A 72089-nucleotide genomic window follows, 5' to 3' on the forward strand; every position below is an offset into this window, starting at 1 on the left:
CAAGCTGCATGATTAAATTAAACCTAGTATTTAAATATCCAAAATTAAACTTCAACACATACACTACTATGGAATATTTGGCTGTGTGGGGCCTTCACTCTGATTAATTGATAAATGATAAAGAGGGAAACAAGGGAAAGAGATCGAGATAGAAGAGGTGTTTGCAACCGGAGATTCACATTTCACACCAATAATGAAGTCCTATCATATGATCCTTTTCCTCGATACTTGCATGAATGTATGAAATCTTTTGATTGATTTTGAACTTTTAATTTGGTTCACGTCCATAGCGTGAGGATTAAGTGACACAACACATACATAGCAGATACTAGAGATATATATAGATAGGTTTAAAGTCCAAAAAGCATATCTTTAGGGTTTTGTTTGGAAGGGGATCCAAAGGGAGCCCACAAATTTACAGAGCTAGGGGAATTATTTGGATATCAACAACGGATCGTAACAAGGGTCACATATATGCATGCTCAGTTGTCTTCAATAATATTAGCAATTTAGATATGAATGGTACGAAAATGAGTCAGATCATGAATTATATTATACACCAACCTTTTATTCTCCCAAATTTGATGAAATAATTTAGTATATATATATAAAAGTGTTCAATTACTTCAATTTTAAATTTTAAGAGAACTTGGTAAAATAGAAATTAAAGAAATTGGGTTCAATTCGCTGAAATCTCAAAAGAGGTGAATAACTTTTCAAATTTAATAAAATTAGTGTGATTAAACTTTTTTTTATTGAAGCAACGTCGATACTCTATTTAAATTAGGGGTGTACCACTACCAGAAATACGGGTATTACCAACGGGAAGATACCCACGAATGAAAAATAGTGGCAAATTATATGATCGTGATAATCACTTGCAACGTCTTGTATCTCCGTGGCTAAATTTTGTGGATTTTTTCGACGGTTTTATTTGTTAGTAGCTAACTTGAGATGACTTTCCTCGTTTACCACAGACCTAACGATCACCGTGACGAATTCAAACGATTTTCACTTCAAAATTTCGCCTTTAATTTAGCGTTTTCCTCCATTCCTTTCAAAATATTTTTATGCAGTGTATACTTTTTCTCAATTTTTATGCAGGCTTTTCCAATTCTCCAATTATTAGTTTTTTCTCCCTTTTTCCTTTCTAGTGCTACCGCTCAAAAATTATATTCTGCCATATCTCCGAATCTTTTTTTAATTTTTCTTTCTTGATTTAAAAGTAATTTTTTTTGTGTGGTTGTGTTGTTCATTACTTTATAAAAATCATATTGTAATATAATAAAAAAAGACTAATTCATATACATACAATTTTACTATTTATATTTTTTAGTTGTCACTTTTTTTTATTCGTACTCTTTTTTGGCCAAATACAGTTTCAGTGTTGAATTTCACATTATGCATTAATTTAGAGACTTTAGTAATGAAATAAAATAATCCAATTAAAAATGAATGTTAAAATTATAAAAAGAATATCAAAAGAGTATAAAAAAAATACATATTTATCTTTAATAAAATAACTCTAACTAATTCTAAAAAATAAAAAATATTAACTATGATTGATTGGAATAATAACTAATTTAATTACTCACTATTAATTTAGTGCAATATTAATGAACAAAGTTCTAACTCTTAAAATTTAGAATATTAGTTTTATAACTACATTTTATTATTCTGTCTATTTATTAACATTTTATTAATTTAATAAAAAAATAAAATAAAATAAACTTTATGGAAGTTCATTTTTTAACTATGTACAAAATTTTTATTCTTTTTTAAGCCAAAGGTATCAAATTTTTAAGTTTTAAGTTTATTTATTTTAATTTTTATTGATTCCATTTTTTTTAAATCCAACGGGTCAAAATTCTAAATTTTAATTTGTATGTAAAATTTTTAAAATATAATTTAAAGTTATAAAATTTACAATTTAATATTTTTATTAAAATTAAATTTTATTCTAAATTAAAAATGATAGTTACTTCACTAAACAAAATTCAAATTAACATTTATAATAAGATAAATGAAATTTTTAGCGGTAATGTTAAATGTAACTTTTATTTAGTAGCCCACTCACTCCGTTTTTACGATAACTCCCTCACATTATTTTTTCCCCAAATTCCCTATTTGTTAGCTCTTGTAATTGATTCAAGTTTGATAACATGCAACCAACCCCTCTCGCTAATAACATTCTCTCCAGTTTCTCCAAATCCGTAATTTCTTAACTCCTGCACTCAGGTCAAGTCAACTAACCTTCAGAGTAAATCCGTTATGCTCAATCCGTTCTTGTTTAAATTCTGAGTACGATCGCATTAGACATTTTGTGGAAGAGAAGGGACTATGATTTGCAGTAGTTCAAGTACCGTCAGTTCGAATCGCCAAAGAAGCAAGCAAAATCGGCGGAATCCGATTCTACGGCAAATCGCGAAGAAGACTTGAAGGAACCCTAGGTTGCTTCATTGCACCTCCTTCACCGTCACTCTTTCTGGAGGTAGTGCTCTGAATCTTGCCTCTCTAAAATACTGGTCGATTTAAATTTTCTCTTCTTGTTGTTGGTGGAAATGAGTGCATTGTCTTGGATTTGCATGTTTTATTCATTTATCTTTTGATGGTATAGAGAATGAACTTTTGGTATAAAGTATAATTTAAATGCATAAATATAATTGTCTACTTAGTAGTACGTACTAATGTGATTAATTATATTCCTAGTTAACTTTAGTTCTCTTTTATATGCTGAAATTTATAAAATCAACATTATTTTGGTAATGCTCATAGCCATAGCAAGGTAGGAAATAAGAGTTATTATTTACATTTCTTATCATTTTTTGTGTTTCTTACTTTTGAGTCTAATTTTATGCATTTAGTTCTATATATTCTAAACCACTTTAGAAGAAGAAGTTCCACCATTTAGATCACTATGATAGCATCCATTCTTCAAACATGTAATTTTTTATATACTTAACTTTTTTAAGAGCCTAGTCTTTGTGAATATTTCTTTTTATATGAGTGTTATTTTGTGATCATAACAATGTTAATAAATGTAGATTAAACTATCTCAACGAGAGAGATTTTAGTTTGATGTATGAAGAAGAAGGAAGTTCCAAGAATGGTAAGAAGCATTCTATACGTTGATCAAATAGAAATGAGGTGACAGTAAAAAAAACTTCTTAAAAAATTGTAAGGATATTTTATTTGATTTGCTTCTTTTAACCTTTCTTTTATTATAATACTACACAGTAATTGAGATTGTTGATTCTTTCAATTGTTAAAGCGAAGTTGTTGTGTGATTGAAATTTGAAATTATTTAATAGAGAATAAGAAAAGAGAATTCATAACTGAAGTGGAGGCTATAGGTCATGTTAGACATAAACATCTTATGTGCCTACTTGGAGGGAGTTAACAGGTATTTATTTTTAGCAAAGTAAATCATTTTAAGTTATTATCTATGCTCTCACAACTCCTGAGTACATAATATCTGTTTCTTTGTATTATCAATAGCATTTTTATTTGTTTTTGTTTCAATATTTAAGCTACTAATGGATGAATATGTGAACAATGGTAACTTAAAGTAATGGATGCATGTTGCCATGGAACAAGGGACATTTACCTGGGAGATCCGCATGTTCGATATGCTCGATAGTTACCTGGTAAGTTCAACTTTCTACTCTAAAATATTGATCTTGTTAATTGCTAATACATTTCTATTTTTATTTTTAAATTCTGTCTCTAAATGATTTTGATTGTAATCTGATATCTTACTTACTTACATGAAGCAATTGAATTGAAAATTGTTTAGCAGGATATAAGTCTAGCAATATATAATATATTGATTGATGAGGAGTTTAATGATATATTTTATGTTGTGAAAATGAAAACTCAGCTTTATTGGGTATGCATTTTTACTTTTTTTTTTTAACATGAAACTATTATTTTAAATAATGTCTTGGAACATTTTTTTTCATGAATTAAGAGATAACACAATCTTATTTGAATGTTTTCGCAGGTACTCCAATGAAGACGTTAGAGATCTAATAATGATGCATTATGATACTTGATTTTGTAATAGTTTAAACTCATTTAGTTCAGGATATTTGCTTTTCAACATTATTACTTAAATTTCATATTTTTATTAATAAGAATTCTACTTATATGGATATGGCTAATTTTTTTTAATTTTATACGATATAATTTTGTACTAAGTAGCATCTTTATTTTATATATATATATATATATTTTTTTAATTTATCTTTTATGATTAGCCACGGAAAAAATCATGGCTAAATAACCCACTAACATTAGCCACGGACAAAATTGTGGCGAAAAAACCCAGTCCGCCAATATTAGCCACGGACAAAATTGTAGCAAAATTATACTTGTTGATTATATTGTTGTCATTTAGCCACGGTTTAAAGCGTGGCTAAAATAGTAAAAACCGTGGCTATTTAAATGTCTCCACGGGTCACAAAACCGTGGTTAACAGGCCAAAAAACGTGGCTAACTGAAAATGCGTCGCCCTTGTTAGCCACGGATACCCATTCGTTGCTAACGCTTCATCGCCACGGTTTTTCTTGATTTTAGCCACGGTTTTTTTCGTACGCGGATCGGATCGGATCAGGTATGGCCGAAAATTCGATCTGATTCGTATAATTTCCATCGGATCAGATTAGATATGATATCTGTGTTTTTTAGTGTTGGATCCGATGCGATCCGTAAATGTGCGGATCGGATCGGATCGGATATCGGTATATCTGCATAATTGAACCTTCTCTTTTTAATATATTTCTATGTAAAAAATTCAATAAAAATATTTCTTTCACATTTTTAAACTTATTTATTCCTAAAATATTTTTAATCAAATTTTTCCTAAATAACAAAAATAAAATAATACAATATATAAATAATAATTACTAACTAAAATATATAAACAAGTAAATATAATACCAAACATATATATTTTTAATTTTTAATTATTATTGTGCGGATCCGCGAATCGGATATGCGGATGTAGAGAAGATATTTGCGATCCGATTGGTAAAGGATTGTGCGGATTGGATCGTATCCGCAATTTTCGGATCGGATGCGGATATTTACCACGGATCTGCAGATACGATCCGATTCATGAACACCCCTAATTTAAATGGTGTTATATTTTGGAATTTGCGATGATTTTTTAAACTACCACAAAAACTAATCCCTAAATTTTAAAAGTCGTTTGTTGGTAAACTATAGAAAATCAATTTTTATGACGATTTTAAACCGTTGCAATTTCTAAAATAAATCATCATCATCTCTACTTGACGCATGTGTTGTAGTGTATTACTTATATATTTCAGAAAATTAATGCATAATTTTAGAAAAAGAAAAAAGAAATTGAGTTGAATTTGTTCTAATATCAATAGAGGTAAATACTTTTTTCAAAAAAAAAAATTAAAAATTAAAAAAATAAAAAGATGATTGATTGAACAAAGAATTTGATCTATCCTTTTACAGTGAAATTGACTAAAGGAGCATATTTTACCCACACATTTTCATAGTACTATAGCAAGATCCTCATATAGATTGTTATTTTCACACTTTGCAAACATGAAGTGTAGTGATATTTACCAGCTGAGATAGGACATCATCAGTTATATGTTGAAGCAATTGTCACTTTCCAAGTTACAGGATCACTTTACAATATTCCAAAGTTGATACTGTTCCCAACAGTAACAACATCATAAGCCACTGGGAAATTTGTCTAACCATTTAGCCATTGACTTCTAAGTTCTAATACTCTTCTCTTCCTGTACTTCCTTTAAGGAAATTTGTAGTTTTGTGTTTTGTACATCTAACGAAACTTCACATCATTAATCACAAATAATTCAGAAAGCACAATGTAAGAGGCGTGCGTGAAACCAGTCTTTTTTTTTTTTCAAGCATAAACATACTAACCTACATACATATAATTATAACATTACAAGTTAATAAAAAAGTTTATGGAACAAAATCTTATATGATGACCACCAAAAGCTAATTAACTATTTGAAACATATTATTGATGACTAGCAGAAACAAAATGTATGTTTATGAGTTTTGTTGACTAAAACCCTTAACTCACTTGTTAAAATACTGGAAAAGATAAATTTGAACACATATATACAGATAATGTAATTGGTTATAGCGCATAAAAGTGTTTGTCTAACTTATTAAAAAGGGTTAAAAATTAATATTTAATTTTAAAAATATAAAAATAAATAATTATTAAATATTCAAAATTTGCCATAAAAATAAGTTAAGCAAAAATTAAACACCCAATTATAAGTATTATAAAATTCACCTATAAATAGATAGAAATATATATTATCCGTACCTATACTTGTAATATATATGGGACAATATTTGCTTTAACAAAAATTTTACATATATATATAAATTATTATCAAATTAGTTATTATATATTTTATACACGTAACTGATTTAATAGTTAATTTTTGTTGCTTTAATTACTTAGATCACTTCAACTATCAAATAAAATGTGAATTCGATTTATATTTTCAAATTTTATCTCATGTAATAGATACTTCCCATGCTACTATTTTTTTTTTTTGGATAGATGATGAAAAATAAAAAAATAAAAAAAATTATTTTATGTGTTATTTGGATAAAGAAAAAATAAATAAAAAATAAAGAAAAAAATTTGTTCTATTTAAAAAAAATTGAGAAAAAAAATTATAATAAACGAAAATTATATTAATATCCTTAGAACTTTTTATTTCTTTTATTAATTAAAGGGTGAATTAATAATTTTATTCTTGTTTACACATTTTCTCTTTATTTTCTTCTCTAGTAAATTTCACTTTATTTTTTTCTTCCATCCTATTTTCCTTTTTTATCCAAACAACAAAAAATTTCATATTTTTATCCATTTTCTTTCCTTCTATATTTCCTTAATCCAATTAGAAGAATGATATGAATATATATATATATATATATATACTTATAAAAATTTTATTTTAATTTATATACAATATTTCAATTAGATTTATAGATTTAAATAATTTTTTAAATAATAAATTTAAAAATTAATTATTTTTATTAATTAGATAATAAATATCTATATAAAACTTTTTATATGTTGTGTGCATGAAAATTAAAATTTATTTATATAAATTGCCCTCTGCTCATAAAATACCACTACTCATTTTCTTTTCCTCCAAAATCAATCATACATGCTATAAATATATAAAAAAATTAGCTATTCGTATAAATTATAAACTAAAATATAAATTATATATTTAAAATAAATTAAAAACATTTATATTTATAACAAAATATATAATAATTAATTTAGCAATTAATTTTTTGTAACATTTTTCGTCCAAAATTCATTTTGCCATTCTTGTTGCTTAAGCAAAGAGATCGATATGCATTATTTTCCCAAGCAAATACAAATCCAAATGATGATATTGTACCAATAAATATAAATATTACCATTTCGACTCTTTTCTTTTTTTTACACTTTTCTAATTGATCATTGTTTAATTAAACAAAGGGTCGACCCAAGTCAATACCCGAACCACCACCCTTGCCTTGTGTTAAGGATCCTATAACCCACAAACTCGGATCCTTACCACCATGCAAGGAATTCTTCTCCACGCGCGGTTCGTTCTTGACTCAAACACCCCTCACCCCTCGCGTCTTTCACACGCGCCACCTATTACAATCATAATCTACACAAATGCTGGTACATAAAATAAATACTCAATGTAAATTAATTAATCTTCTAAACCAACAAAAAGAAAAAATAAAAAGAAAGGACTCACGCGACCGAATATTGCGTCACGTGACAGTCAACCCTCGGATTGAAGTGCCGCTTTTATCTTCTGAACCGTACATGAGATGAGGTTGTTCACCGTCTCCACCGACTCCACCGTGAGTTTCGCCGTAGGGAGGCTGTTCACGAGTATCTGAAATGCCACCGTGAGAAGTGACCCACCTCCTGATTGTGACACAGTATTCTGGTCGTTTCTGCCACCGGATCCGTCAGGTGCAACGGCGAATCCAGATGGCAGAAGCGCCACGTAAGCCGAGTCACCACCATTCATGACCAAATGCATGGCTGGAATGTCCACTGGCGCGTACACTACAAGCGACCCAGACGCGTCTGTGCATGTCTCTTGCAATATCAACATGCTACTCTGATTTGAATTCATAGCCTGAAGAAGAAAAAATAGAAATAAAAAAATATATAATCAGTATTTTTGTGTTGTCATTTTCCTTGAGGTCAGTATGGGGGGCTAGTCAAACCTTGGTACCACTTTCTTTTCCTTCTTGTGAAATTAAATTTATTTTGGGAAAGAATTTATTTTAGCAAGAAACAATGAGGTCAGAAGTGAGAAGTGAGAAATAATAAAATAAAAAAAGGTAGAAAGTTGACAAAAGTTGCTGTTATTTTGACTTTTTTTGGGCAAAAGTTATGCTGAAACAAACGCTGCCCTATTTCTGCTGAGAGTTGTCTTGATAGATACTTCCAATATTTCCGAACCTGTCCCTTCTTGATTTCACCTTTTTCATCCCAACACTACACGACAAAATCTACATTTGACGTTTTCTTCCTTCATCTCACGGACATTTTTCTCACTAAACAACAATGCAAACTAATATAGCTACCTTCACAGGTTGGATATAATAATAATAATAATAATAATAATAATAATAATAATAATAATAATAATAATAATATGTAGAAAAACTATTAGATTTTTAGTCTAAACAAATTGATTAAAATTAGAAGGAGTTTTCGTTTTCGTTTTCGTTTCAATATTTTTCAGAATGAAATCATACTATAACGCAAAGAGTTACATTGTTATAATTAAAAATTGTCGTTTAATATTGAACAAGTACTATTCTTAGGAAGACGCTCCCTATCGTATTATTCATTGTTTTCGAAACCATTAATTATGAGAAAATAAGTTAACATATCTATCCATTAATTCATTCATTTCTCTTAATAAAATCCAACCTTATCCTATCATTTTCAATAAACCAAGGCTGAAAACATTCTCCCAAAACATATTTTATTCAATCTTATTCTTAATACCAAACAAAAACATACTCTATTTTTCCCCTTATCTTTGTCACTTTCTAATGCACAATTAAATCAATTAATTGAATATCAAATAACTAATATAATGATATACTAAAAAGTAACGCTAACATTAAATAAAAAAATATAAGAATATGAATAGTGTGAAATAGAAAACTTACACTGGCTCGTAGTAGTGAAACACAGTTGCCATGGTCTTGTCCCTTGGCAATGTGAGCCATCTCCTGCATGGGTCCGCCATTGGAAAGTATGTCCCACTCGCTCCTCAGCCTCTCATCGCGGAGGAAATCAAAGAGCCTCTGGGGCGAGACTGGCAGCCACACGGATGTGGCTGCGCTCAGGACGATCCCAGGAGGCTCCCCAGGATCATCAAGGCTCTTCCTTGTCATCACCCTCACGTCTTCGCCGAAGTTGCCGGCGTTGAGCTTGTTCCATTTGTGCACCGTTGAGGCACAAACACCGGCGCAGAAGTTGTTGGTCATGCGTTGCGCCAGCTTCAGCATGCTACGCCTTCCACTCGATGTTATTGCTGCCAATAATTAAAATTTAAATTAACAAATATAACTCGTTGAGTTAGGGTGCATGATGAATCGTAGTTTTTGTGATTATTTTGTACATAATGTCGTAGCATTACATCTATCATATTTAAATTAAAAAAAAAACTAGGGAATTAATTTTTCATACAATATAATTTTTCTAAATTTTCCTTTTTATCTTAAATTTTTAAAAAATAAAAGTTAAAACATTAATTTTATAATAAAATAATTAACTACTTAAAAATTAGTTCTATATATGTATTCTTTTTATAAATGCATTATATATATATATGATAGTCAGTTTAATAATACGGTGAGAGTATACAATTAAATGTCTATTTTAACTAATAAATCCCTTTTCTTATAGCTTTTGTATATAAATTATTTTTCTAATAAAAAGCTGTTTAGTAAATTGGAATAAGCTAAGTGAATGTGAGTATAGAGTCTAGTAGATATTAATAGTAAAAATAGTGAATATTAACACTAAAGATAGTTTTATAAAGTACCTTTTATTTTATGCAATTTATTCATAACATAATAATTTAAAATTATTTTATTTAATTTAATATTTATAGTTATATATATAATATATATAATTATATATTTATTACATCTAAAATTATTCATTTATTTTATCAATAATAACTAAATAAAAAATAAATACCATAAAAAAAATTTATAGCTTTTCTTTTTATTTTCAAACTATATATGACCCTCAAATATTTTTGTATAATAAACTTTAGACACTCGGTATAGTAGATAAATTATTAGACAAAGATAACCTAATTAACCACTAATGCTTATTTATTATAAAATTTAATTAACAATAATTGGTAGTTAGCTAGATCGTGTGAATATTTGTTGATATAATCAAGAAAAATTTTAAAGATCATCATAATTTATTATTTTATTTTTTATTATTAGATTAAAAAAAATTATGCTACGTTTACATTAAAATCAGTCACTAAAATCAGTCATTAGTATAAAATACATGTTAAAATACAAATACACATTAAAAATAAATTAAACTACAGATGTATTTATACACAAATACATTGATACCTGATTTTAGTATACAAATAGTATTTTTTTAAAAAAAATAAATAAAAAAATTGAGTTGATGATTAAGTAACGGCAAAAAATAATAAATTTTGATGATTCCTAATATTTTTCTATAATTAATGCATATAAGTAACTAACTAACCAGAGTGTTCAGGAGGGGAAACAGCAGAGGACATTAAGATGGCTAGGCACTCGCATTGGCGTTGAAGAGTTGCAATCCAACGTTGTGCACCAAACCCCATTCCTGAACTCACCAATGGCCTATACAGCTCGTGGATTTGGCTTTCATCATATTCTGCATGCTCCACCCATGTCACCTGCATTTATATCATTTTAATTTTACTCTCTCATTTTATAATAATGTTGCAATATAGTCAGTAATAACTGTTCTATGCGTGCCATTAATTTTAAGTATATAGTACACGACAAAGGACACTTGCTAAGTGTGCCCGTGACCTAGTTTTCGTGCAAAAGCCAAATTTTTATGCCCTTCTTGGGTGAGAGAACATGTTCGTTGTAAAAGAAAAAAAGGGCAAATTAATTTAAAAGAAAATAACACTCTCCTCCCATAAAATATTAAAATAAAGCTATTTTTTAGCTCACTTGACCAAAATATTCGTTAATAATTATTATAATTATATGTTTAAATTAGTGACAATTGTTTATCTAATTCAAATAATAATAATATAAAATATTTAAAAAGTTATAAATTAAATATTTTTATAATAAAAAATATTTATCACAATAATATTATACTGAAACAAATCACTATCACTAATTTATATATAACTATAATACTGATTAAAGAATGTTTTTTAATCAAATAGATTACAAAACAATTTATTTTAATCTTATATAAATAAAAAGAAAAAGAACATATATAGATATTTCATAGAAAAAAAAGTGGCATTACTTATAACTTATTGTATATCTCTCTGGCAATATATTTATTAGACAATGTTAAGGAGTATTTTATAATAAATAATTGAGAAAGTCTAGGGCCAGCACATTTGTTAAAATCTGGTCAATATTTAACCATCAAAAGAAAAATGATTAATTTTACACCATTAAATATCATCTCACATCATTGAAAATATTAATGATAACTAATTGATGACTAAACATCACAGATTCTACTGGCCTCTTAGCACTCCTCTAAATAATATATTAACACCAATTTAGAGAGAAGAGATACAAAAACTATGTTACTTGTCACTGTTTCTGTTATCTGAATACATATATATACTAGCTAGTATATATATAAATATAAATCTTCTAAAAAGATGATTAAATTTCAATATTTCTAATTATTATTCCACTTCTTAAAATCCTAAAGCATATATAGCACATAGACTATAGAAAGAAAACCTCGGGAAGAAGCCTAAAGATTGTGGCGAAGGAAGGGAGAAGGTATCTTCATCTGATGGAATCAGATCAAGAACAATAAAAAAATTAGTAGTGGATAAAGTAATGCAGGATTTGGAGGAGCTACGTGCAACGTGTTAAGGAGCATCGAGATTTGTAAATATGGCCCCAAACACCCATAAGATACAGACAAAATGTTCAGTCTTTGGTTTTGACTCGAAGAGGGTCTTTGCATTATTCTAAATAATTTATTTAATTTAAATGTAAGAGACCTATATACACTTTTATAATAGGGTGCTGGAACCAGGTCACATATTGTTATATATTGAATAACAATGCTACTACCGATGTAGCATAAAAGATTGGAATAGAAACATCATATGAATTGTTTATAGGATCAAGAAGTAGGTGGCAAAATTATTATTTATTATTATTGGATATACGTAATTAATGTGTTACATACATGGTACAGAAATTTAAGTAATAGGAGAGGCTTCTATTGATTAAACTAATGATATGGATTAACCTAGATTTGTGCAACATGTTGTATTATTCAAGGGAGATATAGAAAATTTATTGCTGAGAACTGAAGTCTGGAATATAATTGATGAGGGACAAGGGGAAGAAGCATCCTAACCCAGGGTGCAAATTCTTTGAGAAGCTAAATTAAATATATAAATATTATTATGGGAATCATCACTGACAGAATGGTTCTACAGTGAGTATACACTAAAACTAGTTTATGAGTGTTACTTTGAATTAGGAGCTCTTTTTATATGTGGCTTGGAAATGCAAAAGCCCCATGATTCCTTAGCCTGGTGTTTTCCCCCCAACTTTAAAATAATATTAATAATAATAATACTGCTAAATTTATTATAGAGACATAAATATTATTATTAGTTAAGTTTATTTTAAAAATTTCAACTACCATGTTGCATTTACTTGCAACCACTTGGGAAAAATACAATAAATGTGAGGAAAACATCAAAGCTGATGTGTATAGATGATATAGTACAATTTAGTCCTATAGTACTATGCTACAACATTTATATAATAATACTATTCACAACACAATGTTTGGACAGAATGTAAATCATTTTTACTGTCTTCAAAAAGAGATTATTGGGATACTAAAAATGCAGTAATAACACAATAAAATCATGCATCTACAACCAAACACCAATGAAATAATAATTATTAGAAAAATTAAATTAAATTAAATTATTACCTTAGAGTAACCATTAGGCATGTCTTGTATAACACAACCAGAAGGGAGTCTTCTACAGCTAACAAAAGTTGGTGCAGCAGAAGAAGGTTCTCTAATGGTGTCTATGGACACATCAACCACAGCCCAAACCCCTTCTGCATGTTGTTTGCAAAATCTTAGAAAATTGACCTCTCTAACAGGAACCAGTGGTGAAAGCACTTGCAGTTCAGCTTGCATCTGATGACTCAAATTTATTTTATTTTATTATCAGTTAGTTAAATTCAATAGAAAAAAAATAAAAAATAAAATATCTAATTTAATTAGTTAACTTACAAGTTGAAGTGCACCGTTTCTAGTTCCATTTATTCCACTAGATATCACTTCTGTTGTAGAAGTTCTTGCAACCATACAAGGGAACATTTCTGACCATCGATTCTGCGTGTGAAAAAGATAATAATGCAAATAAGTTATACACAATATATCCGTAAATATTACATACATCAACTTAAATGCATGAGAAAAAATAAATAAATACATTTAACAAACTAACAAAAATTTGGATTAGCAAAGCAAATTAAACATAAAAAAAACTGAAATATGAAATAAGAAAAATAAGGATGTATTTAGATTGCATTTTATTTTTATTTTTGTTTTTAATATTTTTTATTTTTAAAATTTTATAAAAAAATAAAAATAATAAAATTTTATTTTTTTATTTTTACCTCAATTTGTTTATACCTATAAAAATATTTTTGAATTTAGTGAAAACAAACTAAAATCAATCGCATTCTATTTTAAAAAAGATCCAGCTAAATGTAGAGTGATTTCTGTTTTCGATTCAATAATATTTGATTTGAAAATAGATGAATTTTACACATTAAAATAAAATGAAAGAGAAAGAAATGAGAATATAAAGAATAATGAGAGAAGAAAAAAAAATTGGTAGTTGAAAGAAATTACTGAGTCCATTAAAGTGTCAACAAGAGGCAAGCTATTGATGATGACAATGGCAGTTTCCCTAGAAGCCTCAGAGACAAACCCATTGGGTCTCAAACCAATGCAAGGTGTCACTGTTCTACTGTACTCTTCATGGTTCAACACTTCCCTTCCTCCCATTTCCATTCCCCTTATCCAAAGTGGTTCTCCACTTTGTGCCATCTTCACCAGCTCATCCATTGCACCCAATGCAAGCTCCAAAACCATTGATCTCTCATACCCAGATGATGTATTTGAAGAATTCATCCCATTTGTTGTTGCAATTCCCCTGCTTGGTGGTGTTGGTGATAACACCCCTAAGGTGTTTGATGAAATGCCCATTCCAACAAAATCAGGCCCTAATGGCATTGTTGAACCCACAACAAAGCCTCCATTGTTGCTGTTATTGTTGTTTCCAACTCCAAGCTCTAAGCTTGAGTTTGGCAATGGAGGATGAGGGGCAATTGAGGGAATGGGCCGGCCTAAGAACTTTCCGGCGAGTGCGCACACCCGGTCTAACTCGTCCTTTAACCTCGCATTTTCGATTCGTAGATGCTGTTCTTCCAATGAGATTTCACCAATCATGGTTGGTCCTCCACAGTTTGTGCAAATGGGGTTCCTCATTGCTTCCCTCAATGACATGTTTTCTGCTCTAAGCTTATCGTTCTCTTGCCGGAGTAATGTGTTCTCATGGCGTTCCAATTGTGTCTAACACAGAAAAACAAAAACATTCATAAACAAAGAGAAAAAAAATTTAAGGTTTCAATGGTCCACACTCCACAATAGCAAGAGAAATTTCCTTTTGCACTTTATGTAAAAGTGTGAAAATGACTTGCAAAAATTGGTTAGGACTAATTGGGATTTGTGTATATGTCTTGTATGTGAATGTGATTCCTTCCTTACCTTCATTTGAGTTCTTCTATTTTGGAACCAAAACTTCACTTGCCTTGTTTCCAAGCATAGCCTTTTGCTTAGTTCAAGCCTTTGCTTCTCATCAGGGTGAGGACACTCCTTGAACAGCCTAAAACCATAATCCAAAAAAAAAAAAAAAATCATAAACCCCATCAAAAATTGATGCAACCTTGAAGAAAGGAGAGAAGAAATAAACTTTTTTAAAAAAAAAAAATCAACTTTTTTTGTCTTTTATGAAATGAAAGTAAGAGTTGTTTATGTACGCTTCAAGTTCTTGAATTTGCTGAGGGGTGTGTCGGTGGTAACGCTTCTTCCTGGGTTTGTTGTTGTTGATGTCGGCAGCATCAAGATCATCATCACCTGAGGCACCGTCCATGTTATCACTCCCAGATCTGCTTTCATGCTCTTCTTCCCTGCTCCTTCTCAAACCATTGTTGTTGCTCATCATGTTTCCCTCATAATTATTATTATTATTAGTATTAGGATTGTTATTATTATTATTATCACCCACCAACAACCTGTTATTATTGTTCATCACATCCCCTTGCCCATCCATATTTGTTTGCTGCTAAAGAAAAAAAGAGAAGAGTAAAGCAATAAGCAACTAACACCATCAAAATCCAAGATAAAAAAGATATGATATGAATGAATTTGTGTATGTCTTACAAGTGCTAGAGAGAGAGCAGGTGAGTTGTTGAACATGGATTTGGCCAAATGAGGGTGTGAGATTGCACCAGAAGCCATTATTGTCGCTGCTGTTGCTGCTTCCATGTGGTGGTGGTGGTGGTGGTGGTGGTTTGAAGAACCGTTGTTGTAAGGTATTTCAGCTACCATTCTAGCACCACCACCACCTTGTTTGTTCTCAAGGAACCCCCCAAAACTCATCAAAGTAGCCACTTTTGCTTCCCTTTTGTCCTTCCCTCTAACCTTTTTCTTATTCTAGCAAAGCTGAAATGACTTAGCAGAGAAAGTCATCAATGATTTTTCATTTTCTGAGCGAATTCAGGTACCCCCAGAATTTTCAATGAATAGAGGACCTCGAAATATGAAAAGGGTATCTCAGAATCAGCGTTATATACTTGAAGGCGTGATCAAAATTCAACCTTTTTCAAGCTAAGGAGGAAAACAAAGGACGGAAAAAGAGAGAGAAGACAGAAGGATAAAGCCCCAATGTCTAGCAAGAAAAAAGCAAATAATAATAACAATAGTAATAGATTTCTATTATTTTTCTCTTTCTTCCTAGTAGTTGGAGAGAAAGAAAGAGCAAATAGAAAGCTTGTAGTACTACTGTGAATGGTGAAGGAAGAAGAGAAGACTCTAAGAGAGAGAGAGAGAGAGAGAAGTTTCAGTGATGAGGTGTGGTTAAAAATGAAGCATGGTAACCCTACCCCTCCTACTACTATTTGAGTGATGAGTGATATGTCTCGTTCTATGACTATGCATGCTAAGCCAAGCTAATTGACTATGCTGAAAAGCTTCCAAGATGCTGAAAAAAAAAATATATATCTTTAAAGAAAAGGCTTAGACTTTAGAAAATGAAACTGCTTATAGATTTTTGCACAGATAAGAAAGGAGGAAGAGAGAGAGGGAGAAAGGACAGAGAGATAAAACGCATACACATGTGGGCTCTTGAAAGCCTTACAAAAATGAATGAATCCAAAAAGGGGTAGTTGACTTTTCACACGGTGATACCACCTTTTTGGCAAACTGTTACTACCTCAAAAGAGTAACAAACAAAACGGTGTTACTACTTACTACTATCATTTCCTAAATATTTTTTAAGATACTATTGTATTATTATATATACAAACCTCACATTCAACGCTCAAATTGTAATTAAGGTAAGAAATCTATCAAATTAATTCGATAAATATTAAATAATATAAAACGAGTAGTAGTATTTATTTTTCTCGGTCAATATTCATGTACCCAAAATAGGTCATGTGTAGAGAATAAAAGGTCAAGATTCTTCTTGATAAAATTAAATGTTGGAAGAAAAATTAAAGTTGACGAGGTGACTAGGATGCTCAAAAAAATTTAATGCGTCAATATTCGAAGTAATCTCTAAAAAAAAACTAAATTGGAAAAATAATTGATTTTTTCGCAGCACAAATGCGTGCTTTTTTTTAGGATTAAGTGCTTCTTTTGTATACTCTTCAAAAAGAGGTTTAGCATTTTATGGCGCTCTTATTTTAATATTTAATAAATTTTTACTTTTTAGAAATTTTTGAGAAATATTTTCATCGAACAAATTGGTTTTTCAGTCAAATAAATGTTTTAATTAATGTTTTAATATGTGTATTAGACAAATAAATCTATAAAGTTGCGTTTGAAAAAAAAGACAGAGTAAAAAATTTAAATTAAATTAAGTTTTTGTAATATCTATGAAGCATAGATATTTTGCTGAGTTACCGTATCCGTGTGTTGAATACATTTTGCACACGACACTCACCGACACTTATCTGATACGCGTGTCTGCTGTATCTAAATTATGTCTTAATAAAAAATTCTTCACCGGACACGCGTGGACACACCTAAATACCATCACGCGTCGTCAGTATGTCCAATATTATTTTTAACATATATTCTTAAAATAAATTTAGATATAGTATATATTATTATTTATTAAAACAAAAAATATTTGAAATATTTGATATAATTAAAATAAGAAATTAAAAATAATTAAAAAAATTAATTTATATTTTAATATCAATAAAATATCAAAATATCATTATAATTTATCTAAAAAATACTTTATATTTTATATATATGTGTGTGTCCCATGTCTTATAAGATTTTAAAATTCGCGCGTCAGCGTGTCCCGTATCGTGTCGTGTCCCGTGTCCATATCAGTGTCTGTGTATCATAAATTGTATTTAGTGTAAAGTATACAAAATTAAGGGCAATTTACATAAATAAATAAAGTGGGAGAATTATTTACGTAAATGTGCAAATCTGTTTGTTGTTACGATTTTGTGCAAAATTGAATTTTATGTAAACCGTGGCAACCCACCACGGTTTTGAAACATACATAAACCGTGGGAGGTCACCACGGATTAGGAGGAAATCGTTTAACATGTAAACCGTGGGAGGTCACCACGGTTTACGAAGGCAAAATGGTGTGCATAAACCGTGGTGAGTCACCACGGTTTATGAGGAAGCAAATTTGAACGTAAAACCCGGTAACCCACCACGGTTTACGTGTATCTATATATATATGTAATCCGCTGAAGGCTGGGACGGATTCATTTGCAACCTTTGGCAAAAAATTGGATTCATTGTGGTAGAGAGAGTTTGGGAATAGGTTTGGAGGCAGTGAAGGAGAAGTGGGTGGTGGAGCCAATGGAGGATGAGGATCGATTGTACCGACTAAATGGCATCGCTCACGTGGCAGGAAATATCGACGAAGAGGTTAGTAACTGTTATTGTTATTATTATTGTAATTAAATTTAATTCTAATATAGCAATTGATATGTTAGTAGGAATATTGATAGTAAATATTTTTATTTTATTACGTTTATTTGTTTTGTGATTCTGATTAATATTATAAACGTAAATATTAATGATATTATCGGTGTTGTTAGTAATGCATATTTTATTATGCTTATTTATCCTCGTAGTGTAGTTTTTAGTATTTTTGCACAATATTTTGTTATCATTATTTTATTTGATTCAAAGGTTTTTTTCATGAATTTAAATTGTTAATTTGTTGTTGTGAGGGCACAATTTTCTTAGCTTCAGTATTTAATAGAGGATAAGAGAATCCATGAATTTAATGTGCACAGTTATCTTAGCACCAGTATTATGTATGTTGTTGTTTGTAATGGTTGTATGTTAAGGGATTTATTTATTACCAACGTTTTGCAGCCTAGTAGGGTTATTACAGCCGTTAGGCGGCAGCAGAATATGCCCTTACATGACCGGATTATACCGTATCTGGAGACTGCGGGGTTGTATCATCTTGCTAGGCTAAACAGTCAGTGGTTCTGGGTTGATGAGTCTCTGCTTAGCGCATTTATTGAGCGTTGGCGTCCGGAGACCCACACGTTCCATATGCCGTTTGGTGAGTGCACCATTACTCTACAGGATGTTGCGTATCAGCTGGATTTGCCGATTGATGGTGAACCCGTTAGTGGGTGCTTGACTGAGTTTGAGAATCTGATGGAACACGGTAAACCAGCATGGGTGTGGTTCCGGGAGTTGTTCGGGGAGTTACCTCCGCAGAGTAAAGTGAAGCAGATGACAGTGTGCTACACCTGGTTCCACGAGAGGTTCCGTGTTCTCCCTGCAGATGCTACTGATGAGACCGTTCGTGTATACGCACGCACTTATATCCTGATGCTGTTGTCGTCCCAGCTGTTTGCGGACAAGAATGCAAACAGGGTACACCTTCACTGGTTGCCTTTTCTGGCATCATTGGATGACTTGGGCAGATATAGCTGGGGCTCCGCTGCACTAGCCTGGTTGTATAGGTGTCTTTGTCGTGGTACAAACAGGAACGTCGTTAACTTGGCTGGGCCGCTACACCTACTACAGTCTTGGATTTTCTGGAGGTTTCCCACTCTGAGGCCCACTGGTTTTGACCGGTTTGGTTTTCCGCTTGCTTCTAGGTATGGTTTAAAAATATGCGTTCATAAATTGTAAAAATTGCTACTGTGTTATGGTTTGTTTTGACATCATTTCAGTTTAAATTGTAGGTGGGCGGAGTTTGTTCCGAGGAACGATGCAGGGGCACAGAGATTAGTTTCCGCACGCCTTGCACTTGATCGGCTGCTTGTCCACGATGTGAGTGACTTATTCATTACTGATGGTCGATCTAGTTTTTCTTACATGGCACTGCCTCATGAACGTCTTACTGTCTGTATGCAGTTTGTGTGGGAGCCTTATTCTCATGCTGATGTTACTGCTGTTATTCATCCGGAGATACTAGTTGATCAGCACCGACGGCTATGGACGGCCGTCACTAGCCTGATATATTTTGCTGCGATCGAGTGGCATCAGGTGGATAGGGTTCTACCCCAGTTCGGCGGTGTTCAGCCTCTCCCAGATGTAGCTCTGAACATAGATTGGCTACATGCGAAGGATGGTAGGGGTGGGGACCGGTGGTTTCCTTCATATTATCGGGAGTGGCACCAGTATTGGGAGAACCGGCATCAGTCGGTCATATGGGTCGATCATGTCCTCGACCCGGGTCCATCATCAGATTACCTAGAGTGGTGGTGCCGTGTGGCGCACAGGTTCCTATCCCCAGATGTAGCATTTCAGGATCCGAGGCCGATTGTGTTGACTGAGGAGGCGCGTCACAGAGGGTCATCCCAGGAACCTCCTAGAGTTCATGTTTATGACAGACCAGATAACAGACGAGTTGATAGGCGTCGCCGTATTGGGACCCGGACCACCGATCGCGAGTGGAGGGAGTTTGCCGACCGATTGGAGCAGGACGTTCCTGGAGCTGAGGCTGGGGATCCAGTGGACTACCGTGTTCCTCGACGTAGAGGCAGACGGCCACCTGCGCGGCCTGACCGTCGAGGTGGGCATGATGGAGGACCATCCGAGCAGGGGGGCGGCACTAGTCACGTCGCCGCTGAGGATGTAGTTGGATCAGCAGCAGGCATGTCTCAGCCGACGTTCGACGTGGGTTCTAGCTCACAGCTGTTTGGGAACGTGAGCCCATATGGTTTTGCCGAGTTTACGACCGCGGCTGTTGGGGTGGACGTTGCTGATCCCGTTACTGAGTCCGAGTTTTACAGAGACATAGCTGACATGCTTAGGGATGATGATCAGACCCATTATAGGCCACAGATGCCTGAGGAGCATGCCCAGTTTGGTGCTCAGCAGACAGGCAGTGACGATGTTCAGGCTCAGTTGGGAGTTGACCTGAACGAGCCAGTAGTTTCGCCGTCCGACCCATGGTTTGCTTTAGGAGGTACACCTGCCTCCGCTTTCAGCGCGGCTCCCGCACACCCCACAGCACCAGCGGCAGATCAGCGACCTAGGCGGGTTAGACATCCTCCTTTGTGTGGCACCGGAGGGCACTTGCTTGGCCAGTTCGATGACGATGACAGTGACACCATTGAGGATTCTGATTAGTTATGCTATATGTTCTTGTCCAGTACTTTGTTTGTTTATTTATGTATTGATCATGTTAGGTACGTTATGTATTGATGATGGTAGTTACGTTATGTATTCAGCATGCTAATTACTTTATGTAATGTGCATGATTGTTAGTGTTTATGTATTTCAGACTTACTGTTAAATATTATTTATCTTTTAACTATGTAGTGAGTGCCTGATTCAGAGTATTTCATGTGTTCATGTATGGTTTATATTATAATGCACATTATTAAAGATATCTAAAGAGGTTTAATTAAACTGATAATATAAAATCACGCATTACTAACATTACTTAGAGCAAGAAACAAATAAGACAGCATAGACAAGGGTTACACAACATGAGATCTAAGCATCCCCTCCACCTAGGGGTGGCAAGCGGGGAAGCCCGCCCCGCCCCGCCAGAAGCCCGCCTTTTGGCGGGCTGGCCCGCCCCGCCCCGCCTAATGAGGCGGTCCTAGAATCCTAGCCCGCCCCGCCTAACTTCGGGCTGGCGGGCTGGCGGGCTAAGCCCGCCAAAGCTCCTCTTTTTTTTTTTTTTTTACTATTAACTACTAAGTAATATATATAATTTCACAATCATATTAATAAATTTATAATTTCTAATGGCATAAAAAATTATATTTTTTATATTCACAAACATTAAAGTCTTTGTAATTATAAATATCTAATAAATATAATTATAAACCAAATTTTCATTCAAAATATAAGTATAAATATTCTCTCCAAAGCAAAATAAATATAATCCAAAACATAATTATAAATATTGTCTCCAAAATAACATAAACATAATTCAAAACACTCAATTTTTATCTTCATACTCTTGTAAGTTAGGTTGGGAGAAGTTAGGTATTGACAAAAAAATTGCAAAAATACCCCCTCACTAATAAAAACCTTAGCCCGGCGGGGAAGCCCGCCCCGCCCCGCCAAAGCCCGCCAAAACCCGCGGTTTAAGCGGTGCGGGTTAGGCGGGCTTTTGCTATTTGGCGGTCCCAATTTTTCAGCCCAGCCCGCCTTTTTTGGCGGGTTACGCGGGCCGGCCCGGCGGGTTTAGGCCCGTTTGCCACCCCTACCTCCACCACTTTGTGATCGCTGCTGACAGTTCCTTCGCGTATGCCCAGGCTGGCGGCATAACCCACAACGCTTCGGCTGATTCTGTTGAGACTGATCCATGCTTCCTCGGATCCTAGTTGACTTTGGACGACCTTCCTTTGCACGCCGCAGAGTAGGGTCAGGAATAATGGTTGGGCCACCATATGGAGGCCACAGGCCTTCAGGAATAGGTGGGAGAAACCCATGATTGTAAACGTTGAAGACCTCAGTCATACGATACACCTCATGAACATATGACGCCCAGTTTAGCCGAGAGTAGGCGCAACAGGCAATGGCGTGGCAACATGGATAATGCAGCGCCTGGAAGTGCCCACAGTCGCATCGGTTATCTTTAAGGGAAACTCTATAGCTACCAAGAGAGAACGTCCCCGTTGGTGTTGTCTCAGCCACGGTGTACTCTAGTTGATGCCTGTCGTATAATGTCACAGTAAAGCACCTGGAGTCTCTAAGGTTCCGATCAATAGCCTTGACCAATGCCTGACAGAATTCATGGCCGGCTCCGAGTTGTGCCTCTGCTGTCTGTCCCCGGACCACAAATAGCTGAGCAAGCCTCCCGTAGGTTGACTTAACCAATGATGTGACAGGGAGGTTGCGAGTACCCTTTAGCACGGAGTTCACACATTCACTGATGTTTGTGGTCATGTGCCCGAACCGTCGACCAGCATCCTCATGTTGGGTCCATTTGTCATATTCCATACGGTTGGCCCAGTCACACATTGCTGGATTCTCAGTCCGCATGATGTCGAACCAGTAGTAAAACTCACCCTCAGTCTTGGCGTAGGCAGCATTGACCAGTAACCTCCTTGAGTCCTTACCTTTGAACGTTAGGGCGAAATTCGCTGCCACATGCCTTATACAGTAGGCCCGGAATGCACGAGGAGGCAGCCATCCATTCTCAGGTGCCTCAAGGGCCGCCTTGATCCCATTATGCCTATCTGAGATAACTAGGATACCCTCCTGAGGAGTCACATGCTCTCGTAGGTTGGACAAGAACAATGACCACGACTCTGCATTTTCCCCCTCTACAAGGGCGAATGCTATCGGCAGGGATGTTCGAGTTTCCGTCCTGAGCTATCGCCAACAGGAGCGTCCCTCCATACTTCCCATACAAGTGGGTACCATCAATACTGACGAGTGGCTTGCAATGCCGGAATGCCTCGATACAGGGTGGAAATGTCCAGAAAAGTCGGTGAAAGTACACCCTCGACTCATCAACAGCACCACCAATCTGAACCGGAGACGTCTTCAGCACCGTGATTGTTCCCGGCATTGTTGCCTGGATCCCTAGCATCCAACGGGGCAACTCCGCGTAAGACTCTTCCCAATCTCCATATATTTCTGCCACAGCCTTCTGCTTAGCCAACCAGACCTTCCTGTAACTAGGCCTGAAACCGTAATCAGCTTCTGTCGCTTCTTGAAGTACCTTTACCGTAACCGCAGCATCCGCCCTAACCATAGGAAGAATCCTCGCACATATAACGTTATAATCCAGCTGACGGTGATCACTTGAAATAGAAGTTGCGAGGCACGTGTGTGGCCCGTTGTACCTCCTAACCTCCCAAGTTCCCTTTCGTGCACGAAGCGCTACACAAATCAACCAAGTGCAACCCTTGCCGAATTCCTTGCATTTTCCATGATACTTCAAATGATCCGATTCGATGACTCTGTACTCAACACCTCACCGGATGCTATAGTCCTTCACACTGAGCACAGCTTCATCTTTACTCTGGAAAGATTGCCCAATCTCAAATTCTGTAGAAGATCTACCCACTCTGTTACCACTGTCTTCCTGTTGACCAAGAGCTTCCAAGTTTAGTGTCGAGAAGTGTGGAGGGTATTGATGAGAAGCAGAACTTGAAGGCCGATGTTGCGCATCTGGATCGCCGCCTGTGTTTTCGTCGCTGTCACCATCGATATCAACAGGCTCCTCTTCAGATTCATCGTCACGCATTGCATTCTCTACTTGATCAGGTCCACCAAAGTCTTCGAGATAAGGCACGAGGCCACCACCGGTGCCCACTACGTTGGGAGGCTCAATGACTTCTGCATGCTCCAAAGGGACAGAACCAACAACCTCCGTTTGTTGTAAGTCAGTCGCAAAAGAAGGTGATTGAACCGGCGGAAGATGCGGTCTGACCGGAGGCATCGAAGTAGATGCACCACCACCGGAAGCTACGCAAGGAACTGGAGCGGATGCCCCAGAACTATCGACACCAATCTCCAACTTCGCAAACAACTCATGGATTCTGATCTCCGGAAAACTCCTTACACAGTAGAAGAGAACCCTAATATCTTCATCAGACTTAACCGCAAAGGTTTCGTACTGAACACCGGTCGAGACAACCGCCATTGGAATCTTGTAGAATAGTTTCTTCACCCACTTGGAACCCAACACGCCAAGCTTCTCCAAGATGCTGTTCTTCAAGTCCGACAAACTCATAGACGAACTGATAAAAATACTTAGTGGTTCTCTGTCGGTGAACTTCACACCTTTGCTTTTGCTTTTTTTAATTTTTCCAGAGCAATGCACCAGAGCAAGAAAGCTCTCTTCCTCACTAGCCATTGTGAGAATGATCTCTTCTGGTGCTAGAATCACCCACATATATATAGATTTTCCGTCAGAGTAAACCGTGGCAAGCCACCACATTTTTTAACTCTTCATAAACCGTGGTGACTCCCCACGGTTTATGCACACCCATTTTCCTTCGTAAACCGTGGTGACCTACCACGGTTTACATGTTAAGCTATTTCTTCCTAATCCGTGGTGACCTCCCACGGTTTATGAGTGTTTAGAAACTGTGGTGGGTTGCCACGGTTTACATAAAATTCAATTTTGCACAAAATCGTAACAACAAACAGATTTGCACATTTACGTAAATAATTCTTTCATTTTATTTATTTATGTCAATTGCCCCAAAATTAAATTATGTCTTAGTATCATGTTAAAAAAGAAAATAAGATTAGATATGAAATTTAAAAAGTTGAATGAAGATAATTTTAAAAATAAATATTATTAAAATTTTAATTTTTGTCCCCAAAAATTTTAGTCCATTATGTTTTTACTTTTTAAAGGTATTAAAAAGACTAAAATTTTATATTCTAAGACTAAAATTTTAGTTTCAATATCTGATTATCAAATACAATAGTGAGTCTCAACTCCTCAGTTACTATTTAACAAATTATATTACAAGACCATTAGATCTCAAAAATATTACTCTAAGACAAATTATTCTCCTTCAAAACAACAAAAAACTAATATGTCCAACAAATTAATTTTCAAAGATTTTTAGACAATAAAATTTATTAATGACTAAAGTATTTTATCTAAAATTCTTTTGATGATCAATTTTGATATTTATTCAAATTTAATTTTAGAATGTTTGTTATAGTGTCTATATATAATTGTCTAATTTATTAAAAAGAAATAAAAATTAACATTTAATTTAAAAATATAAAAATAAATTATTTTTTAATATTAAAAACTTACCATAAAAATAAATTCGACAAATTTGGCACCCAAACTCATAGACGCCAAAGAATTTGTCTAATTTTAGAATAAATAAAAGTCTCGTAGCATGTCTAAATGATATTTCTCTTTCTTCTATTTACAAATCTATCTCTCTCATTCTTTTATCTACTCTATCTCTCTTATATATCATTATTAATGACTAATTATAAATTTTACAATTAAAATATATAACATGATATTTTCTAATTGTAATTAAAATTAAAATATAATTATATTATATTATTAATTTAACAACCAATATGTATCAAATAATATTTTATTTTAAAAATTAAAATAAAATATTTTTTTTCTAAAATTAATTATATATAATACTCCTCCATCTTCTTATATGCATTTCTTTCCTTCTTCATTTCTCTCTGCCATTTTCATTCTATATATAATTTATAATTTATATTTTATATTACTAATTTGACAAATTAAAATATGTCACGAGATATTATTTTATTACAATTAAAATAAAATCTTTCTCTTTAAAATTAGCAAATTCTATCTCTCATTCTTCTCTTTTATCTTTCTTTCCTTTCTCTCTCATATTTTATCTATCTCTATTTTTTTATTCTATAAAAAATAAAATTAATAAAATAATATAATTAAAAAAATCCAGTAATATTATTCACAAAAAATATATTATTATTATTATTATTATATATTTTTTATTAATTTTTTATTTAATTTAAAATTTTTATTACTTATCTTTTTAATCTATATGTTCACTTCTCTTTCTTCAAATACTTATTACATGTAATTTAGAGAGAATACTAATATTATGATTAATAATTAGAATCAAGATTCAATTATTTAAAAAAATTAATTTTGAGTTAATTTTATAACCAATATAATTTTTTTAATACTGATATATAACTATATATATAGTATTATTTTTAAAAAGTAAGCATAAAAATTAATTATTTTTATTTGTGTAAGAAACTTAACATTTAATCAAAATATAAAAGTATATACATTAAATTCTTTCAAGTTTTAGATAATAAATCTTAAAATTAATTATTAATAAAAAATTTAACTTTTTCGTATAAAAATAATAACTAAAAAACTTATTACCTTGGTCTTTTTAATCGACGGAATCTTTGTTCCCTACTACATTTTTATAAAAATAATTCAATTTTATAATTTTCTGGCATAATCTATAATGTTAGGAGAAATTCGACACAATTTTAAAAAATGTATATTTCTGTAATGTTATTAACGACAACAACACTAATTTATATATATATCTATATATATACATATAATTGAATTAGATAAGAATATTAGAAATATTTAACTTAGGATGAAGAGCAGTTTTAGAATTTCTTTTTCATGAACCTGTTTTAGTATGAGATTCAAATCATCACCACTAGAATTGTGAAGGAAAAGCCGCCGTGACGAAGGCGAGAATGGGACACCGAACACGACATAAAATTCTAAATGAAAATTGGGGATTGGAGTATATGACTGATCTCCATGTCCCAAAAACATAAAATAGAATTTTGCTTTATGTAATTTGATCACCATGTAGCTATGAAACTATAAGATTTAAACTAAGTGATTAAAGTGGATGAGTATATATTGTGATATTGTGGGCATTCGAATTCTTAGCAATGAACAGTTACCAATAGAAGTTTAGAGTAAATTTTAAAGTCGAGTAATTAACTGTTTTCCCCCCAATTAACACTTATATTTAAAAACAATTGGAAAAGATTATAAAAGAAGTTAGCTAAAATGAATTTATTCCCTACATGTTGACTAAAAATATGTTAGTCACTTAAATTTTCTCAAAATCTTATTTCACAGCCATAAAATAATCGTCACCATTATACAGATAACGAGTTGGTAAAAAATAAAGAGTAATGTTAGGGAGTTAGTAATTTTTGTGATTAGTAGCTATCAAATAGCCATCAATGATGATTTAATAGTGTGAGATTAGTGTGAGATTTTATTTAATGGCTCACTTTTCTCTGCTGGTTACATACTGGTCTAAATTCAATAAAATTGTTGTCCTCTAAACTTTTCCAAAAAAAATAATTAACAATATGAACAAGTAGATATACATTAGATTGAATAGAATTAAAATTACGGGTGATCACAGGTTGATTCAGTTAGGGTTTAGAGATTTGATACATCCAAATTGATCACAAAGGATAAAGGACGACTTGATGTCTTGATCAAATCGGTTTAGTTTTTACACATTTTTTTAAAGTCCAATTACTTTAACCAAATCATCAGTTTGGACTGTTACAGTAATTAGTTTATTAGCCTGTTTAAATAAATGTTAAAAATTTAAATTTTATTTTGTACGTATAATAATTTATTGACTAACAACAAATTCTTAAATAGAGCTCAAATTTATTACAAATTAGTCATTGACTTATCAGACAAAAAATATTATGATAAAAATAAAAATATATCCTTCTTTTTATATATGTTGTACGGGTATAATATGTACAAATATATTTATTTTTATAACTACAAATATATATTAATTTATTTACCTATAAATTATGTCAACAGTTAATTATTCTGACAATAAATATAAATTTAATTCGCATTTTTTTAATACTTTAAAACCATCATATGTATTTTTGTTGTGTGTAACACTCTACTATACAGAGTCTTATGCTTAAGTCATAAAACTGAAGTGGTAAGATATTACGACCTCTAAAAGCAAAATATATATAATAATGATAATGAAAAGAGATAGTATACTAGGAACCTTAAAAAATAGGTAAAACAAATCGCAAAATAAAAAAGCGCAACCCTTAGGAAACGTGGTTACTTGTGTGAGAAGAAAACTAAAGCTCAATAATAAATATATACAAATGCACGAGTAGAGGGTCAATAATACAAAATAATAAGCTCCTAACTCAGCCTGCGAAGCTAAGGCTGGCCGGAGAACAGATGCATACATACATATACAAAATAATAGCCCAACAGAATATGTTTAAAATCCTAGTTCTCCAATAAAATCTCTAAGATGTACATAAACAAAGTATTCGTACATACAAGAGGAGAAACTATATATATATATATATATATATATATATATATATATATATATATATAAATAACAAAAGTAGTCTCTAAAGTAAACCACTTCGCCGCAGAAATTCCAGACGCCTATCGAGGTGCTGCTCGACCTGTATCTGAAAACAATAACACAGTATGGAATGAGAACCGAAGGTTCTCAGCATGGTAAAGATGCCATGCACTTAATATATAAGGTCCTGGAAATGCCAGAGGCAATCCTAGAACACCGACAAATAGATTATAAAGCTTAGAATACTAAACAAAAACCATAAAAGGGTAGATATCTAGGAAAAACTGAGCCTAGCTTTAACTTAATCTCAGTTCTAAAGCTTTCCATCTTTTCTCTGTTCCTCTATCTCCCAAGGGCATTTCACAGACAAACAAGCAGATAAAAACAAGCACAAGTAGAGTACAATTACTGCAGATAACAATTATACAATTAACAAAACAACCACATTTAGGCACACCTAACTAATGCACAAACAAGTAATACAAGCAATATATATGCATATGATGCATGCCTGTCCTATGACTGATGATATCATCTGTCGGTTATATAGCCAACCCGATATGTCCTGGTAGCTAACCATGGACTGAAACACCCATGCAGAGCAAGTAGGTTTGAGCTACAACACCCTGGTTACTACCCGCGTAACCCGGAGCCAGTGGAATAACCACTACTGTACTACTACCCAGGCAGGTGTTTAAAAGCTCAACCTGGAGCAAGTGAAAGATCCACTACTGCTGCTACTACCCAGGCATCACAAACATACATTTATTCAACTTAAATCAATCGTGATCATTATCAATTCTCAAATATTAACTTGGAGCAAGTGGGACGAACCACCATCCTTGCTACTACCAAAGTATCTCAAGCATACATTTATTTATTCCAACTGAGTTCAATCGTCCATCAACATATCACGTTCATAAATGTTCATCATTTTCATAACATCTTCACTCTTCTTATTCATAATCCATCATTTTACCCTTTACTTCACCCTCAAGTTACCCTAATTTCCTAACTCCAACTAATTACTAAGCTTACTAATAAGTTCTAGGGTTAAGAGGATAAAAATGGAAGCTTAGAGGTTCGGAACCATGTTTGAATTATAAAAATACTGGTGCTGAAAAACAAAGTGTGTGCGTACGCACACAAGTGTGCGTGCATACAACTTGTGAAAGACAAAATGTGTGCGTCCGCACAAATGCTTGTGTGCGCACACCAACCAGGAATCACTTGGTGTACGTGCGCCTCATCTATGCAAGCGCCACCAGCAGAAAGCATTTCCTAAAACCTTTCTTTTCAAAGAAACAATATTTACTTCTTTAGAAATCCAAAACCTTTCTTTTCTTATAAGAAAATCTTAATCAATTTCCTAGACTGTATGAATAGCCAACCTATTCCTAGCATAGGTTCATTAAGTCTATGATGAACCAGCTTGATCATACTTTCCTAAAACCTCAATCAGAAACCAATCAAGGCCCCCAGCTCAAGCAACTCAAACAAATCAACAATTAAATGATCATCTCATCATCATTATCCAATCTCAAAGGTACCACAACAAAAACAAACACAGGCAAATCAGACAAGAAAAACACAAGTATAGATAGCAGTTAATAACAGTTAAGCAGTTAGGCAAACCCAAACAAATTCAAACTCAAGCAAAGCATACAAATGCAAATGATGAATGTCTGTCCTATGAATGATGAGTCTCATCTGTCGGTTAGAAAGCCAAACCCGACATGTCTAGTAGCTAACCCTAGACAGAACACCAAACACAGAACAAGTGGGACAACGCCGCAACCCTTGCATATTACCCGTGTACCCAGAACAGGGGACAACTTCACCCTTGCTTCTTACCCGTGTGGTGTTATAGTTCTCAACCAAGATCAAGCGGTGACAGAACTCAACCCTTGCATCTTATCCAAAGTCTTGACCTCTTATTCGGAGCAAGTAAATAACACCACTGCATCTTACCTGGTCACATATATCTCAATCAAAATTTAATTTCATTTTCAAATTCATTCTCAATATCATTCAATTCAATCCCATAATTCAAATTCAGTTTTCATCATTCTTAATCTTCATCTCTTTTCTGGAGTAAGTGGACAACGCCACTGCCTCTTACACGGGGTCACATGTCTCATTCATTTACAAATTATCATTTTCTGCACTTCCTCAACTACAATTCATTCTTTTCTAAATAAAGCAAAACTAAAAACATAATTCTTTTCTGAATAACCCAAAATCAAATTATAAAATCCTTTAAAAATCCAAAGCGTTCTAATAAGCACTTCAAACAAAATCTCCAATTTTATAAAAATTTGGGCAGCATCTCCTCTAAAACTCAGACTCTGCCACCATTCTCGGGTCCCATCCAAAAATTCCTCAAACCCTTCTCATCCATTTCCAAATAGCAAATCATTTTCAATAATCAAACCATTTTCAAATATCAATTTATTTTCAAGTTTGTTGTAAACTAAATTCCGAAATCAAATCATGTTCAATATCAAACCATATTTCAATATTAAATATTTTCTAAAATCAAATCATTTTTTCAATAATAAAACGTTTCCAAATCCTCAAGGAAACCAATTCGGCAACCGCCACTTTAAATAAATCAATCACTCAAAATATTCAATCTTCTCAAACAGTCAACAATTCTACCCGACAAACAATTACAATTATCCAGAGCAACTCAATTCAATCCGTAAGACTCACACAATCACCATAAATATATTTTTGCATCAATGTCGATTTATAATAATTCTCAAAAATAAATTGAGTTTAAGGAAAGCGCCCCTACCTCGTTCGCGACTTAAATGCGCGACAAACTCTGTTTCTATTCTTATCTTGTAGCAACGGCATCAAAATCGACCATCTCCACAGCAAACACAGCCTCTAAGAGTTTTCGAAGCAAAAGCAGCTTACTGCATAACAAGAAACCAAGAGCAGTGCAGTCACAGCTCCGGCGGTCTTCACCGGTAAGAACAGAAATGACGTGAACACAGAACCACTTAGAACAAATCTGGCGCAATGGATTTTCACCGAATCGGAACCAAACGGCAGGAAATGCTTACAGCAACGGCGGATGACCCAAGAAGGCAGAGGCTTCAGCTGCGGTGACGGACCTTCGGCGATGGTGGAAGAATGGCGATGACGCAAGCAGCGACACCTCCCTCTCTCACTCGCAAGCTCTCGCTCTCCTCTTCGTGACATCGCTGAGGACAAAGAGGCGCGAGCACTCTCTACTTCCAACACAGATCCCTTCACACGTGGCACGGACGGCACTAACGGCGGCTTCTCCCTCTTGGTGCGACGCAACGGCGGCGCAAGGATGGCAGCGATGCGTGGTTCGATGGCACTTCAGGGCGTGGCGCGGTGCGGTGGCTGCGCGGGTTCCTCGCTAGCACTACTTCTTCTCCAGTTCTCTCTCTTCTTTCTACCTTTTCTTTCTTCGATCGCTCTCTCCCTCTGTTTCTTTCTTTCTTCCTCTTCTTTTGTTTCCTGAAGCAGTTGGGTGTTAGGTTTGGAAAAGGGAATGGCGGTGGGGTAGAGGGTTAGGGTTTGGGTAGTTTAGGTAATTTTAATAAAATTTGGGGTATAGAATATTAATTAAAAATCTAATTTAATCCCTTAAAATTATTTTAAAAATATTATTTAATTATCAATTTGCTAATTGGCTTTCAACCAAGTATTTTAATTTAAAATTAGAGATAATATAATTAATTTTTTTTTGTTTATAAAAATTAGAGTATTAAGTTCTGAAATCTCAATTATTTAAACTAAGTCATATAAAATTCTTATTATTTTACAATTACTAAACTTCATAATTTAAATATAATAAATAATTTGATAATTATAAAATCAGATAAAATCTTAAATTATTTTAAACTCAATTAATCAAAATTTGCTTTAATTATCTTTAATATAATAATTTTTGAGATTAAAGTACTTAATGAATAAGTAAATCAAAATTAGCTCATAATAAATTTTTTTAAAAATTTTGGATCTTACAGCGGTTGACTCTGACTTTTGCCCCAATAATTACCGTCGTTTTTGCGATAAAAAATCCATTTCGACAGTAACTTTTTTTGGCGACGAATTTCTCTTTCTTTTAATCAGTAAATCTGATGGTAAATTTGCTGTTACTCTGTGACGGTAAATCTGTCGCTACTCTGTGATGGTAAAATTCTTGTAGTGATATAAATCTTTTTGCGATGCTTTTGGCCAAATAAAAACTGCACCATAGCGAAACGTGTTCCAACCTTTATGAGAGCATTTTCTGGTATTTGAGAGGTCTAGTAACTGAATTAAACAAGAGGTAAGGGTTAGAATTAGTTAGAATATATTTGTGCTTGTTTTCGGTATTCATATGATTCACTTTATGTAATTTATGCTTGATTTTTAATTCTAAAAATTCTTTGAGTTGTCTCTGTTTTGGCTTATTAAATATATGCAATATGAAATATATTTGCCTTTGAATTTCGTGTGATAACAGCAAAAAATATGGAAACACTTGGGTTTAAGTTTCAAGCTTTAAAAGTCCCTATAAGTGGAGAAAAATGTAAAAATTGCACCTCTAAAAATTTTTAAAAAAAATAGTTTTAATCCTATGAAATAAGTGGGTACAAATAAAAAGAGTATTATAGTCATTTCTGAGTAAAAAGAGGGTTAAAAATATAATTTAAATAAGATACAAGTATAATTCTGAATTCAATGGTTTTAGGGATAAAATAGTAATTATAAAAATTAGTTAGGTCAAAGATTTAATAAAAATAAAGTTTGGAACCTAAATAAAAATTTGGGTAAAGTACTAAATTAGTCCTCTACAGTTGGGCATAATCCTGTTTTGGTCCTTAAGGTTTAAAATGTCCTATTTGAATCCAAAAAAGCTTTATTTAGCTTCAATATAGTCCCACTGTGAAATCAAAGTTAAATAATTAACGGAATGTCCTATATGACAGCAGTACAAGAATAAAGTTGATAATCTGGATAACAAGGACAAGCTCCATGGGAAGAAAATCAACTGTGGATGCATTAATACATTTATTTATCATTCTTCTTATAATTTAAATGAAATATTTTCTATAGAACTAAAGCGAATGATAAATAAATGTATTGATTCATCCACGGTTGATGTCTGGTGCGCGAAATTGTGAACAATACTTTTCACAACTCTCATAATCCCCGGTCATGAACTCCAAAAACTTGGTGGTTCAATCCCATGGCATTACACAACTTCGCACAACTAACCAGCAAGTGCACTGGGTCGTCCAAGTAATACCTTACGTGAGTAAGGGTCGATCCCACGGAGATTGTTAGTATGAAGCAAGCTATGGTCATCTTGTAAATCTTAGTCAGGCAAACTCAAATGTATAATGGTGATGAATGCATAAAACATAAAAGATAAAGATAGAGATACTTATGTAATTCATTGGTAGGAACTTCAGATAAGCGCATGAAGATGCCTTCCCTTCCGTCTCTCTGCTTTCCTACTGTCTTCATCCAATCCTTCTTATTCCTTTCCATGGCAAGCTTGTGTAGGGTTTCACCGTTGTCAATGGCTACCTCCCATCCTCTCAGTGAAAGCGATTGCATATGCCCTGTCACGCACGCGGAATTCAGCTGTCGGTTCTCGGTCAGGCCGGAATAATATCCATTGATACTTTTGCGTCTGTCACTAACGCCCCGCCTGCTAGGAGTTTGAAGCACGTCACAGTCATTCAATCATTGAATCCTACTCAGAATACCACAGACAAGGTTTAGACCTTCCGGATTCTCTTGAATGCCGCCATCAGTTCTTGCCTATACCACGAAGATTCCAGTTAAAGAATCCAAGAGATATTCACTGGAGCCTTGGTTGCTTGTAGAACAAAAGTGGTTGTCAGTCACCTTGTTCATAAGTGAGAATGATGATGAGTGTCACGGATCATCACATTCATCAAGTTGAAGAACAAGTGATATCTTAGAACAAGAACAAGCGGAATTGAATGGAAGAACAATAGTAATTGCATTAATACTCGAGGTACAGCAGAGCTCCACACCTTAATCTATGGTGTGTAGAAACTCCACCGTTGAAAATACATAAGCATAAGGTCCAGGCATGGCCGTATGGCCAGCCTCCCAATGATATAAGAACTAGATGTCCAAAGATGATCAAAGGATCAAAAACAATCCAAAGATTTTTAGATACAATAGCAAAAGGTCCTACTTATAGAAAACTAGTAGCCTAGGGTGTACAGAGATGAGTAAATGACATAAAAATCCACTTCCGGGCCCACTTGGTGTGTGCTTGGGCTGAGCAATGAAGGAATATCGTGTAGAGACTCTTCTTGGAGTTAAACGCCAGCTTTTATGCCAGTTCCGGCGTTTAACGCTGGAATTCCTGAGGGTGACTTTGAGCGCCGGTTTGGGCCATCAAATCTTGGGCAAAGTATGGACTATCATATATTGATGGAAAGCCCAGGATGTCTACTTTTCAACGCCGTTGAGAGCGCGCCAATTGGGCTTCTGTAGCTCCAGAAAATCCACTTCGAGTGCAGGGAGGTCAGAATCCAACAGCATCTGCAGTCATTTTCAGTCTCTGAATCAGATTTTTGCTCAGGTCCCTCAATTTCAGCCAGAAAATACCTGAAATCACAGAAAAACACACAAACTCATAGTAAAGTCCAGAAAAGTGAATTTTAACTAAAAACTAATAAAAATATACTAAAAACTAACTAGATCATACCAAAAACATACTAAAAACAATGCCAAAAAGTATATAAATTATCCGCTCATCAATGTCGTGCCTCTGAAACTTGTAATGCCACCACATCAAAATAATTAAACTACTATAAAATTCAGAATTCATGCAATTCTTTCCTTTTCAATTAAGCACGTTTTTTATTCAAGAAAGGTGATGGATTCATAGGACATTCATAACTTTAAGGCATAGACACTAAGACACTAATGATCACAAGACACAAACATGGATAATCATAAGCATAAAATTCGAAAAACAGAAGAATAAAGAACAAGGAAATCAAAGAACGGGTCCACCTTAGTGATGGCGGCTTTTTCTTCCTCTTGAAGATCCTATGGAGTGCTTGAGCTCCTCAATGTCTCTTCCTTGTCTCTGTTGCTCCTCTCTCATGACTCTTTGATCTTCTCTGATTTCATGGAGGATGATGGAGTGTTCTTGATGCTCCACCCTTAGTTGTCCCATATTGGAACTTAGTTCTCCTAGGGAGGTGTTCAGTTGCTCCCAATAGTTTTGTGGAGGAAAGTGCATCCCTTGAGGCATCTCAGGGATCTCATGATGAGAGGGGTCTCTTGTGTGCTCCATCCTTTTCTTAGTGATGGGCTTATCCTCATCAATAGGGATGTCTCCCTCTATGTCAACTCCCACTGAATAACAGAGGTGACAAATGAGATGAGGAAAGGCTAACCTTGCTAAGGTAGAGGACTTGTCCGCCACCTTATAGAGTTCTTGGGCTATAACCTCATGAACTTCCACTTCTTCTCCAATCATGATGCTATGAATCATGATGGCCCGGTCTAGAGTAACTTCGGACCGGTTGCTAGTGGGAATGATTGAGCGTTGGATGAACTCCAACCATCCTCTAGCCACGGGTTTGAGGTCATGCCTTCTCAATTGAACCAGCTTGCCTCTTGAATCTCTCTTCCATTGTGCGCCCTCTTCACATATGACTGTGAGGACTTGGTCCAACCTTTGATCAAAGTTGACCCTTCTAGTGTAAGGATATTCATCTCCTTGCATCATGGGCAAGTTGAACGCCAACCTCACACTTTCCGGACTAAAATCCAAGCATTTCCCCCGAACCATAGTAAGATAATTCTTTGGGTTCGGGTTCACACTTTGATCATGGTTCTTGGTGATCCATGCATTGGCATAGAACTCTTGAACCATCAAGATTCCGACTTGTTGAATGGGGTTGGTAAGAACTTCCCAACCTCTTCTTCGGATCTCATGTCGGATCTCCAGATATTCACCCTTTTTGAGTGAAAAAGGGACCTCGGGGATCACCTTCTTCAAGGCCACAACTTCATAGAAGTGGTCTTGATGCACCCTTGAGATGAATCTCTCCATCTCCCATGACTCGGAGGTGGAAGCTTTTGCCTTCCCTTTCCTCTTTTTAGAGGTTTCTCCGGCCTTGGATGCCATAAATGGTTATGGAAAAACGAAAAAGCAACGCTTTTACCACACCAAACTTAAAATGTTTGCTCGTCCTCGAGCAAAAGAAGAAAGAAGAGAGTAGAAGAAGAAGAAATGAGGGAGAAGGGAGTGGCTTTTGTGTTCGGCCAAAGAGGGTGAGAAGTGGTGTTTAGGTTGTGTGAAAATGAAGGGGTGAAGAAGGGTATATATAGGGGAAGGGGAGAGAGAGGTTCGGCCATTTGAGGGTGGGTTTGGGTAGGAAAGTGGTTTGAATTTGAAAGGTGAGGTAGGTGGGGTTTTATGAAGGATGGATGTGAGTGGTGAAGAGAAAGAGGGGATTTGATAGGTGAGGGGTTTTTGGGGAATAGGTGTTGAGGTGATTGGTGAAGAAGAGAGAGAGAGTGGTAGGGTAGGTGGGGGTCCTGTGGGGTCCACAGATCCTTAGGTGTCAAGGAAAAGTCATCCCTGCACCAAATGGCAAGCAAAATCACGTTTTGTGCCATTTCTGGCGTTAAACGCCGGGCTGGTGCCCATTACTGGCGTTTAACGCCAGTCTGGTGCCCCTTTCTGGCGTTAAACGCCCAGAATGGTGCCAGACTGGGCGTTAAACGCCCAACTGCTAGCCTCACTGGCGTTTAAACGCCAGTGAGTTCCTCCTCCAGGGTGTGCTGTTTTTCTTCCTGTTTTTCATTCTGTTTTTGCTTTTTTCATTGATTTTGTGTCTTCTCATGATCATCAACCTACAAAATAAAATAAAATGACAAAGGAAAATAATTAATCATAAAACATTGGGTTGCCTCCCAACAAGCGCTTCTTTAATGTCATTAGCTTGACAGAGGACTCTCATGGAGCCTCACAGATACTCAGAGCCATGTTGGAACCTCCCAACACCAAACTTAGAGTTTGAATGTGGGGGTTCAACACCAAACTTAGAGTTTGGTTGTGGCCTCCCAACACCAAACTTAGAGTTTGACTGTGGGGGCTCTGCTTGACTCTGTTTTGAGAGAAGCTCTTCATGCTTCCTCTCCATGGTGACAGAGGGATATCCTTGAGCCTTAAACACAAAGGATTCTTCATTCACTTGAATGATCAGTTCGCCTCTATCAACATCAATCACAGCCTTTGCTGTGGCTAGGAAGGGTCTGCCAAGGATGATGGTTTCATCCATGCACTTCCCAGTCTCTAGGACTATGAAATCAGCAGGAATGTAATGGTCTTCAATCTTCACCAAAACATCCTCTACAAGTCCATGAGCTTGTTTTCTTGAGTTGTCTGCCATCTCTAATGAGATTCTTGCAGCTTGCACCTCAAAGATCCCTAGCTTCTCCATTACAGAGAGAGGCATGAGGTTTACGCTTGACCCTAAGTCACACAGAGCCTTCTTGAAGGTCATGGTGCCTATGGTACAAGGTATTGAAAACTTCCCAGGGTCTTGTCTCTTTTGAGGTAATTTCTGCCTAGACAAGTCATCCAGTTCTTTGGTGAGCAAGGGAGGTTCATTCTCCCAAGTCTTATTTCCAAATAACTTGTCATTTAGCTTCATGATTGCTCCAAGGTATTTAGCAACTTGCTCTTCAGTGACATACTCATCCTCTTCAGAGGAAGAATACTCATCAGAGCTCATGAATGGCAGAAGTAAATCCAATGGAATCTCTATGGTCTCATTTTGAGCCTCAGATTCCCATGGTTCCTCATTGGGGAACTCAATAGAGGTCAGTGCACGTCCATTGAGGTCTTCCTCAGTGGCGTTCACTGCCTCTCCTTCCTCTCCAAATTCGGCCATGTTGATGGCCTTGCACTCTCCTTTTGGATTTTCTTCTGTGTTGCTTGGGAGAGTACTAGGAGGGAGTTCAGTAACTTTCTTGCTCAGCTGTCCCACTTGTGCCTCCAAATTCCTAATGGAGGACCTTGTTTCAGTCATGAAACTTTGAGTGGTTTTGATTAGATCAGAGACCATAGTTGCTAAGTCAGAGGGGTTCTGCTTAGAATTCTCTGTCTGTTGCTGAGAAGATGATGGAAAAGGCTTGCCATTGCTAAACCTGTTTCTTCCACCATTATTGTTATTGAAACCTTGTTGAGGTCTCTCTTGATTCTTCCATGAGAAATTTGGATGATTTCTCCATGAAGAATTATAGGTGTTTCCATAGGGTTCTCCTAGGTAATTCACCTCTTCCATTGAAGGGTTCTCAGGATCATATGCTTCTTCTTCAGATGAAGCATCCTTAGTACTGCTTAGTGCATTTTGCATTCCAGACAGACTTTGAGAAATCAAATTGACTTGTTGAGTCAATATCTTGTTCTGAGCCAGAATGGCATTCAGAGCATCAATCTCAAGAACTCCTTTCTTCTGATTAGTCCCATTGTTCACAGGATTCCTTTCAGAAGTGAACATGAATTGGTTATTTGCAACCATTTCAATCAGCTCTTGAGCTTCTGTAGGCGTCTTCTTCAAATGAAGAGACCCTCCAGCTGAGCTATCCAAAGACATCTTGGATAGTTCAGAGAGATCATCATAGAAAATACCTATGATGCTCCATTCAGAAAGCATGTCAGAAGGACATTTTCTGATCAATTGTTTGTATCTTTCCCAAGCTTCATAGAGGGATTCTCCATCCTTCTGTCTGAAGGTTTGGACTTCCACTCTAAGCTTGCTCAATTTTTGAGGTGGAAAGAACTTTGCCAAGAAGGCATTGACTAGCTTTTCCCAAGAGTCCAGGCTTTCTTTAGGTTGAGAGTCCAACCAAGTCCTAGCTCTGTCTCTTACAGCAAAAGGGAATAACATCAGTTTGTAGACCTCAGGGTCAACCCCATTAGTCTTGACTGTGTTACAAATTTGCAAGAATTCAGCTAAAAACTGATGAGGATCTTCCAATGGAAGTCCATGGAACTTGCAATTCTGTTGCATTAGAGAAACTAATTGAGGCTTAAGCTCAAAGTTGTTTGCTCCAATGGCAGGGATAGAGATGCTTCTCCCATAGAAGTCGGGAGTAGGTGCAGTAAAGTCACCCAGCACCTTCCTTGCATTGTTTGCATTGTTGTTGTTTTCGGCTGCCATGTGTTCTTCTTCCTTGAAGAATTCGGTTAGGTCCTCTAAAGAGAGTTGTGCTTTGGCTTCTCTTAGCTTTCTCTTCAAGGTCCTTTCAGGTTCAGGGTCAGCTTCAACAAGAATGCTTTTGTCTTTGCTCCTGCTCATAAGAAAGAGAAGAGAACAAGAATATGTGGAATCCTCTATGTCACAGTATAGAGATTCCTTGAAGTGTCAGAGGAAAAGAAGAGTAGAAGACAGAAGTAGAAAATTCGAACTTATCAAAGGAGATGGAGTTCGAATTTTGCATTAAGGAATAGTGTTAGTCCATAAATAGAAGGATGTGAGGAGAATGGAAGTAATTTTCGAAAAATTAAGTGAAAGATTTAAAAATATTTTTGAAAAACATTACTTAATTTTCGAAAATGAAAGTGGGAAAGAAGTAAAGTGATTTTTGAAAAAGATTTTGAAATTAGAAATCAAAAAGATTTGATTGAAAACTATTTTGAAAAAGATGTGGTTAAGAAGATATGATTGGTTTTAAAAAGATGTGATTGAAAAGATATGATTTGAAAACAATTTTAAAAAGATATGATTTGAAAAACATTTTAAAAAGATTTGATTTTGAAAATTAATGACTTGGCCATCAAGAAAAGATATGATTCAAACATTAAACCTTTCTCAACAGAAAAGGCAACATACTTTGAAATGTTCAATCAAATCATTAATTGATAGCAAGTATCTTTGAAAAAGGAAAGAAATTGATTTTGAAAACATTTGATTGAAAAGATATGATTTGAAAAAGATTTGATTTTGAAAAACTTTGAAAACTTGAAAAAAAATTGATTTGAAAACAAAATTCTCCCCCTGGTGCCATCCTGGCGTTAAACGCCCAGAATGGTGCACATTCTGGCGTTTAACGCCCAAAACTCTACCCTTTTGGGCGTTAAACGCCCAACCAGGTACCCTGGCTGGCGTTTAAACGCCAGTCTGTCCTTCTTCACTGGGCGTTTTGAATGCCCAGCTTTTTCTGTGTGATTCCTCTGCAGTATGTTCTGAATCTTCAATTCTCTGTATTATTGACTTGAAAAGACACAAATTAAAAATATTTTTGGATTTTTAATAATAAGGAATAATCAAAATGCAACTAGAATCAAATAACAATGCATGCAAGACACCAAACTTAGCAGTTTGTATACTACTGACACTAATGAGACACATAAACACTCAAGTCAAAAGAATTCAAAGATCAGAGTAAGAAATCATCAAGAATTACTTGAAGATCCTTAGGACACATGAATGAATGCATGCAATTGACACCAAACTTAAGATGAGACACTAGACTCAAACAAGAAACATAAAAAATTTTTGGTTTTTATGATTTTGTAAATTTTTTTGTGCTTTTTTTCGAAAATTATATGGAAAAGAAAATAAAGGTATCAAAATTCTTAATGAGAATTCCAGGAATCATGCAATGTTAGTCTAAAGCTTTAGTCTAAAGGAATTAGACATAGCTAGCTAGGCTTCAGCAGGACATTGCATTCAAGAGCTAAATTGATGATGATCAATCAGCTTTGGTGATGATAAGAACATCACCTTGAAACACTAGAATTCATTCTTAAGAACTCTGAAAAAAAAAATACCTAATCTAAGCAACAAGATGAACCGTCAGTTGTCCAAACTGAACAATCCCCGGCAACGGCGCCAAAAATTTGGTGTTGTTGCCGGATCTTGGCACTGATGTTACCAAAAGCTTGCTCAAAACTTGAACAATCCCCGGCAACGGCGCCAAAAATATGGTGCGCGAAATTGTGAACAATACTTTTCACAACTCTCATAATCCCCGGTCATGAACTCCAAAAACTTGGTGGTTCAATCCCATGGCATTACACAACTTCGCACAACTAACCAGCAAGTGCACTGGGTCGTCCAAGTAATACCTTACGTGAGTAAGGGTCGATCCCACGGAGATTGTTAGTATGAAGCAAGCTATGGTCATCTTGTAAATCTTAGTCAGGCAAACTCAAATGTATAATGGTGATGAATGCATAAAACATAAAAGATAAAGATAGAGATACTTATGTAATTCATTGGTAGGAACTTCAGATAAGCGCATGAAGATGCCTTCCCTTCCGTCTCTCTGCTTTCCTACTGTCTTCATCCAATCCTTCTTATTCCTTTCCATGGCAAGCTTGTGTAGGGTTTCACCGTTGTCAATGGCTACCTCCCATCCTCTCAGTGAAAGCGATTGCATATGCCCTGTCACGGCACGCAGAATTCAGCTGTCGGTTCTCGGTCAGGCCGGAATAATATCCATTGATACTTTTGCGTCTGTCACTAACGCCCCGCCTGCTAGGAGTTTGAAGCACGTCACAGTCATTCAATCATTGAATCCTACTCAGAATACCACAGACAAGGTTTAGACCTTCCAGATTCTCTTGAATGCCGCCATCAGTTCTTGCCTATACCACGAAGATTCCAGTTAAAGAATCCAAGAGATATTTACTGGAGCCTTGGTTGCTTGTAGAACAAAAGTGGTTGTCAGTCACCTTGTTCATAAGTGAGAATGATGATGAGTGTCACGGATCATCACATTCATCAAGTTGAAGAACAAGTGATATCTTAGAACAAGAACAAGCGGAATTGAATGGAAGAACAATAGTAATTGCATTAATACTCGAGGTACAGCAGAGCTCCACACCTTAATCTATGGTGTGTAGAAACTCCACCGTTGAAAATACATAAGCATAAGGTCCAGGCATGGCCGTATGGCCAGCCTCCCAATGATCTAAGAACTAGATGTCCAAAGATGATCAAAGGATCAAAAACAATCCAAAGATTTTTAGATACAATAGCAAAAGGTCCTACTTATAGAAAACTAGTAGCCTAGGGTGTACAGAGATGAGTAAATGACATAAAAATCTACTTCCGGGCCCACTTGGTGTGTGCTTGGGCTGAGCAATGAAGGAATATCGTGTAGAGACTCTTCTTGGAGTTAAACGCCAGCTTTTATGCCAGTTTGGGCGTTTAACTCCCATTTGGGTGCCAGTTCCGGCGTTTAACGCTGGAATTCCTGAGGGTGACTTTGAGCGCCGGTTTGGGCCATCAAATCTTGGGCAAAGTATGAACTATCATATATTGCTGGAAAGCCCAGGATGTCTACTTTCCAACGCCGTTAAAAGCGCGCCAATTGGGCTTCTGTAACTCCAGAAAATCCACTTCGAGTGCAGGGAGGTCAGAATCCAACAGCATCTGCAGTCCTTTTCAGTCTCTGAATCAGATTTTTGCTCAGGTCCCTCAATTTCAGCCAGAAAATACCTGAAATCACAGAAAAACACACAAACTCATAGTAAAGTCCAGAAAAGTGAATTTTAACTAAAAACTAATAAAAATATACTAAAAACTAACTAGATCATACCAAAAACATACTAAAAACAATGCCAAAAAGTATATAAATTATCCGCTCATCAATGTCGTGCCTCTGAAACTTGTACTTGTTCTCCAGATTATCGACTTATTCTTATACTGCTGTTATGTAGCACATTCTGTTAGTTATTTAACTTTAACCTCACGGTGGAACTACATTGAAGCTAAATAAAACTTTCTTGGATTCAAATAGAACACTTTAAACTTTAAGGACCAAAACAGGATTATGCCCAAACGTAGGGGACTAATTTAGTACTTTATTCTAAAAATTTTAGTAGCAGTAACTAAAATACATAACAGAGTTAATAAAGGGTAAAATAGTCCTTTAGGCTCCTAAGGGTAAAATTGGCGTTTAACAAAAATACTAAGGCTAATTTGGTCATAAAAAATAGTAGGATCAATACCTTAAAATTTTAATGCTAAATAAGGTTAAACGGTAAAATTAGAGTACTTATGGACAAATTAGTAATTCTAGGCATACAGTGAAAATAATTAAAAATAATTAATTAACTTAATGAAGGGTAAGAAGGTCTTTTAGTAAAAATATGAGAGTAAAATGGTAAAGTAATAATATTAGTGGTAAAAGCGTCACTAAAAACTTAAAAAAAGGCAAAAGAGAAGTTATGTACAAAAGGGTAAAATTAGAAATATATAAAAGACCAAAGGCAAAATAGTAAATGTGAAAAAGGTTGAGAGATTTAAAGAGAAGAGATTGGGCACAAGTTTTTATAAAATAAAAGAACAGAGAAGTGCCTTAGAGATAAATTTTATTTGCACTATAAGAAAAACACTAAATACCGTCGGATTTAGCATCGAAGAGTAGCGATGGATTTACCGTCAGATTTACCAATAATGTCAAATTCGTAAGGTTAAGTAATTACCAGCGAATTCTATTTTCCAACGGTAAATCTGTCGATATTATTTGGAAGGAAAATAAATTAAATTGGCGCGTCCTTTACCGTCGAATTTTTCCAATGCTAACTCCAATTAGTGAAACACTGCATTTTAGTGACCGGCAATGGTTTACAAATGCATTTTTTCGACAGTAAAGGGGCTTAAATTCAAATAATGAACCTTCACCCCCCTCATTCAAAACCATCACCACCATCTCCCCCTATATATATATATATATATCTCCTTCTAGTGTCTACGTCACCACCATCTGTTGCCACCACCGAGACCACCACCACCATCACAGCCCATCTCCGTCACCGTCATCTCACTGCCGACCCCTCATTCTTCTCCTTCTTTCCCTTTTTTCTTCTCTCCTCGCGCCGTCAAACCACTGTCGCAATAGCCATCATTGCGCCGCGCCTGCCTAGCCTTCGGCGAGTTCCCCATCCTTCGACAACCACCCTTCCGCCACCTCTAGCTTCAGCAACCACCGTTCTGACACCATTATGCCGTTCTGCATTCCAGGTTTCTTTAAACTCAGTTTCTCTTTCTTCTTCAAATTCTGTTTTGGTTAGGTTATTTTATTATTCTAAATTTAGTTAGTTAATTTAGTTAGAGTTATTTTTTTTATTTTAGTAGATTTTAGGTGGTTAGGATAGGTTATTTTTAGGATTATTAGTTCATGCTATATTGCTAAAAGTATTGAAAATTGACTGAATTGATGGATAATGCTGCTGATTTTGTGTTGAATATGCTAAATATGTTTGAATTGATGTTAAAAGACTATTTGTTTTATTGAACAATTATTGAAATTTAGTTGAATAGCATTGACTTGAATTTGATGCTGTCAACTGTTAATTAGTTGCGTTAATTTTGCATCTTTGATGTATGTGCTTGCCAAGTGTTCGTTTATATGTCTCTATGTCTGTTGTCCATTTTAAATTGCATGTTGTAGCTATCATGTGATTTAGGATGTTTAATTTTTGCTCAACATAGTTAATTAAATCTCTTTGTGATATAGGATTGTAATGCATTGGATATTATTTGCTAATTGAGTTTTGTGTATGTATGTTGTGTGTAAATGTCAAGTTGCTTGATTGAAGTGTTTTCCACACTTAGTATGTGATTCAGATCCAATAATGCACATTATGGTTGATATGGTTGTATTTTAAGACATTTGCTATTCAGATCATCAAATATTGAACTTAATGTTGTCGTATTAGTTGTAAGCAAGGTTCTGAAAATCGAATCGGACCGACCGGTTCAACTGAGTTAACTAGAAACCGGTCATCTGGCTGGTCCGGTTCACCTACAAGACTACTCTGCAAAAAACTGGTGACAAAAATGGCTGAATCGGTGGTTAACTGCCAAACCGGACGAACCGGCTAGGTTTTAGCAAGCATCGATTTTCCTACTCAGCCACCAAACGGCGTCGTTTTGACGCCTTAAAAAAAAACAAGAAAAAGGGGCTAAAATGCTTAAAGAAATTGAACGCTGCTGAGTGAGCCACCTTCTCCTCTTCGAAGAGTCCCAAGTCCCAACCCTAATTTCCTTTTCGAAGATAGTCACCGCCAAGGCTCCAACAAACGCCACCGTCACAACAAACGTCGGATCGAAGCGTCACCGTGGCGGACAAGGCAGCTGTCACCAGCGTCGTTGTCTTGATATCTGAACTCTGAAGCATCTGGAGTTGGCGTTGTCTAGTCGTCGGCATGTCATCCTGGTCATCGGTGTTGTCTGGTCATCGTCGGGCATCTGGTCGTCGTCGTCTGGCCTTCTGTGCTCTTCCGCGGTGAATACTCTAATATAACATCTTTGTTTTTCAATGAATTTTGTTTATTTGGTTTGGACGTTTGGTGACAAAATGGTATGAACTGGGTTGCTGACTTGCTGATGTTATTGAGTTCATGGGTTTTTGGTTTTTGTTTTCAATTGATTTTTTATTCAGTGAAGAATATAGGGAAGATTTCATTTTAGAGCTTTAAATGCAGAATTTTTCAGTTTTTCTTCTGAGTTCTTGTTCTGCTTTTCAATTTTTTTTATTTTGTTAATTATATGGATTAAAGGTTCTATAATTTTGAATAAATTTAATGTAAATTCAATGTTAGAATTTTGAATTTTGAATTTTTGTATATTAAATTTCTCTATATAAGTTCAATAATAATAATAATAATAATAATAATAATAATTTAGGGCAGATTTGAGTTCAAAACCTGAATTTAGTTTGGATGTTGAGTTTGGATTTTTCTATTTTAAGTTGGGTTATTACTTATATGATTCTGAATCTTGCTTGTATGCTTAGTTTTTCTGTTTTTGGATTTCCTGACTTTTGATGCTAAGTTCTCTATTCTTGGATTCTGGGTTTGTGTTGTTGAATATTTGATTGGAAGGCTTTTGTTGAATACTTGATTGGAAGTATGGTATTGCTTTTGTTCTTTTCTATTACATGAACGCTTGTGTTAGGTTCATCAAGTATACTATTGCTTTCCCTGTTTTGTTCTAAGCTGAAGCCATGAAGCCTATGCTGAAGAAGAATAAAATGGACAAAAGAAATGAGCCATTGCAAGGAGTTCAAGTTGCAATCCTTCAATCACAAGAGATGAATGATCTCACTCTTGCGTTAATTGTATGGATTCTGAGTTAATTGTATGGACATCGGATTCTGAATTAATTTAATGGATATTGAAATTTTAGATTCTCTTCTCAGGTTTTTGTTGTTTCAAGTTGGTTAATTGGATTTATTAGCTCGTTTTGAGTTTTGAATCTTTTGATTAGTCTTTATTTATTTAATCTTTTTCAGTGATTTCTTGAAATTGTAAGATTGATTTTTTTAAGTTGTTGATTCTTGGTTATTGATTTTTCTGATTTTAAGTTGATGCTGTAATGCATTGTTTATGCTGATTTTATATTTTTATTATTATTTTTATGAAATTGGAATAACTGTTAGTGGTATTATATACATTTTGATTTTTGTTAGTTATAAATGTTGATTTTTAAAATATTTCTGAATTTTTAATGGATAATTTATTATATAAAATTATAAAATTTTGAACTTTATCAAATTAAAAAATATTGAATTTAAATATTTAAAAGTATATATTAATTTTTTAATAATTTTATTTCATATTTAGTTAAACCGGTTGAATCCCGGTTGAACTCCGGTTGAACCTTTGAACCATTAAACCAGTTACTCTATCGGTTCGTTGATCGGTCCGGTTCTCATAACCTTGGTAGTAAGAATTATCTAGGTATTGTTATAATTTATTATTAATTTGTTGTGTTGAATTTCTATTAATTGCTATGCTATTTGCAAACATGATAATAGGTAGATGTGCTCCAGATCATGCTATTGGTCGTGGACGTGGTCGAGGTTGTGGTAGAGAGATAATTTCTTCCAGTACCCTCGGAAATTTTGGATTCTCTCCCTCTACTCTAACTATTCTGGTGATGTCACAGGTTGCGGATTTAGGAGACTAGCCGTTCATCATGGTCCTTAACCCCAACTATGTACCTCCTTTTACGGCGACGACGCTTCCTCCTACCCTCAGTAGCTCGCAGCCACGGCAACACTGCCCCCAGCGATGGATGTCGCAGCCCAGAGTCTATCCATTGAAGTGAGGCAACTGATACCCTTCCACCACCTCCCATCGTACGGTTGATCATTTGGCCTGACGGCAGCACGGGGTAAGTATCACTTTGAGTCTTATATATTTCCTGTTTATGGTTATTACTAAAAGTGCCTGAAAATTGATTCTAGTTTAGTGGATATAAGCTTGAATGGCTGGTTAGTGTTTTCTATTTACTGATTATGGTTATTGCTGAATGTTCCTGAAAATTGATTCCTGTTTACTGATTTATGTATATTTGATTGCCTGATTAGTGTTTCCTGTTTACTGATTATGGTTATTGCTGAAAGTTCCTAAAAATTAATTCCTGCTTAGTGGATCTAGGTTTATTTGATTGTCTGATTAGGAAATTGCCATATTGTTTTATTTGTGGATTGTTGTTAGGTTTGCGTCGAACAACAACGCATGTGTTCAGGAAATGACCAATGTTATCAAGTTGATGTACGGCTATCCCTGGCCCAGCCACAAGAAGATCCCCACTGAAACCAGAGAGAGATGGTTTTAAAAATGGGCGGTAATTACTTTTGTTTTTAGCTTCAAACCTTTTTAACTAGTTTATATCTTCTATCTTGCTTAGCTATTTTTAAAGTTTCTTTGTTGCAGTTGTACTTTATATGGGACGCTGAGCAAGATCTTACCATCAAGAAGATCTTTGACCATAGAATGGGTCAGCGGCTCTAGCAGATATTAGAGGATGTTCGTGAGGGGCAGGACTACCTGACGACTTGGCTCCGACTGAAAATAAAAAAGGTTTTGTTAGTTAATTGGGAAACCATGAGAGGGTCACGCATCAGCTTCTCACCAACAAAATTAACAGGGAATCGACCAAGTCGTCTAAGTATACTGGCGGCTCAGCGACCTTCATGAAGACTATGGCCAGGCTGGCACGTAATGACTTTAATTTTGTTAATAACTTAGTTATATTCTTTTGCATATCATTACTATGCATCCTAATTATATTATCAAATGCAACATTGTAGTCAAAATTGTTGGATCGCGAGGCGACATTGGCGGAGACGTTCAAGTACATCCACATGCTGAAAGAGAACAAAGCGAGATTTGCTTATCAGCGGTCTCAGAACCATTATGTGAGTTAGCATACATATACTCTTTTGCTATAAAATTATTAGAGATTAACTGTATATCTATCGTACTAATTACAATAACTTGTGTTACACAGGAGTTCTACACACAGAAACTAGAGGTCGTGACTTAGCAGTCTCAGCAAAGTGGCGAAGATGCCGCCGATGGCTTTGCAGCTTCAATCATCGATCCTAGTGTAGTTTTGCGCGAAACTGCCTCCATGTCATACAAGAACCGCGTATACGAGCTGGGTTTATTCTTCGCCAGCAGACTCTGCACCTCCACGTTGAAGCCATCGTCAGGCTCTGCCACCTGTCAAGCCCAAGGAAGGCGTGGATTTGAGGTTGCAGGTGCAGGATCTTTAACGCATCCTTCACCAGTAGGCTCAGGAGCTAAACGATTATCGGAAGAGGTATCAGGAGATTCTCACCCGCATGACGTCTACGAATGAGCTCAGGTTAGAGTGGAGGGAGCCACTGGAATGACTTCAGCATATGGAAGCTCAGATAGAGGTGTACCAGGCCTAGATGCGCAAAATAAATAATTAGTGTTGATAAACATTATTTTTGGGCAAAATAAATAATTAGTGTTGATTAATTATGATTGCTTATTACTAATTGTTTATTGTTGCAGGCCAAAATTCAATAGCCCAAATGAAATGAAAAGCAATCAGCAAGGATGTTGGACTAAAAGCAAAATTAAGAGCCCAAGGAAAAGCAAAGAAAGAAGCCAAAGAAATCAAAATTGGCCAAGCATATCTCTACCCAATCCAAGCCTGATCTGATTTCAAAAAAGCAAATCCCTCTCTTTTAAATAACCAAAAGCAACGTTCACCTCTGTGAGTTGGTCAGAAAAGCTAGAAAGAGAGAAAGAGCTTCTTCCCTAAGCTAATCACCAAAGAAGCAAAAGAGAGAATGATTAAGCTTGAAAGGCAGACGTCAAATCACCAAGTTCAAACCAAATCAAGCTTAGGTTAAAGGTAACCCATTTCCTCTTGCATGTATCAGATCTTCTTCTCTTCTTTCCAACTCTCTGCTCTATCCGAAATGGGATATAAAGTAAAGCTAGTTTCTGTTCTTCTCTACTGTGTATCCACGGTCTTAAACATGACTTGGGGACCAAGTTAGTTTTCAAGGGCTCAGATCAAGTTGACTATTGAAAGATTCATGTGGTTACTGCTTTATGGCTTTCAGTCAAGTTGGAGAAGTCAGAAGCAAAAGTTCTACTCTGATGTTTAAGGAGAAAAAGTGAATATATGGGTTGGTGAAGCTCAAGGCTCAAGGTGTTGACCTTGGAAGAAGAACCAAGGAACATGCAAGGAGATAAAAGAAGCTTACTGTTCATTCAAAAAGTAAGGAGAGATAACCAGAGTATTGAGATTTTGTTTCTGAGAAGTGTTCTTTGAAAAGGTTCAACTAACTGGACAGTGTATCCTAATCAAAGGTGCATTCCGCCAGTATGAAGAACTAAATCAGAAGTTTGATGATCTGGTTTTCGCATAGCACAAAGGCTGTTGATGAAGTCAATCTCCTTCATGTTTTACTGATTGTAATGTACTTTTCTATGTTTATCTTTCTGTAATTTCTTGTGAGAAAAGGTATTGTGAGAAAGCTCAAGTAAAAGCCATGAGTGGAAAAAGGCTGAGTGATACACTTGAGAGAAAAGTCTAGAGTTATTTTCTGATTTCTTAAGGTTAGTTAAGTGTCTTGTATCTTGTACCTGTTTGGTATCCCTTTCTTAGTTGGGTTAGCACTAAGAGTGAAAAGTTAGGTGTTAGCATAGCCAATGTCAAGTTAGGTTAGAACTTGAGTGTGAAATTGGTGTATGTAATACTTTTAGCTATAGTGGAAATTCCTCCATTGTTGTGGAGGAGACTGGACATAGGTTGCATAGCACAAGGCAATCGAACCAGGATACATGCTGGTGTTAGCTTTTCTCTTTTCTGCTGTGTTCTATTTTTCTGATATTCATGAGACAAAAATAAATTTTTTCATAAATTTCTGCTGCTGAGTACAAACAGAATCAGATTCAAAAGTTTTGATTAAAAAGGGCTATAACAGCTACGAAAAGGAAGGCATAGCTTCAACTCCCCCTTCTCTAAGCCTACCACAACCTTCAATTGGTATCAAGAGCTAAGGTCTCAAGAATCAAGCTTAACCGCTTGGAGCAAAGATCCAATGGTGAACAACTTGGGCACAACCACGTTTGCCTACACCCTCACTGAAGGCTAGTCAAACAACCGGCCACCTTTCTTCAATGGGAAGAACTATTCCTACTGGAATGAAAGGATAAGGATCTTCATCCAATCCATTGACTACAACATATGGAAGATTGTTGTGAGCGGTCCTAAGATCCCAACAAAAATAAGTGCTGATGGAGTGGTGATTTCAAAAGAAGAAGCTGAGTGGAACGAAGATGACAACAAGAAGATAGAGCTGAATGCTAAAGCAATCAACCTTCTTCACTGTGCTATCAGCTTTGAAGAGTACCGGAAGGTGTCTAGATGCAAGACAGCCAAAGAAATCTGGGAAAAACTCCAGGTTACACACGAAGACACTAAACAAGTCAAAGAAACAAGGATTGATATGCTGCGAAAAGAGTACGAGATGTTCAGCATGAAGGATGGAGAAAGCATTGATGAAGCATTTGAGAGATTCTCAATCATAATCAACAACCTTGATGCTATGGGTACAAACTATGCAGAACAAACCTTGGTGAGAAAACTCCTTAGAAGCCTCACAAAAGAATGGGAAAACACTGCCACTGTCGTAACCGAGAGCAACAACATAAGTTCCATAACCTATAATGAGCTGAGAGGAAAACTCCTTGTTTATGAAGCCACACGCACAAACACAGACTCAAAGAAAAAGGGAATAGCCCTCAAGTCACAGATAGAACCGAAAGAGAGTGAGTCTAGTGATGGTATTTCAGATGATGAGCTTTTGTTTTTTGCTAGGAGATTTAGAAGGATGATGAAGAACAAGGGCAAATACAAGGGTTCAAGTTCAAATGACCACAAGTTCGACCTAAGCAAAGTGACGTGCCATCACTACAAGGAGGCTGAACACTTCAAGCTAAACTGTCCAAAGCTCAAGAAGGAGGACAAAGGAAAGAAGGAAAGGAAGAGAGTACTCATGGCAGCTTGAGAGGATCTTGAAAATGACTCAAATGAAGAAGAAGAATCTGAAGGTGAAGACAAAGATTGTTTCATGGCTGGAAACAACAATCTTGATGAGGTAAATTACTATGATTTAACCATAGATGATTTACATGCTATTATTGATGATCTCACCTTAAATACATCAAAACTGCTAGATAAATACAATGAGTGCAGATCTGAAAGAGATGTGTTAAGAGCTTAAAATGATTTTTTGAAAGAAAAAGTGAAGAAAACTGAATGTGCTCTGGACATTATTGAAGAAAGCAGATTTTTAAAATCTGAACTTGAAAAATTAAAAGAAAAGCACATTATGGATCCTTCTCATGAGTTAATTGCTGAAAATGAAAGATTAAATGATATGATTAAAAGGCTAAATGGTGACTTAGCAAAATTTGCTCAAGGTTCAAGTAACTTGGACAAATTACTTGCAAGTCAAAGACCATTGTTTGAAAAATCTGGTTTAGGCTACATAGCCAAGGAAGATGCAGTTTCCAATATTTCATCTATAAAGTTTGTGGATTCTTCATCAAATACAAAAAACACATCTAACAAATCTGGTATTGGATATGTTTCAACTCTTGAAGAAAAATGTGATGAAGTATACACAAGTGAAACTGAGCTTTCACCAAGAACTGATCCGAGCTCAAACCGGCCAGGTTTGGGTTACATTTCGAAAAATGAGGCTGCTTCCAAGAAACTAATTTTCTACAACAAAACCTCATTTTCGAAAAATCCAAAGAGTTTCAAAAATTCTGGTGAAAATATTTTTGCAAAGAGGAATAATTATAACAAAAATCAGTTTGTCAAGAGAAATTTATCTCCTCCAAAAACCAGAAAATTTCAACCATTTAATCACTTCAAGCAAAATAACTCACCTCAATTTCAGCAACACACATCAAAAAATCATTGTGTTAATTGCAAGAAATTTGGTCACTTGTATGCACAATGCTTCGTTGAAAAGAGAGTTGTAGAAAACAAAGTTTACAATGTTGTTTGTGATTTCAATGTACTTGGACAACCAAGATGGATTAACTTCAAAGGATCCAAATTAATTTGGATACCTAAGGCTACTTGAAACTCTTCATGCAAATTTGCCTAGCATCCAAGAACAAAAAAGAAATGTGGTACATGGATAGTGGATGTTCAAGGCACATGACTGAAAGGTCAACCTACTTCATCAAACTAAACAAGTATGATGGAGGTTTTGTGACCTTTGGAGATGATGGTAAAAGTAAAATCATCGCTGTTGGAAAAGTAGGTAATGAGCAATCTACTTTCATTGATGATGTTCTTTTGGTATGTGGTTTGAAACATAATCTTTTGAGTATAAGTCAGCTGTGTGATTTAGGATATTTAGTGACTTTCAAAAGATTTGAATGCTGTGTTGTAAATGAAAAGACAAATAAAGTGATGTTTGTTGCCAAGCATTTTAATAATATGTATGGACTTACTCTTGATAAACTAAAGGATAAAAATGTAGCTTGTCTTCACTCTAAAGAATCCGAAAAGTGGTTATGGCACAAGAGATTGGGCCATGCAAGTATGTTTCAGATTAACAAACTTGTAAAGAAAGAATTAGTAAGAGGCCTTCCTTTGATAAAGTTTGACAAATATATCAGTTGTGATGCTTGTCAAATGGAAAAACAAATAAAAAGCTCTTTTAAACCAAAGGAAGACATCTCTACTAAAAGACTACTTGAGTTGCTACACATTAATTTATTTGGTCCACAAGAACTCAAAGCCTAGGTGGTAAACATTATGGTTTAGTAATTATGGATGACTATACTAGGTTTGGTTGGGTTTTATTTCTTGCACACAAAAATGAAGCCTTTTCGGCCTTTGAACCTTTTTGCAAGAAAATTCAAAATGAAAAGGATTTGAAAATCTCTTCTATAAGAAGTGATCATGGAACTGAATTTGAAAACAATTTATTTGAATCCTTTTGTGAAGAATTTGGAATATCTCACAACGTCTTTTGTCCAAGGACACCACAACAAAATGGTGTGGTGGAAAGGAGAAATAGAAGCATACAAGAGATGACAAGAGCTATGCTTTGTGAGAGCAATGTTCCAAAATTCTTTTAGGCTGAAGCGGTTAACACGGCTTGCCATATTTTGAATAGAACAATCATAAGGAAATTTTTGAAGAAAACCCCTTATAAACTTTGGAAAGGCTACCCACCAAACTTAGACTACTTACACATCTTTGGATGCAAATGTTTTATTTTAAATAACAAGGATAATTTGGGTAAATTTGATCCAAAGGCTTATGAGTGTTTGTTTGTAGGATATTCCACAACTAGTAAAGCATATAGGATTTATCATCAAGATGCTAGGATTATTGAGGAGTCCATACATGTTACATTTTGTGATACTAACTTGGTGCAAAGTATTTTGGAAGATTGTGATGCAGAAAATCAAGCTTAAAAGGAAGTTGAAGCTGGGCAAAATCAAGAAAATGGAAATTCTACTCAACCTGACCCAAAAATTGTAGCTGCTAAAACTTCGAGAGACAATTCCATTTTGTCTCATGAATCTGAGGGAGATCCTGAAGACAGCAGCACCCAAAATCCCTTGGTAACTGAATCTACCTCCAAGTCCATCAAACCTCGTGAATGGAAATTTTTAAAGAATTATCCAGAGGAATTTGTCATTGGGGACGTCTCTCAAGGGGTTAGAACTTGGTCATCTACTAGAAAGGCAAATGAAGAATCAAACATTGCCCTCCTCTCACAAATAGAGCCTCAAAATGTCAAGAAAGCCCTTAGTGACCCTTCTTGGGTTAAAGCAATGGAGGAAGAGCTTCTTGAGTTTGAGAAAAACCAAGTGTGAAGTTTGGTTCCAAGGCCAAGTGGAAAGAAAGTGATCGGCACCAAGTGGATATTTTGGAACAAGTTAGGAGAAGATGGTAGCATTGCAAGAAACAACACAAGGCTTGTGGCACAAGGATATGACCAAGAAGAAGGAATAGACTTTGATGAATCCTTTGCCCCTGTTGCCCGAATGGAAGCCATAAGACTTCTCTTAGCCTATGCTGCATTTTGTGGTTTTAAATTATATCAAATGGATGTGAAATGTGCATTTTTGAATGGTGTGATAGATAGAGAAGTATATGTGGAGCAGCCACCTGATTTTGAAAATAAAGAGCATTCTGATCATGTTTTCAAATTATCTAAAGCTCTCTATGGTTTAAGACAAGCTCCTAGAGCTTGGTATGAGAGACTTAGCTATTTTCTTTTGAAAATAGTTTTTAAAGAGGTACCACAAATACAACTCTATTTATCAAGAATTCTAATGAGTCTTTTATTCTAGTCCAAATATATGTTGATGACATTATTTTTGGATCAGCAAATGAATCCCTTTGTTTTGAATTTGGAAAACTCATGACAAGTGAATTTGACATGAGTATGATGGGTGAACTTAATTTTTTCCTTGGGCTGCAAATTAAACAAACTGAAAATGGTATTTTCATTCATCAAGAGAAGTATGCCAAGGAATTAGTTAAGAAATTTGGTATGAAAAATGCCAAACCCATGGGAACTCCCATGCACCCTAATTCTAAATTAGATAAGGGAGAAACTGAGAAAGATGTAGATGAGACTAGGTATAGAGGAATGATTGGTTCTCTTATGTACTTAACATCCTCTAGACTTGACATTGTGCAAAGTGTTGGATTGTGTTCAAGGTTCCAATCCAAACCTAAAAAGTCACATCTTTCAGCAGTTAAAAGAATCATTAGATATGTTCATGGCACATCCAATTTTGGCCTTTGGTATCCTAAGATTGATGATTTTTCTGCAGTTGGTTATTGTGATGCAGATTTTGCTGGTGATAGAGTTGATAGAAGGAGCACTTCAGGCCTATGTTGTTTCCTTGGAAAGTCCTTAAATGTTTGGTCAAGTAAGAAGCAACCGACAGTGGCCTTATCCACTGTAAAGGCTGAGTATATAGCTGCTTCTTCTTGTTATTATTAGCTTTTATCGTTAAAAACACAGCTTGCTGATTACAAATTAAATGCTGAAAATATTCCCTTAATGTGTGATAATATGAGTGCCATCAATATTTCTAAAAATCATGTTTTGCACTCTAGGACTAAGCATATTGAAGTGAAATTTCACTCAATAAGAGAACATGTCCAAAAAGGGGATATTAGTATTCAATTTGTTAAATCTGAGGAGCAATTAGCAGACATTTTCACAAAACTATTAGTTGAGGATAGATTCTGTATGCTTAGGACTTGTCTAGAAATTTTGAGTTATGATTCCTTATTTGAAAAATGCTGATGTATTTGCTGGAGCTTTTTGTCTCATAAACAGGTATGAAACAATTTTAGGCAGGTGATGAACGTTTCCTTCAAATCAGCGTGTTCTGGGCTTGTTTCAAGTGAAAGTCAATCTGGGCCAACCTCAAAATTAGATCTAGAGTGGTCCAATGTGTTTCCTTAAATCCAACCATCTCTGGGCCCATATATGAATGTTACAATTTTTGTTTGGTTGTTGTGTTTGTTGGGCTGCGTGCTTAATTTTTTTGAAAGAATTTTTCATTCAATGTTCTTGACCCAAAAAGATTTTCAGTTTGATTTAAATTTTAAAAGTTTTCAAAATTTAAAAAAATTAATTTCCTGTTTCAATTTTTTAAATCAAATAAAATCTTTCTTTTATGAGGTCAGATCTTTTCATGTCATTTCAAAAGGTGATGCAGTTGCATAGTTTTGGAAATCCACTTTTGGGTACGGTTACCAACACTCCCTCTCTTCCCTCCATAACTTCTCCTCAAACTCTTCGGTTTCTTCCCTCTCACTCCACTGCTTCTCTTTCCTCAAAATCCTAAATCTAACCAAATGGGGAAGAAAGTTATAGCTAAAAGAGCACCGCGTGAAAAGATCCATAAGCTTCCTAGACCATCAACTCGCTCTCAAGACTCCACTTTCACTCCTTCACCTTCTCCTCCTACCTCTCGTTTTCGCACTACTCCCATGGCATGAACCAAGACCACGCCAAGGTACCCTGCTCCTGCCAAGCCGACACCACCACCGAAGGTCACTACTTCCAAGCCAGGCTCCTCAGAACCTGGTTCTGTGAAGCCTAGCTCCTCCAAGGGCAAACATCTGGCGGCTGAAGATCCTGTTCCCGACCCAACACAACCAAAATCCAGGTCGGTTCCTGTGCGCTCTCAACGACGTAACACTCGAGTCCCTCTCAAAAATGTTAAAGAACCAGACATTGGACCTTTTGATCACAAAGCTCACTTTTTGACCTCTCACTCGAACTATAACCCCTATAGATTCAAATATACCATGAATAATGACTTTTATGATGGGGTTATCAAGTATCACACCCTATGTCCATCTTTTCTCGCTGATCTGCCATCTTTGAAAAGAAAAGATTTTCCATTTGTTGATAACTTGATTTTTCTGGACTAGAATAATCTTTTTGACATCAAAAAGCCTGTTTATCCCTTATTGGTCAAAGAATTTTATGCAAACATGACTTATCATGAAGGCACTACTTATTCATATGTAAAGGGCCGAGACATAGTTTTAAACAATGAAACTATCAGTGATGCTTTGAAGTATACGGATGTTGGGCCTTGTGCTTACACTTCGGTTAAGTGGGATGAAGGAGTTGGAATTTCTTTTCATGATGCATTGGCTCACATTTGTGAACATGTTTCTTTAATTGATGGTATTACACCCACTCACAAATTCCTAGGATACGAGCGTGCTCAGTTGCACCGAATGGTCAACCACATTATTCTGCCTCAAAGCAGCTCATATCAAAGGGTTTCCTACACTGATACTCTTGTTTTATATGCCCTTCTCACCAAAACTGAAATTTCATTTGCATACTTGATGGTTAGATATATGTTTGACTCTGTTAAGAGTGAAAAAGACAAAGCTCTTCCTTATGGCATGTTTCTAACTTGCATATTTGAGTATTTTGGTGTTGACTTGACCAATGAGGAATATGAAAATAGACATTCATACCTAAAAGGGGGTGGTTCAGTAAAACAGAACAAAGGACCTACTCGATCTGAAAGGGTGGTCTTAGATGATGAAGATAATGACTTTGTTCCTGAGAATTCTCCGTCTCTCTCCACTGAGGGTACATCCATCTCTACTGGGAAGAAATCTGCTTTGCTGAATGTGGTAAAAGATGTTGTTCAGGAGTTCATTTCCCAATCAAATCATATGATTGCGATGAGCAAAGAGCAAAGGAAATTAGCTAGCAAGCATGAGAATTTCCTAAAGAAATCAAGGGATAGAGTGGCTGTGTTCATGACCTTCATTGATAACCTTCAAAAGGATGAAGACCCTGCCACTGATGTTGAAGAGGAAGATGATTCGGAGGGGAATGGTTCTGATGCCTAGGAATTGTCTTATGAGAATTGCTACTGCTGCTTTCTGTTTTATCTCATGACTTATGTTTCTTTTACTACTGTTTATCAGTTTCTTTTTGGATGATTGTAATAACTCTAAATACTGCTGCACTTTTGGTAGTTTAGTTAGTTCTTTGAACTGTGATCTAACTCTTTTCTGCAGGATACAAGACATTGCTTTTGTTGATAAAGGCTTATTATCCGCCCTTGATGACAAAAGGGGGAGTAAAAGCAATAGGATGTGTAAATGTGTGTCCTTAGAAATTTTTTGTCACTATTGCAGCTACTAGTATTTCTTTTAAGATTTTTGTCTGATTGCTTTATTAATATTTGAGATCACATGTTGAATCTTTTAGTTGCTAATATTAGCTTGATGTTGGGCTAATAATGTGGTGTTGCTTGTGTGATATTCCTTAGACAAAATTATTGTGCATAGCTCTCTATAGTGTTCTCTTTGAGTACTATGGAAAACAGGAACAAAGAGGAAAGCATAAATCCAGGGGGAGCTAATTCTGAAAAGGAAAGGGAGAGCAACATAAAAGCAAATGACAACAATCAAAGGGAGTTTCTAAACCTACTCAAATTTGTTTCCTTTTGATTATTGCTTATATCATGTTTGTCATCAAGGGGGAGATTGTTGAGTTAAGAAATTAACTAAATTAATTAGTGATGACAAACATTATTTTTGGACAAAATAAATAATTAGTGTTGATTAATTATGATTACTTATTACTAATTGTTTATTGTTGCAGGCCAAAATTCAATAGCCCAAATGGAATGAAAAACAATCAGCAAGGATGTTGGGCTGAAAGCAAAATTAAGAGCCCAAGGAAAAGCAAAGAAAGAAGCCAAAGAAATCAAAACTGGCCAAGCATATCTCTACCCAATCCAAGCCTGATCTGATTTCAGAAAAGTAAATCCCTCTCTTTTGTATAACCAAAAGCAACGTTCACCTCTGTGAGTTGGTCAGGAAAGCTAGAAAGAGAGAAAGAGCTTCTTCCCTAAGCTAATCACCAAAGAAGCAAGAGAGAGAAGGATTAAGCTTGAAAGGCAGACGTCAAATCACCAAGTTCAAACCAAATCAAGCTTAGGTTAAAGGTAACCCATTTCCTCTTGCATGCATCAGATCTTCTTCTCTTCTTCCCAACTCTCTGCTCTATCCGAAATGGGATACAAAGGAAAGCTAGTTTCTGTTCTTCTCTACTGTGTATCCACGGTCTTAAACATGACTTGGGGACCAAGTTGGTTTTCAAGGGCTCAGATCAAGTTGACTATTAAAAGATTCATGTGGTTACTGCTTTATGGCTTTCGGTCAAGTTGGAGAAGTCAGAAGCAAAAGTTCTACTCTGATGTTTAAGGAGAAAAAGTGAATCTATGGGTTGGTGAAGCTCAAGGCTCAAGGTGTTGACCTTGGAAGAAGAACCAAGGAACATGCAAGGAGATAAAAGAAGCTTGCCGTTCATTCTGAAAGTAAGAAGAGATAACCAGAGTATTGAGGTTTTGTTTCTGAGAAGTGTTCTTTGAAAAGGTTCAACTAACTGGACAGTGTATCCTAATCAAAAGTGCATTCCGCCAGTATGAAGAACTGAATCAGAAGTTTGATGATCTGGTTTTCGCATAGCACAAAGGCTGTTGATGAAGTCAATTTCCTTCATGTTTTACTGATTGTAATGTACTTTTCGATGTTTATCTTTCTGTAATTTCTTGTGAGAAAAAGCATCGTGAGAAAGCTCAAGTAAAAGCCATGAGTGGAAAAAGGCTGAGTGATACACTTGAGAGAAAAGCCTAGAGTTATTTTCTGATTTCTTTAGGTTGGTTAAGTGTCTTGTATCTTGTACCTGTTTGGTATCCCTTTCTTAGTTGGGTTAGCACTAAGAGTGAATAGTTAGGTGTTAGCATAGCCAATGTCAAGTTAGGTTAGAACTTGAGTGTGAAATTGGTGTATGTAATACTTTTAACTATAGTGAAAATTCCTCCATTGTTGTGGAGGAGACTGGACGTAGGTTGCATAGCACAAGGCAACCGAACCAGGATAGATGCTGGTGTTAGCTTTTCTCTTCTTTGCTGTGTTTTGTTTTTCTGATATTCATGAGACAAAAATAAATTGTCTCATAAATTTCCGTTGCTGAGTACAAAAAAAATCATATTTGAAAGTTTTGATTAAAAAGGGCTATAACAGCTACGAAAAGGAAGACATAGATTCAACCCACATTCTCTAAGCCTACCACAACCTTCATACTTATATAAATAAGTTAGAACGGTTCCATACTAGGGTGGTTCTTGTGAGTCGGGACCTGTTAGTATAAATAATGGAGTTTGTAAATATTTTTATGAACAAGCAACGATGTAACCCGGTGTGAACTATAATATACTAAATAAGCTTTCAAATATATATGTATGATATTACTATGTTTTTCTGTGCTTCATGTAGATATTATTTGTTTAACTATTACCTAATCCGTTATATCTATCTAACACGCGATCTCGACTAGCGCTACGAGCTCATATGAATATATTTAATATAAGATTTAGAGTCTCTAAAAATAGCAGTGAAGTAGCAGTGTCTGACGGCTAGCATTGATCGTGATATGCTATAAATTGGATCGTTATAAATAGCTCAGGATGTCTTGATGTTTGGAAGTTGGCCCAAGCGGTTTGCCTCATCGACCTGGTCATCTTGGACGACCAGCTTGATCGTCTTGCCTGATTGGCTCAGGTGACTAGCAAGGCCGGGCAAGGTGGCCTGTGCGGTTGGCCGAGGTGGACGGCTCGAGCGGTTTTGGTTGCCTTTCAGGTCGGCCAACGTGGTCAACGGGCAGCCCTAGTAATCAAGGTTATATTCATGTTTGATATTCTTATCTTTTCCCCTTCTGTTTTTGCATTATTTCATTCTTAAATTTCAAAAAAGAGTTGCATTCTAGTTGAGGGTTCTACATGGACTTCTCAGGTCTATTATTTGAATCTGAGGACTAACTTTTATTTAATTAACTATTTGTCAATAAAAAAACGAATAAGTAAAGATTAAAAGAGAAAAATTTTTAATTATGGCTGGTTTCAAGTGAAAAAGAAAAAAATAAGAGAAACTTTTAAATTAAGATTTCAAAATTGTAAACGAAAATCTAAGCGTAAAATAATCATATTACTACATAGTAGTAAGTATCACAATTTAATATCAGTAAGAATCTTATAAAAAATAAACCATATAAAATAAAGTTGTCGTAAATTTAGCGATACTGACAATGCAATAAGCTTGTGTCATTTTAGAAAATGGACCATTTTAATTTTTTTTTTTGTAAAATATAATATCTTATCATATATTTTTTAAATAAGATAAAAAAAAGTGAGAGAATATTGAATGATGAAAAATTATACTCAAAAAAATATGAGAGAATTTTTTTTTTCAGATGATATATTTGTTTGCTTATTTCATGTTGTTCACACTTCACACACGATATGAATATAAGATATTTTTATTTTATTTTTAATTGCTTGCAATATTTAATTTATTCGTCAATGATGCTTTGTCCTATAGATTCATTCAAGCATATGCGGTATACCCTGAAACTCTCTGCTTCAATTAATTTTTCCATGCAATTCTTGGGAAATTGTGTTGTTCGCCTTCATTCGGTGTTCATACATACATATTATATAGAATGTGTTTGTGAAACACGTTGGAGAGGATAAAAGTGCGTTTTAATGCTTTGAACGTTGTGTTTTTATGTTTGACAACTTTTTTTTTGAACGTCACTCGTTCATTAAAAGTAAGAAATTATAACTTCTGCGTTTACTCAACATACGTTTAAATTTGTTGTTAGTTATTATTGATTTTTTCATAATTTTTTTAAATACTAAGAATATTAAAACAATTATTCTAATTTTTGTGCACCGTGTATTATTTTAATTTTTTATAATATGTATTATTGTTTCTATTAGAAATGATAAATTAAATAAAAAATTAATTATAAATAATAATAAAAATATAGCTTATAAAAAATTAGAACCTAAAATAATAATAAAAATAAGATTATTAAGAGTATTTAAAAAAATACTAAAATATATTATTTTATATATTATTTTTAATTCAATAAATAAATATTAATTTTTATTATGAAAAAATATTTAAAAAGTTGTTAATTTTTATATGTTATTTTTAATTTTATAAATAAATATTAATTTTTATTATAATAATAATAAATTATAATATACTAAAATAGAATATTATAAAAAAATATTATATAAAAAATATTTAAAAAATATAAAAAAAATTAAATATACTTAAAAAATAATATTATAATTTAATATTATATTTTTTTAATAATTAATTAATTATTTATCTAGAAGTGATTTTAACTAATATTATCCAAATAATATTTATTTAATTAAAATTAATTTTAGTAAAAATTATCAAACATAAATTATATTAGCACAAACTCATTTTTATTCAAAATCAATTCTATAAAATCATTTTCATTCAAACTCTAATTTGTTCAACCTAAATCCAAACACACACATAGTCTAACTTTTGATATAGGCATCATATTTAGCTACTTTTAACTATATTTTTTAAAGATAGTTGTATGGTGAATTTTTTTATAGTATAAAGTGTGATGCGTGATATATATGCTTTTTAATTTTAGTGTCGGGCTTTCAATGGTGGTTTTAAACAATATAGAATTTGATATATTTTTTATACGGAGAACATAAATTTAAGAATCAAATTTATGATTTTTATTTTTTTAACATGTAAATTTGAGGATTAGATTTATTTTTTTATTTTAAAATTTTTTAAACATACAAATTTGAGTGTTAAATTTGTATTTTAGTATTAATTTTTTTTAAATATACAAATAAGACCATTCAATTTGTTTTACAATAAAAAATATTATTTCAATACATATCAAACCTTTTAATTTGTGAATTTAAAAAACTGACTCTCATATCTTTTTATAAATTTTATTATTTTTCAAATTTGATGAAGGTCCGATTTATTATTTAAAATTTAAAAAAATTAAAATTCATATAAAAAACCACACCGATTAACTATTATCATAGATTACACACAAATTTGTTTATATCTAAAAAAATTAGCCTAATATGTATGTTTAATTTAAAACAACATTAATTTTATGTAAAAAATAGATGTCGCAATTAATAGAGAATAATTCCAGCACATAATAAGAACCAAGGATTGATTTTTATTGACCAATGACCATATATGAGAATTATTTTAAGATTTTTGTATAGTGTTTTAAAGATAGTTAATAAGAATCTAAAGATTAAGAATTTTAACTCTTTATGTTTTAATATTACTAAAAAGAAAAATATATTTTATATATAGAAAAATTACTTGTGTCTTCTTAACCATTTAAAAAAAAAGCATTTATTAACAATTGTATTTTTGACATAGATAATAAGTAAATGCTTCTAAAAATGTTAAATGGTATAAAAGCATGCAATGAGGAGCTTATTAACAATTGTAAGAATTTTGTTAAATTTATAATGTCTTTAAAACTTTGTTAACAAATTTCATATAATAATAATAATATGGGTAAAGTATATTTTTGTTCCTGAAGTTTGATAAAAATTTCAAAAATACCTCTAAGTTTTATTTTGTTTCAATTTTGTTCCAGAAGCTTTCGATTTGCATCAAATATACCCTTGACAGCTAATTTTTCAAAAAATTTAAGACCAATTCAACAACAATTTCATAAGAACAACTCTCAACACAAACAAATTAAGCATAATTTTCATGCATTATTGTTAGATTGGTCTTAAATTTTTTGAAAATTTAGCCGTCGAAAGTATATTTGATGCAAATCGAAAACTTTTAGGACAAAATAAAAATAAAATAAAAGTTAGGGGTATTTTTGAAAACTTTTGCTAAATTTTAGGGATAATAATAATAATAATAATAATAATAATAATAATAATAATGTTAAAATTACTTAACATTTTCGAAAATTAATTTTACTATGATGCTCATTACGGTGATATACTTAATTAAAAATAGAGATTGATGGTAATTATGTTGTATGATTGAACTTAATATGTCTCTGACAAATTAGTTTAAGAAAACCTGAAAAATTATAATTTATTACTACTCCTATTTTGTGTTATTGCAATTTGCCTCATTGGTTTTGATTTTTTTTAGCTGCCACATCTTAAAAGAAAAATCACAAATTAGAGCCATATTAAAGGATTTTACCGAGGCCATATTTAAATTTTGTAACCTAACATTTTTATGTTAATTAAAAAAAACAACAGAAATGAAAGAGGTGAAAGAAACAACAAAGACTAACAACGCATGTTGATGAGGTGAGGTTGGGTTGGCACTTGGCAGAGAATGAAGAAAATCCAGCGAATTTCAGCGGAGTGCAAATCTGGGAAACTTTTGCAGAAAAGACTTCTCAATTATTGATTCATCAATGTCTCTATTCATATTCATTCACACATATATATATGTCACCTTGATTGTTACGTTTGACAAGACTTTCATTATTTATACCCCTATAATTTAACAGCTTTATATATTTATGACTCAAGGGTTTGTAGAGACACATCTTGACGCTTTTAATTTTTAATATGGAGGAAGGGTTGGGGTGTAACAGCATTATGGAGAATAGGGGTATTTTTCCTGCATGTGGTATCAGGAGGCTGAAATCGGACCGAGCGATTTAGAGTAAAGAACTCGGACGGTCCGATTAGAGGAGATCCATGGAAAAATAATTTTTTTATAAAACTCGGACGGTCCGTTTTGATTTTTTTTTAAAAAAAAAAAACCTAAAAACGGAGGATCCGTTTTGTTTTAAAGGAAAAATTAAAAAAAACACAAATGGAAAACGGAGGGTCCGTTTTCAGTTTAAAAAAAAAAAAAACTGTAAACGGAGGGTCCGATTTCATGTTAAATAAATAAATAAAAAAATAAAAACTAATCGGACGGTCCGATTTGTGATTAACGAATTTTTTAACAAAGAACTCGGACGGTCCGATTTCTCCCTGTCCCACACTTGTGTCTAACACCTGTATACACCATAATCAAGCACAACTCACACACTCTTCCAATATAAAAAAAAATTAGCCCACATCTTGAATAGGAAATTACTTGCATAAATATTGACTCAATGACCAAGAGAAGAAATCATATATTAAAAGGCTACAATTTATAATTTATTTTCCTCACGTTAAACAACATTAATTTCAAGAAGAAACAATACACTCATTTCATTTAATTTCTATAGTTTTGTTTGTTTTCGTTAGGTTTTAATTATTTGGATTTTGTTAGATATGCCAAATTAGTTATATGTGTTTATAGAATAATTTAATTTAAAAAAAATATAATTTATAACATATTATAAAAATTTTATGACTTAAAAAGTCTAATTTAATGTCCAATTTCTGTTAGTCTTATTTCTCTAAATAAAATTTGAATTTGAGTACAAAACAAAAAATGAAATATCTCAAGAAAGGGTTTGAAAGGTTGAAAGTTTTTGTTTATTAATTCCTTTAAAAAAATGGTTAGTTATTAAAAATACAAAAAAAAATATTTATAGAAAAAGTAATTCTTATGTATTTGATATTATTGAAAAATTTAAAATTTTAATTTTTGAATAAAAATTACTTTTGTGTTATTATTTAATAAGCAATTTTTTTTTTGAAAGATTCATATTTTTCCTTTTATAGAAAAAAAAGGGGTGTGAAAGGAAGAAATTAAAACATTCAACAATTTGAAAATGTCATGAGAGAGAAAGGTATAGTTTACTAAGGGGGATAATGTTGCCCATTTCGGTATGGAGTAGCCTACTTGCATTGAAATTTTCACATGCTATGTTTGGAGGACATGTAGTTTGCTTAATTGAGAATTATTGTAGGATGTATAATTAATGGTTATTAATAATATGTTAAAGGTACTAAGTACTGCTTATACTACTATAGTACTATATATGTTCTAACTTTCATAACATTTACTAGCCCCCTTCAGTTCACAGTGTTATTATGATTGAAGCAAGAAATTAATATGCATCCAGAAACCAAAAGAGAAATGGGACCATATTTTTAGTGACAAAAAATAAAGAGTTTGTTAGTATTGATTTAAAATATAGTGGGTGAAATTATAGTGTTGGGAGAAAAGAAAAGAAAGAAAAAATTAAAGCAAAGAAGTAATTTGAAAATAAAAAAAATGGATAAGTTTTGTGTGTGTGTGTTAAGTTCTTGGCTGAAATTAATTGATTGATTGTTAGTTTTCTAGTACTACTCAATGAATTGTAAACTAATCTTCAAAAATGTTAATTTGTTTTAAACTTGCTCATTAGTATCTTAAGAGCACTTGGTAAGAATATAAAAATAAAAAATTTTATTGACAAAAAAAATTAAAACTTTCAATGATAATTAATAAATTTATAAAAATTTGGTTTATTATCTATAAAATTCTTCTTATTTTATATTTTCATAAGAATAGTTTTCTTTAAAAATCTTATTAATACTATTAATATTTTTTTGTTGTCTACGGTATTGTTTTAATCTAATCGGTCAAAGACTAATTTGTCGTAGATTAGAACTCAATTTAAAAGTCTGTTGTCGCTGGTCAACAGATTGCTGCATGCACAAGGCAGAATTCGAAATTCGAACCTTCGACACTTCTTAAATAGACGAATAAACTGACCACTCGACCAATCTAAATTGGTTACCAATACCATTAATATACTCCTTAGCAAAATGCTAAACAAAAGTGCATTAATTAATGTTAGGAAAAGAAGAGTGATTATGTGTGCCGGGATTTTCCGGTGTGAAACTTAAATTGGTTGCAACAAGCGGATACATATAATGCGACATGATGATAGATTCACATTAGTCAATACATACAATAAAGCAATACAATCCAGTTATAGTATATGCTTTCCAAAAAAAAAACACTATAGTATATGATTAATTTAATAATATTAGTAGTCAATGCATCAACTAGTCTTCAATCAAGTTGAACTCCTTTAATTTAATTTCTCTTATCCTAGCTAAGCTAAGTCTCTTTTTATAGTCTCCCAGCTTTACGTGGGTATTGATAAAGCAATTATTATGTGATCGGAACATAAAAAAAATTATTTATTCGCTAAAATTAATTATTAATATTAATTATTATATATTTATATATAAATATATATTATTTAATTTATTTTTAATATATATTTTATATTAATAATTAATTTTAATGTATACTTAATATAATTGTCGAAAGATATATAAAGTAGTGCCATCTGATTTTCTTTTAGAACTCTAACATATTAAGATTTCTTGCACATTTTTCATTTAACATGCTAATAATGTAGTCTGCACATTTACATATACATAAAAAAAATGCTCAGAAAGATTATTTAAAAAATAATAAAAATTAATGCACCTTGAGCCTTGAGCTATGTTGCACAGCTATGGCTTATAATAAATTTTATATGTTTGTGCATTTGCATTAAGATATTTTGATTTATTTTTAAAATTATTTAAAAATATTATGATATTATTTTTTAAAAAAATTAAATTTATAAAAAATATATAAATAATTATATTTTTTATATAATATTTTTAGTGAGTAATCTCACACTACTAGATAGAATTTTACACTATTAAAAATACTAATTATAATTAATTAATGACAACAAATCACAAAAATTGTTTGTCGCTGGCACTTTTTATTCTATATATATAAAATATTTACAAACTCGTCAACGCGTTTATGTTTCAAGTCAAATAATCAAGCCGTCATACAAATTAGATTAAAATTAAATATCTTTAATATGTCTTTAACACGAATCACAAACTAGAGTGAAGTGGAATAATTATAGTACAATAATTTGTTTGCATCTCTAATTGCAACACGATTTCCACGAGCAGTCCACATATAATGATGAGTAGTTCCACTTCCATTTCCATACAAGGCCCAACAATTTCATGAATTTGTGTATTATTTTATGATCACCATATAGAAAATGAAAACTTCAATAACATAGACATAAGATAAATAAATGTTAAGAAACATACAGCACATAGAAAACGACAAAATTATATATGGTAGATGGGATTATTATTGGTCATGGTATGATTTCAAAACTAGTATGGAACATGAAGAAGAGGGGTGAAAGAATGAACAATGTGGGTATGATGACAACCTGTTAGGGTTGGAAAATTCAAACCTACCCTAATAGAATAACAAGTCATTTTCATATATATGGTGATGGCACTGAAATATATGAACTATATAGATATATAGAAAGATTATATAGATATAGGGTATACCATTAGGAGACCCGCAATTCCACATGACCTTTCACTCTCAAATTCAGCCAAAATGTTGAATGTGTTGGAAGTAGATAGTTTTTGTGTGAATGTGTGTGTTCATCATCAATAATAATATCCATATTATTCATCAATGCATGCATGCATTGCCCTTCACATTCTTGGCCTTGACCATCATTGAGAAAAATAAAGGTTAGGTAGTGAGAAGAAAAATTATATGTGTATGGATGGTTGCGTTTGTTCCTAAGAATAGGATAGGACAAGATACTGAAAATAAGATAGGATAAGATATTGATAGATAGAGATATAAAAATTTGTATTTTTGTATTCTGTTTGGTGATAAATTAAAACAAATTATGAAAATTCAATTTATTCTCATTTTTTTCATTCAAAAAATTTGAGATGAAAAATATAACAATAAAAAATATAATTATAAAAAATTAAAAAGAATAATAAAAGAAAAAATAAAAAATAAGTTGTATCATTTGTTAGTATCTTCATGTCCTTTCTATCAAAATAAATACAAAATACATTAATTCAATGTCTCTGAACACATTATCTCTATCCATATTTCCTCTGCCAAACACAATTTTGTATTTCGATGTTTCTAGCTCAATATCCTGTCACTCTCTAAACAAACACTGCCTATGTGTACATAAATATGATGTTATGTCAACTTATTTGTATAGTTTTTATTATATAATGAGGTGAGTTTAATTCATATAGTGGATTATTGAGTCCAATTAAGTTTATATCACTTCATTCGAATTACTTTTGATTCACAATGGTTGTTCCGATAACTTTTTCTTTTGGTACTTTTTGATTAATACTTGAAATAGCATAATAATAATAATAATAATAATAATAATAATAATAATAATAATAACTTAAAATGTTAACTAATATTAATAAAAAAATATTTGCTTTCTAACATTTCTCACGTACCAAAAATTAAACCATCGTTATTAATTGCAAGTAGAAAGGTAGGTAGTAATAATTAGAATATGACAACGATATATATAATATTGAGATGAAGAAAAAAAAATGTATCCTAATTGTTTTCATCCTTTAGAAAGATAGAAAACACAACAACATCATATCTCATAACATACTATATCTTTTATTCTATTGATTCCAATTTTAAAATATAATTTGCATTTTTTACTATTTCTATACTTATGTGTTATTTCTGATAAAAATATAATAATTTATGTATTTTCACTTATCAATTCAAATTTTGAAAATAAGTAATTTTATTTATAATACGATATTAAAATTTTTATAGCCTAAAATAATAGAGTTTAATATTTATTATTCTTAAAAAAAAAAAGATAGCTTCAACATAAATCAAATAAAAAAAAGGGTTATACAAAAATTCTGTAAATCTCAAAAAAAAAATTGTTGTGTAAGGGATATAATATATTATTTTTATCCGTTTAAACTTTTAAGATAAATAATTTCATAATACAATTATTGAATACAATAATAACAAAGAGGATAATATTATAATAAAGAGTAAAATTAGATGAAGAGTAAAAATTGTATTTTTTAGACTAAAATAAATAAGGAAAAGTCTAGGAGTCAGCAGTTTTGTTGAATTTTGATCAGCATGTAACCAGCAGAGAAATGTGAGTTATTGGATGAAATTTCACACCAATCTCACACCATTAAATCATCATTGATGATTATTTGCTGGCTACTAATTACAAAAATTGCTGGCCCCTAGCATTGCTCAATAAATAAATCAATAAACACATAATGTGCAACACACAATTTTCTAAACAAAAAAGGCAACAATCTTCATTCGTCACTTATTAACTTTATTTTTCTCAAAAGAAATTGGCAAATAAAATTCGAGGTAGAAAAAAAAGTACAGATTTTTTTTCATTTAGACAACTCAAGGCAGGTGTGATCTAAATGGAGAAGAAGGACCACTTGGGGTTTGGCAATTAGGTGGTGTTGTTGTATGCTTGCATTTATGCATGGCAATTTCAATATTCCAGCACATCCACAACTATTCTAAACCCTTCATACTTCAGACTGTTTTTTTTATATATGCCCCCACATTCATCATGTTTTCCACCTTCTTAGCTATACCCACTCATCAATCTCTGCCTCTTTTATTCATCAATCATCAATATATTAAAAGATTATAATTATTTATGTATCTTTTTTTTATTAATTTAAATTTTTTAGAGAAATAATATCATAATATAAAATCAGAATTTTGTTATAATTAAAAAATTTAATATTCAGTACTTGTTATCTCTAAAAAAATAATAAATAACATAAAATAAATAAATAAAAGACATGCAAAGATTTAAGTAAATTTAAAAGAGACTTTTATTTGTAGTGATATATTAGAGATATAATTATTTATATGTTTTTGTCTATTAATTACTTTAAACTTTTAAAAGAAATGATATGATAAAAAAAATCTAGATATATAAGGGTAACTAGTTTTGTATCCATTTTTATTGTTATTTCTACTAATAAATTGTTAATATTATTTGCCATGTACTATCATTAATGTTTATTTCTATAAATTTATAGTGTTCTACTTTGTGATTTCAACATAGTTTGATTTCTTAATATGTATCATGTTGCAACTATTATTAGCTAGAGATATAATTATTTATATTGTTTTTATGATTAGTTTAATCTTTAAAAAAAAACTAATATTATATATGGTATCAAAATTTTATATCTAAAAGATTTAGAGTTTAGTTATTAGTGAACTTGAAAAAAAATATAAAATTAAATAAAAGTATATACAAAAATTTAAATAAATTTTAAAAAAAATTATTTAAAAATGTAATTATTCATATTGTCTTTATCAATCCATTTAAACTTTTAAAAGAAATTATAACATATCAATTATTTATTAATTAGTATGCTTATGCGCCGTTATGACTACGGTGCATAATAAAGACTTGGTGGAATTCTATAATAATATATTCTGTTTCTATTAATAAACATTTGTAAGGTAATCAATTAATGCATATCCACCAGGATATCATGTTAATTAAGAGACGATAAATAAAATTAAATTAAACTTTAATTGATAATATTGTCTCTTATTGAACCAAACAAAATTTGACAGTTAATTGGAACATATCTAAAAAGGATGTGAATT

General features: G+C 33.7%; 2 protein-coding genes and 1 non-coding gene across 5 annotated transcripts; 2 read left to right on the top strand and 1 right to left on the bottom strand.

Annotated features, from left to right (window-relative positions):
• Window positions 1-7445: 7445 nt before the first annotated feature.
• Window positions 7446-16576, bottom strand: LOC130973558 (homeobox-leucine zipper protein ANTHOCYANINLESS 2-like). 3 transcript variants are annotated; one of them, XM_057898147.1, is made up of 10 exons: window positions 15809-16576; window positions 15406-15710; window positions 15134-15251; window positions 14216-14938; window positions 13589-13690; window positions 13277-13492; window positions 10826-11000; window positions 9247-9614; window positions 7803-8195; window positions 7446-7720 (listed from the first exon to the last, which is right to left on the bottom strand). In XM_057898147.1, the coding sequence occupies exons 1-9, from the start codon at window positions 16025-16027 to the stop codon at window positions 7830-7832; spliced, it is 2592 nt and encodes an 863-aa protein (XP_057754130.1). In that variant the 5' UTR covers window positions 16028-16576; the 3' UTR covers window positions 7446-7720; window positions 7803-7829. The 3 variants fall into 3 exon arrangements, with proteins under 3 accessions (XP_057754130.1, XP_057754131.1, XP_057754129.1); XM_057898148.1 differs by having other exon boundaries at window positions 7446-8195; window positions 15406-15707; XM_057898146.1 differs by having other exon boundaries at window positions 7446-8195.
• A 1908-nt stretch (window positions 16577-18484) lies between these two features.
• LOC130975585 (serine/threonine-protein phosphatase 7 long form homolog) lies at window positions 18485-21232 on the top strand. Its single transcript, XM_057900356.1, has 3 exons — window positions 18485-18553; window positions 19010-19752; window positions 19840-21232. Exons 1-3 carry the CDS (start codon window positions 18485-18487, stop codon window positions 21230-21232), a joined length of 2205 nt encoding a protein of 734 aa, XP_057756339.1.
• An 18394-nt stretch (window positions 21233-39626) lies between these two features.
• On the top strand, window positions 39627-39734 carry LOC130978792 (small nucleolar RNA R71). Its single transcript, XR_009086406.1, has one exon. It is a non-coding gene; the product is annotated as a small nucleolar RNA R71 (small nucleolar RNA).
• Window positions 39735-72089: the final 32355 nt, after the last annotated feature.

Source organism: Arachis stenosperma, chromosome 4, assembly GCF_014773155.1.
Source record: "Arachis stenosperma cultivar V10309 chromosome 4, arast.V10309.gnm1.PFL2, whole genome shotgun sequence".
Taxonomy (NCBI): domain Eukaryota; kingdom Viridiplantae; phylum Streptophyta; class Magnoliopsida; order Fabales; family Fabaceae; genus Arachis; species Arachis stenosperma.

Coding starts and splice junctions, on each gene's coding strand:
- LOC130973558 (XM_057898147.1), bottom strand. CDS start 16,027: ATGAGTTTTGGGGGGTTCCTTGAGAACAAACAAGGTGGTGGTGGTGCT. Junction 13,493..13,588: donor GAAACGGTGCACTTCAACTT/GTAAGTTAACTA, acceptor TTGAGTCATCAG/ATGCAAGCTGAACTGCAAGT. Junction 8,196..9,246: donor TTTCACTACTACGAGCCAGT/GTAAGTTTTCTA, acceptor TTTCTTCTTCAG/GCTATGAATTCAAATCAGAG.
- LOC130975585 (XM_057900356.1), top strand. CDS start 18,485: ATGGAGGATGAGGATCGATTGTACCGACTAAATGGCATCGCTCACGTG. Junction 18,554..19,009: donor CAGGAAATATCGACGAAGAG/GTTAGTAACTGT, acceptor AACGTTTTGCAG/CCTAGTAGGGTTATTACAGC. Junction 19,753..19,839: donor GGTTTTCCGCTTGCTTCTAG/GTATGGTTTAAA, acceptor TTTAAATTGTAG/GTGGGCGGAGTTTGTTCCGA.